General features: G+C 34.5%; 3 protein-coding genes across 4 annotated transcripts; 1 reads left to right on the top strand and 2 right to left on the bottom strand.

The window, feature by feature from the left end:
* The first annotated feature begins 4,577 nt into the window (after positions 1–4,577).
* On the top strand, positions 4,578–9,731 carry LOC120347326 (uncharacterized). Of its 2 annotated transcripts, none has more exons than XM_078117817.1 (7): positions 4,578–4,768; positions 5,157–5,338; positions 5,857–5,971; positions 6,063–6,208; positions 6,747–6,970; positions 7,586–7,871; positions 9,101–9,731. In XM_078117817.1, the coding sequence occupies exons 1-7, from the start codon at positions 4,642–4,644 to the stop codon at positions 9,425–9,427; spliced, it is 1,407 nt and encodes a 468-aa protein (XP_077973943.1). In that variant the 5' UTR covers positions 4,578–4,641; the 3' UTR covers positions 9,428–9,731. The 2 variants fall into 2 exon arrangements, with proteins under 2 accessions (XP_077973943.1, XP_077973944.1); XM_078117818.1 differs by having other exon boundaries at positions 4,580–4,768; positions 5,857–5,964; positions 6,059–6,208.
* Positions 9,732–10,250: 519 nt separating this feature from the next.
* Positions 10,251–34,328, bottom strand: LOC120347320 (CCR4-NOT transcription complex subunit 6-like). Its single transcript, XM_039417238.2, has 13 exons — positions 34,058–34,328; positions 29,903–30,020; positions 27,426–27,612; positions 23,507–23,676; positions 22,246–22,373; positions 21,459–21,560; positions 19,367–19,521; positions 18,651–18,808; positions 17,866–17,941; positions 17,058–17,227; positions 16,227–16,345; positions 15,715–15,816; positions 10,251–15,121 (listed from the first exon to the last, which is right to left on the bottom strand). Exons 1-13 carry the CDS (start codon positions 34,061–34,063, stop codon positions 14,660–14,662), a joined length of 1,953 nt encoding a protein of 650 aa, XP_039273172.1. The 5' UTR covers positions 34,064–34,328; the 3' UTR covers positions 10,251–14,659.
* A 12,328-nt stretch (positions 34,329–46,656) lies between these two features.
* On the bottom strand, positions 46,657–49,831 carry LOC120347347 (non-selective voltage-gated ion channel VDAC2-like). The gene is made up of 8 exons (XM_039417275.2): positions 49,716–49,831; positions 49,485–49,534; positions 48,964–49,169; positions 48,425–48,535; positions 48,109–48,225; positions 47,483–47,633; positions 47,322–47,379; positions 46,657–47,086 (listed from the first exon to the last, which is right to left on the bottom strand). The coding sequence occupies exons 1-8, from the start codon at positions 49,783–49,785 to the stop codon at positions 46,995–46,997; spliced, it is 855 nt and encodes a 284-aa protein (XP_039273209.1). The 5' UTR covers positions 49,786–49,831; the 3' UTR covers positions 46,657–46,994.
* Between the last annotated feature and the right edge of the window lie 11,117 nt (positions 49,832–60,948).

Raw genomic sequence — 60,948 nt, forward strand, 5'->3', positions numbered from 1 at the left:
TGTTTTATAGCGGTTTGAATGAAATTGTCCGCAGACTGGCTACACCACCCTAGGCCTGGTGAGTTGTCCGTGTAGTCGAATTGTCCATCAGCCCTAAACGGCTATGACAGTCACTGTACCAAAAATTGTACCCCGATTCGGCTGGTGTTAAGTTGACGCATGTTATTTAGTAACGTTTTTATGTGAAATGTTTGACTGTGGTTCGGTACCTGATCCGATAATACGGTACATAATTGACTCATATCACGAGATATTTCAACTGATGTTTCAATTGTCACAGGACCTAAAATATCTATGACAGTCCCTGTACCGTCACGGTACCCCAATACAGGTACTGGTAAGTCACCGCCGGTATGTTAGTCGTTGGTCACCGCATATGATTTTTGGGGAATTGTTCTGCGTGTCCATATATTTGAGCATTGCTCTCTTGTTAGTTAAGTTATGCTAAGACGTTGTTGAAAAATGTATAAGTAAGTTAATAAACACTTATAAATCCTTACCACGGATATGGGCCGTGAGACGAAGCCTTGAAAACGCCCAGAAAATGAGTTTCGTAGCGCACATCTGGTAACTAAATAAATTCTTCAGTTTTGTGTGAAAATGAACATACTGAACGCATTACAGCTTGTTCCACAATCCTGGTGCAAAATTGAATATAAGAGATTCCCGGAAATTCAATAACCATAAGTTTACAACACATACATAAGAACTATGCAATTCGAGATCCCTACAGCACACTAACATAAATGTATTCCTGTAATGTTTTGCTTCCTTCAGTCAATCATAATTCATTAGGTAGATTACGAAAAATATGACATACATGTAACCAACAACAAAAAATACTTTAATTGTGTGACAGGAGTCGCGAGTGACTGAGAAAGCAGCGACACCAACAACGCCGATTCACATTAGCGAATAAATTTTATGTAATAACCACAAGCAGTTTACAACAAGAACAGCAAAAAAAGCTACATCCATTTTATAGAAGCTATCAAACGTATTTCTTTTTAAGCAATGAAGTCACAAATTAACATCGTGAGCACGAAAACACAAATAAATCAGTTATTTTTCACTTAGAAATCTGCGCAATTTAAGTTGATTTTGGCACACTTGCATAAATTATTTTGACTATTTTTCTCACACTTGCAGTTTGCCAACTCAAGAACTGATTTGAGGGCCACATGCTTCTTCAGTGAATCATTGTTGGGTAGTAGAGTATAATCCTTATGTTTGCCAGTGTTAAATAGACGTGCCCTGGCATCATTTACATTCTTCATATCCTCTTCATACAGTGAACAAAGAAATTCCTCAGCTTTATTTATTAATGCCTCGTTAACCTCAAAAGATCTACATAGTTGAGAAAAAAATGAATTGAAAACCTCAATGAAGTCTTCAACATGAGTTTGATGGGCAGTTCCAATTGCAGAAAAGTTTCAATATGAAGTATTTCAATATGAATAGCCCATCTAAGCTCTTTGCAACTATTATGATTCTCATATACCTTTACGCTTCAAGACTTCTTGTTTAATCCATTTTATAGCACTGATAGAAGCAGGGATTAGAGCCTGCGTTAGGTCGGATTGGTGAAACATTGCTGTTTTTTTTGTAGTACAGTATCTAAAATGAGGAAGAAAATCATATTTGGAACAGCATGAGTGTAAAAATACCACTAAATACTAACTAATACCTTGAATACATAATGCATTTTATCTGATGTACTCAATGAGCGTATATATGCTCATTGCATGTACTACAGTCCAGCAGTGTTTGCATACCATTACTAGACTATATCTACACTAAATTTTGATATATCACAGTCTGAAATGCCTATGACAGTATAAGTATGGACTATAGTCTCTATGTATAGACTATATTTTAAAACATCAACTGTCTGTCTACAACTTGATTTCCCACCATCGTTTCCAATGCTACTTTCTTTCCACTCGGGCATTACTTATCTTTGCTTCCCAGTTTCTTGTCGACTCTATGAATTTAGATTTAGACCAACCGACATTAGTAAAATTGATTATTTTCTTCTCTTTCACACAACCGTGCATTACAGAAAAATCCATTAATTTTATTTCTAAATATGATGTGGCCTTTATAGTAGTATAAGTCTGCTGAATAGTCAAGAAGAGTCATTGAATTAATCACAAACATTTCATGCAAGCCAGAAAATATCGTTGTTTGTGACATATTATTCTAGGTCTAGCCTTCCTTGGAGTTACCGCACCGTACCTATTCAACAACGTCTTATGAGCTAGTGCTCAACTAAAATTGCTATTTATGGTTAGGATACACAAGTGTTTAATATCTTACCTATATATATATAAACCTATATATACCCTTTAACCACATCCTTAGAATAACTGAACTAATAATAACTGAAAAAAACTATGGAAAGGCTACTCAACGCAAAAGCGAGCAGTAGTAGTACATCTGATATTCATTCGACCACTGAAGATCCACCTACTGCTGACTAATTTGATTGTTACGTCGTGCAGAAGTCTGCGTTCATTGGCCCATGATACCAGAAAAGCAGAGAAAATAGGACAGATGGTAACACATATTTATTGTAGTAAAAGCGTCTTTTTTGTAAAACGTGCAAGTTTTGGAAGTGGGAACAAGGCAATATTTGTTACTAAATTTCTATAGAAAATAGGATAGGATAGGATTTACATATTTATCCCGGGGGAGAGGAAAGCCGATAAGACGGCTTATCTATATGGCGAACCACGGCCTCTCGTCCGGTTACCATTCCTAGTCGGGTATGGGATTAGTTAGTTACCGTATACTGTATTGTTTGTTTTCGGAAGCATGGGCTTGGTGGTGGAGGAAGCCGTAACCGACCAGCGGTTACGTGAACCACCCAACGACGGCAAGGAGTCCAGCAATCCTCTCGCACATAACCATCCCTGCATGGAAATCGAACCTGCGAACCCACGCAGAGTAATTAGAGGTGCGGTGGCGAGTGTATTCCTAACGCTTAACCCGTTGAGCCACACCGCCGCGCCTAACATTTTAAAATCATTTTCAGGTAGTCACCTCATGTGCGCTACGAAACTGAAAGATAAATGGCCTCGGCTCGCGGCCTATATGTGTATCACAACAGTGCTTTTCCTAAAAAAATATGGAATGATAAACACTCGTTGACGTAAAATGTGTTTTTTATTCCATATTTTTGTATGAAAAGCACTGTTGTGATACACATACCATAGTCATGCACACCATCCTATCAATTCCAGAAATGGGATTGAACTTCAATCTAAGCATTGCAACAATTTCTGATTTGTCTTTGAAATTGGCTGTAATGTTCAATTCCTGATTATATGCCATAGGTTACTTTGGTGCGGCGGTGTGGCTCATCGTGCCATCGTTAGGAATACGCTCGCCGCCGCACGTTGATTACTCTGCGTGGGTTCACAGGTTCGAATCACATGCGGGGTAGTTATGTGCGGGAGGATTGCTGGACTCCTCGCCGCCGCCGCCGGGGTCGAGGTAACCGCTGGTCGGTTACAACTTCCTCCACCATCATCAAGTCCATGCTTCCGAAAACAGATAACCAGCTGACCCTAATCCGACACCCGACATGGAATGGTAACCGAACGAGAGACCGTGGTTCACTTTATGGTCAAGCCGTCCTAACGGCTTTCCTCGTCCCAGGCATATGTAAATAATACCCCAACGTCGCGTTTTAAATGATCTCTCTGACCATCTCCACATTTTCAAGTATTGATAATATGGCCCACAGATTGGCATTTTTGACAATAACTATTTCCGAGGCCGCTAGTTCTGTTGGTCAAGGATTTCAGTTCTGTGGCGCGAAAAATGTCGCAAAATTTTTCATATAGATACAGTACTCAAAAACTTCTGCCAAGTATTATATTTATCCTAATCAAGAACATGGCATGAACTTCACCTCATATCCTTACTTTAATCCTAGTATATATATTTACGCTTTAATTAGTTGGTAGCAAAGTGTGCTAAAAGGGGGACAAGCGGGACACAACCATTTTGCCCGACGCTTTGCTTATCGTGAGATAATTATGTTATGTATGTCACAGGGTGGGCGCACGTAACTGTTAGTAGGCGAAATTCGACTAGGCCTTTGTCTTTGTTTATTTTTCCTTGCTGCGTTGTAGACGAAATATCTGGTAGGTCGTCGGACGGTAGTATTAATTAGGAAAACATAGTTTTACTAAATACAATGGATTTTATTTTTATCACAGACAATTGTGTATCCCAATGTCAATACTGCGGAACTGGCTGGCAATGGCAATGGTCCGATATATTAAGCCGCCTTACCCCTTTCCTCTGGATAAATAATATGAAAAAAGTAGATCTCATTACATGCATTATTGTCGTTTCGGCCCCGCAGGTTCAGGTGTGGCGATCCCTAGCTTTTTCACAATTTAGAAATGCACGATAGATGGCGATACTTGATTTTTAACATGTACATACGGTACAATAGTGTAATATTATTTCATAATCGAGCTTCGTGGTCCACCGTTGATCAACGTCTCGAGCTTGGTGTGGGCCGAAACGTCTGCATACCAATAATACAACGGGTAATATAGACATGTGCATTTTCGCCTTTTCTGAGAATTAAACTTCATTCTTATTTCTACAGCAAATGCAGGAATGGCTTTAAACATTAGATACGTCAGTAACGTAGAAACTGCCGACGATATCGTTAGACAGTATGAAGAACACACTACAAGCAAATTTGTCATTTCTAAGCAGAATAAAAATTTTGGAAAAGAAGTTGGTATGTGGATTGTACAAAAACAATGATGTCAAAATGTGTAGTGCTAAAAATCATATACAGATATCAGAATACATAACTGATTAAATTGTGCTCTCTATAGGCCTATAGTATTTATCAGTATTCATATATGTAAAAATACATACATACATACATTGCAGCATCCTAACCAAATAAATCTATTGAATTAATGATTAAATTCAATGATCATATTATTGAATGTAAAAGTTTTATGTAGAAATTTCTTACCGTTTTATTTTTAAGCTTCGAAATTTATGCAGTATGACATTGTGATATACGGTATGGTTTGAGCCTCAATACAAAATTTGAGGTTTTTTATGGTTACTTACAATTTATCACATATTAATGCCAAGAATTCGAACTTTTCAAGGTCCGATACACTTAAATTCAAGGATTCTTTGGGAAGATATTGCTAATGCCAAAGCAGCAGGATATCGCTTGCAGTTCGATGGAATTCCTTTCATGGTTGTTGGCCACAAAATACTTGATTGTCATCATGGTTCTGATAGACATGTAGCAGCCAAAGCGAAATACAAAGCACAAAGAGAAGCAGTATGTCCTATATTATCTTAAATTGCATCACATCATGCTAAATCTTTTAGGCATTCAAACATTTGTGAATACTTTTTATTTATATGACCCAATTAATTAGATTTTATTCATTTGATATTTGCTAATTATTGAACCTCATTAAAAAGGTCTAGTGAGTTGTTCAAGTTTTTGCTGGCAGTGTAAAATAGCGTTCAGGAGCTTTAGTTGCAAACTATGGTGGCCAAAACTACATAATTTACGATACTATTCCAAAAACAATCTGAATATCGATTGTATGAATTATGGTTTCGAACCAACGTTAATAACAATCCTTTTGTTGATTTGGTCTATGGAAAACAAGGGTGAATTAGGATTCATTTTTTCCTGTCAGATGTCATTGTTGCATTTTCATGCAGAGGGAATGTGACTTTGCAATCAATTGGTGCATTGACCGCAGACTCATTAAGAGCATTCTTATATAACAACAAATAATTAAATGATTCCTGGATTTATAGTTGACTTAATATTTGTTAATTTAGGATGAAATACAATGCAAAAAGAGGAAAATGGTGGCTCGGGATTCTAAGAAAGTCGGATGCACTGCCAGAATAAGAATGAGAGAAATATTGAAATTTCCTGATCATAAAGTATGTCGTAAGTACTTTCAAAGATTAATCATTTAGTGAAATCTATTAGAAGTTTTGTAATACCTTGCATTTAAATTATAACCCTTTAATCAAGATAGCTGAGGATTCAAGAACTAATAGACTTCAATCTTCAAAGCAATTAAAGAAAGACATTGCTGAGAAAGAAAAGATTGTTGAATATGAGAGAAGAATTTATATTGAATTGCCAGATGAAACAGATCACTGTAATCATTCCATTGGAGAGGTAATGCGATTGTGAGTAGGGACGTAAGTTTAGATTAGTTTATTTTCGAATCAGAATGTTCTCGTATCAAATTCTATTTGGTATAACATCATATTAGCTTGATGGTGTGGCGCAACATGCTAAGTGTTAGGAATGCGATTGCTATGACTTCTCTGTTTGTGCTGCGTGAGTTCGCAAGGTCTAATCATGTGGCATATAATTACGTGCAAGAGGATTGTTCGAATCCTTGCCGCCGTAAGTTGGTTCAAGACTATCTCCACCATCAAGTCGATTTGTTTGAAACAAGTAAACTATTCCCATACCCGACATAAACTTGTGAACATGTCTTACCATATGATTAGGCCGTCTACTTACTTTCCTCTCCCGGTTAAATAAGTTGTAAGTCAATTACAACTTATTTAGTCAAACAGAGTTAAGTTAATGTCTCATATTACTAAAATGATCAATTCTGTTGCCTCACTTTTATAAAATATATTTTGTATATATCAAGTTTCATTATCTTGCACCTTTCTGATCCTCCATTTTTCTGTTTTACCAGGATAATGGTCAATTACAAAGAATTGATAAAGTCATTGTGAAGTTCATACACTGTCAAGTCTATGCTGGCATTGATTCTTCTGAGGAAATAAAGTCAAAAATCTATTCATTTGTTCGTGATCATATGTTCAAAGATAGATGTATTCCACCACCTTCAAATCGCCGTTATCATCCAAGATCTCAAGATGTTAAAAATCATATTTATGCTGCTAAAGCAAGATTAAAGTGAGTGAGTATGTGAGTTTTGTTCTTCAATTTGTTTGCTGTCAAATGAGAGGTATTCTAAGAGGGAGAAGGTTTGAAAACTCTAATTTGTGGCAAGAAGTCTGTGGCTCAAAATGTGTCTTAGCTGTCCTTCAGCCGGCAAACTCAGTTGGCTGTTGGCTATTTTCTGTCAGTGTACCTACCAGACAAAAGAATTTTGCTGCCCAAATTTTTCTTCCAAACGGTTTGTGGAATTCATATTCACCTCATATTAGGAGTTTTTTTTATCAAATTGACAGAAACTGCTTGTCTTGTCTCAATCTGCATTATTTACTAACATGCAGTTCCATAGATAAGTTTCTTAGCTTGCCCTAACTTACTGGGGGATTATTGTTCTTTATTTCTGGGTGAGTGTGCGTGGCTTTGCTTTAGGCAAATTTCCCTAAAAAATACCAGATTAATAGTATATTACTATTATGCTATGAATAGTGTTAAAGTCCAACTGATTAGTTTCTGCTCATAACACCAAAAATTCTAATTGATGGATAAGGCCAGATAATTACTGATGTGCCAAAGAATAATATTCAAGTAATATTTAGCCATTAACATTTTTTATATTCGATTTTTTCATTGTAGGTCATTAACAAAATCAGAGGTTAAAGAATTCAACCAATTAAGCGATCTGATTCACAAAACAACTTCATCAGATTTGCAATTCACAAATGATCTTATCAATCCTTCACAAAGTTCACCTCATACTATGGGCTTGACAATGCTTGAAAATAGTGTTAATGCATTGTCGTGTATGAATGATATCATCAAACTTATGGATAATGATCACCATCGTTTTGATTCAGGATACATTGATGCAGAGGATTGTGATAATATTGAGATAGTTTCTCCTGTGACAGTACAACTTCAGGTATTATATTCATAATAGTGCATTTAATTAAGAGTTTTTCTACCCAACTATTCTCTGATACTTTGAATTGGAAGTGGTTAGAGTCTGGCGTTGAGTAGTATTTTAGGTACATTTCTGTGCTACATTAAACTAAGAATTACAAGTAATTTCATTGCAAAGTGATGCATTTTGAAGGAAACAAATTGTATGAGTTATGAACAAATGTTGGTTGCAAAGTCTATGCTCCATACCAATAGTGAAGCTGGTACTCTTACACTGTGTTTGCTTTGCCAAATTTAAAATGATTTTCATGTACTCTTTATTTGTACTGAATGGTCTACACCAGCGATTCCCAACCTTTTTTGGCTCGCGACCCCCCTTGGTGGTTTACGCATACCTCGCGACCCCCTACCTCACTTTCTAAATTTATCAATAAAATAAGTAGCAAAGTGGAGGCGTAGTTCATTTCCACTTCATGGCAGCTGCTGCCACGAACGAACCAATGACACCTCTTGCCGTGGTTATGGCGCTATTGCCGGTATATTCACAAATTCGTGTACCCGATTTTAGTTTATCATGCGGAATTATATCTAACCTGAAACCTAACCCCAAATCTATCAAAACTGTATCCATAAGAAAAATGTCCCAACTTACCCAATATTTATCACCATCAGGGTCAAGCCTTGCCACTACAGCCAACATGGCGTGGTTACGGCAGCAAAATTTTACCCGTCTTTGGTTTTCAATTTGCTGCCGCGGTAACGGCATCTCGCCTTTGGTTTGTGGCAGCTAAAAAGTCAATCGCCATGGGTTTGACTAAACCTCAATGGTTTGGCCATAAATCTCGCCATGGTTTTGCGGCAGCTCTAGACGCCACAAAATACTTGAAACTGCGCTTGGCAAAGTGAATATTGTGTAATTCAATTTTTCATATTAAATTTTTGACAAATCTAGTTTCATATCATCCTCGACTTTCATTCGATTTTGTGCCTTTGTTTTTTATATGGAAAAAAGCCGCTTTCATTTTTAATAACTTCATTTTCATATTGTCTTCCCTGCAGTAAACACCTTGGTATCGAAATCCCGGCGTTCCACAGCAATGCTTCGAAGCCCGCGTGTTTTCCGCACTGCGGTGCGCAGAAATGCAGACGCGTTCGTGTGACGTCACAATGGTTTACATGCCATAAACGTCACGCGCCCTATGTGCTTTTTTCTAAATCTAGTTTCAACCTAATTTTCTGTATTTGTAGGTTGAACCAGAGACTACAAATCAGATGACAGTCAAGTGTCAGACATTGTTGGATAAAATTTCTGAACAAACCAAGGTTTTACGAGATCCTGATACATTACATAAACTTCAGACCAGACTTCAAGACACTTTAGAATTTTTATTAAATGAAGAAACCGCTTCTGACAAAGATATTGTTGCAGAGAATTTTGTGGAACATCGCAAACATCCTAGCTTGTTGGAAACAAAATTGCGCGGAAGTAATTTCTTGGAAAGAAAAAGACCACTTATTTGTGAAAACGATTTCTCAGATTCAGATTATGAAATACAATGTGAAGCCCACTCTTAAAATTTATGACAATCTGATCAAAGCAAGGTTCGTCCTGTGTACTCACTCAGAAGTTGAGGAAACTGATCACTGAGTAAAGTTATGTGCTAAAGTTTGAAGAGCTATGGAAAGGAAACTATGCAGATATTATTGGTGCACAATGCTAAAGTATGCGACATTGGTCAGCGCCAATTGACATGAGACTTGGAACAGCCCCAATACAAAAAAATTTATGGATCTGCACAACTAAAAGATAGGTTTCTTGTTCTTGATTAAAGGTTTTTTGATTTTCTGCTTAATCCAAATATATTCTTGATGAACCTCGTTTCCATATCTTATTTGGTTGGCTGGACCTGTAAGTAGACGCCGCGGTGAATCTCACTTTAAACTCTTGTTATTAGTGAAATCCAGAGAGATGTTTGCACCCTATTTAACTACAGCTATTTCATGATGGTACATTGTGGCAAAAGGGAGGTAACTAATTATTCTCTCGCCTACTTTTTACATCAAGTTGTGTAAAGGGACTGAGGATAGATATACCTATAAGCACGGGGTGTATTTATTTACTTGGCTAACGCCGACAGTAATAAAATTATGGCCTGGTACACACACTACAGGAGTACCAAAAGTCTTGTGTGGTATGATTATCTATCGCTACCTACCTATCGCCCCGTTCGTCACTAATCCACAACTGATATTAGTGTCGCAGAAAATTGTTACGTTATCCACCTGCGATAGAAATTTCAATTCATCGAATGCAGCTATAAACCGGACAACTGTGTGAAGGACTCTGGCACTTTGAAAAACCCCTCGAACAATAGATATTGAGATCACACTTTTCAAATAATTTTTATGTGCAGCAGTCACATGACATTATTATTTCTTTTCTATAAAATATCAAGTGAGACAAAGACGATAATAGTAAAAATTTATCTCCCCCAACGGAGAAACATAATACAAAGAGTAAGAAAAAGTAAAACGGGGTCGTTTGGAAACATTGACGCACACACACACATGAAAACACATATATACGCACACGTACATGGATAAGTTAACAGATGGCAACAAAGTTAAAATTGTGGTGTAAAAATATCGAAAAATAATAGCAATATGGAGTTATGTTAAACATTTATGAAAATTTACTGAGAGAATTCATATTTGACATAAACTCAATCTGAAACAATCCATGGTTAATGCATGATTAAAAAGAGAGACTCACAAATGCCCATGGTTGGCAACCTGAAAGAATAGTTCTTTATTTACTGATTGTCAAGATCTACGAGGGACAAAAAAAACCTTGAAACATCGACTAAAAACCTCTATCTACTATCACTACCAAATGATAGAATGCTCTGATAAAACACACGAAGAGGGTGGGCATGAGGTAGCAGAGTTAAAACTGAAACCACCAATTTTGGCTTTAAAAACTCAAATACCTCTCAGTAGTTTTGCATTATTAGTTATAAGTTACGACATTTTTCAATAAAATATATAGTTAATACCTGAAAGCATGAAGTTGAAGCAATTTAAATTCAGTTTTAAATTATCACAATAAGCGCAATTCATAGCTCTAGGTTTCGTAATATTTCTTAAATTGAGTGATAAAAATTCTCCGAAGAGAAGTAAAAATGCAATTTGCATAACATACAGTGGAACATCATCATTAGAATTTTAAAATCATCAAAAGTTAAATGACTCAAGAAAGTATTAACCATAGGCCAAAACTTGGAGATTTTGTGTCAAATTTTCGGGATGTTTTTACTGAATTATTTTGGAGTTTTATGACATAAAATTTGGGATTGAAAAATTAATGTTGCAAGTAATTCAAAATGAAAATCCATCCTCGGTCTAATACTTTCTTGGGCAACATCATTGAATCAGTGATTCCAGAATCATAAAACAATCAAAATAAAACACTTTAACGCAGGATCAAATCTGAAACAGAACTCTCTCTATAAGATAGGAGAGAGCGAGATAAAAACAATCTTGGTGCATCAGAAAAAAAAATGATTGTTCAATAAATTTGCAACATTTTGGTCACTATAATGAAGTAAAGGTAATTCCATCGAAACAAGTGATTGATTACCAAAAAGACGAAACATGCAAAATACCGGTGATAATCATTCTAATTCAGTTAAAGCAATGCATTTCATAAATCAGAATTACTTTCATTGAAGTATCTAGAAATTTCTAAACACATATAAACAGCGCATGTATGGTGTTAATAGTGCATTTCACACTATAAATTATGGGATTATTTCTGACTAATCGAATTTCTATTATCTCTTAGAAAGATCAAAATTGTGATAAGAATATTGCACTTTAGTTTTTATCAGTTGCATTAAAATTACAGACATTAGAATACAACTTTTTTGTAAAAACATAATTTCAAAAACGTTCGAGACCACACCATCAGTATTAAAATTAATTTATCAATTGAGATACAAGCATGTAAAACTACATTGTTCCTTTCAAACAATCTGTTAGCTTATTAGACTTAAAAAATATGTATTCTGATTTGAAAGTTTATTCACATTGAACTAATTTTTTCACAGTACCAATTAACCTGTACGGATGTCCTAAAGATTTCATTTTTTAACCAAAAACTTCAAATCAAGCTATTCAAAACTTATCCAAAATTATAATATAGCTTTGTGTAGCAGATGCTACAAGTACAAAATGTCACCGCATAAATCATAAATTTAGATTACTTGAAATCTGACAAAATTTTTGAACATTTTCCAAAATAAGATACATTGACAGCAACATGTTCTGAATCAAAATAGACTTTAGCATTTCTGATATACTAGCTATCAGTCTCACATCCTTATTTTTTACAATTTTGTCCGGTTTAATCATATTTTTATAAATGATTGAAGATTTATGTGTTACATGCTAAAATCTTGAAATAATAGTTCATGGTACCAAGCATTACTTTTATAAAAGCGGAAAAAAATCAATAATACGAAACAAGAGATAAGAGTTGCGTTCAATATGAAAATTCTCAAAACAATAAAAAATGCAAAAACATGCGAGAGGGTCAAGTTGAAGTGCAAACAACCGAAAGTACAAAAAATACAACCATCGTGTTGGAAATACCTTGCGAGAGAGGTTGAATAAGGCAGATTTTATCTGGTTAAAGACCAAAGTTTTGAAAAAAATTTCCGAGAGCCCAAATTTTGGAAATTGTTGGGTCAAACTGATATAAGAGTTCCCACATGACAGTCGCATAAATGTAATAAGCAAAAATTTGAAGTTGAGCATTTTTGCCGACATTTTTTCCAAATAAAATGGTAACTTTTTTTATAACATAAATTCATAAAAAACACAAACGTCACAGTGAATGTGATTCATGGCTGAGGAGTAGTCTCTCTGTATTACAATTAAATCCTTAGACAGAGAAACGTAATTGAAAACAAGTCCTTCTGAAAATTCTATAGACTAAGTAAAATCTAGAGTTACCGGTACTCATGAAAACATTTATACCTGGAACATAAAATCTTCTATAGAAATTCAATTTTGTTTGAAAATTCTGTGTGGACCATGGGACCCCCCCAAGACTAAATAAACTATAAAGTTGATACCAAAAAATAACCTCTCTCTAATTAATAACTTGGTACACATTTTCGTTTGGCACCAAATAGCGGTAAACATTTTTACACCTTTTCGAAATACAAACACAATATTCTATGACAAAACAACAAAAATTTCACTATCAAACAGTCGTCTTCGCTACTATAAATAAGAAAATTAAATGACCATATTATGTCATCTTTAGAAGCGATACCTTTACACCACAAGATTAAAAAAGAACCTCAATTCATCACATACTTTGACATCAGTTGATTATTATGTAGGTGAAATAAAATATTTAATCATACACTGATTTTGAATATTTTTTGGTGGAAGATGCCTAGCAATGGAGTTTTCTGATTTTAATGTAATTTTGTATAATGCCACTACTCCGTGGCGTGCAAAAATGATTTTAAACAAGGTCTGAAAAATTTAGATGGAATACCAGCGAACTTCGAAATCGCAGAATCTAGCAGAATAGTCATCATACATATATATCAATAATTCAAAGTTGTTTAATATATTATTAAAACCTCAAGTATATGGAGGTTTGATAAGCAATTCAACGGCTCAAATGCATATAATCACACAATCGGGAACTTTTCAGAAATGATGATAAGTTATATTTTGGAATCAACCACAAAATTGATCATCATGTACTTGTGATTACCATGACAACGAGCTTGTGACTGGGACATCACACAAGACACACACACACACACAGACAAACGACCCGCGTTCACACAAGTAAAAATAGAAAATAATAATACGGCAGAAGAAAAGTAGTAGTAATAGTCATAAAACTAGGTTCATCATATCAATTCTCAAAATCGATTAAAGAAAAACAGAATCGATAACGAACAAATTTGACAGAGAACAGTACACAGCGCACCATAACAGAGTGCATTTCTTCAAAAATTTCATGATTTTATTGTTAATGCACTGATGCACTTGCGACACAGCGATGGAGGTGGACAAAATGACAAATCAATTGGTAAAAAGTGAGTAAATATGTACCTTTTCTACTAAAATGTAACTCTCATTAAAATGATGTCATAAACAGAATTAAAATCATGAGCCAAAAGCTAAATATAGGAAAACACCCCAAAGGCAAGAATGAACTACAATTAGGAATATAATTTGTTCATCCAATGTGGAAAAAAATCATATACCCTCAATCTCACGCCTATAGATCGACATCTACATATTCAGATATATTTTAAACAAGGAGGTACAAACTGATTAGGTGTTGAATAACTTTCGACTGGAAAATTCATCGTTAACATCAAAAATAGTTTCTTAAAGACTGCCTGATCTCACAAAAAGGTGATATATGTACTATGACATGTCCTTGGGTAATAAAAACATGAAAAATATTGTTTCTACAACACAAGTTTCGTTTAGTCCAGTTTTGTCTTGGGATCATTTCTTCTTTTTCCATCACAGCATTGAGAAGCCAATGAAAATAAGGCTTGTTAGTGGGGTAAAAATCTAAGCTATTACATGTAGATTATTGAAGCTTGCTCGCTGATTAAAGTCTGAAATATTGAGCCAAAAAGCTGTTTTAAACGTATTCATCCAGTAGTCTATTCCACTATAATATCTTCTTCTTCTTCTTTATCAGTGCAAAGTTCCGTTTTAAAATGAATCACGAAGTCGTAAAGAACTGTTGGCAACAAACTACCTTCTGCCATTCATGGGCATGCTGAGTGAACCCATTCCAATGGGCGGTGTTGAATTGCTGTTGGTAATGGGGCTCGAACGTCGAGGCCCTCCGAAACCCCTGGATTGGTGGGAATGACTGTTGGAAAAAAGTGGATGATATCCATTGGCCATCCCACTGTGCTGGAAAGGCATGTGGCTGTTGAGGTGATGAAACGAGGGTGACGAGTTGCCACGGTGAGAATGCTGCATCGACATGGGGTATTGGGAACCGAGTGCGTTGGGAGGAGATGGAGATTGGGGTTGGTAGTTGGGTGGAAACAATTGATACTCGGATACGAGGGGTATGTGATCAGAAGGAATGTTGGGGTGAGGGCATCCGAGGATGTTATTTTCGATAAACCAATTGCTGTCAATACCACTCAACACGGCGAGATTTCTCATTTGAGATCGAGTATAGAAAATGTAGTCAATAATACCCTGTAAAAAAAATAAATAACTTGAAAATAAAACAGAATGCCATTACGGAATAATTATATAAAATTAAATAATAAACATACAACACTGGGTCATATTTTTGAATTCGCAGATCAGCCAAATTTGATTGAATTTAAAATAATTTTTACCCAAAGCCAAACGTTTGTAACTAATCAAAGTTTGAAGCCATATTCTACAAAGTATTTCAGTATCAAAAGCTGAAGAAGTTTGGAAATCGAAAGTATATGTTTTTTTGAAACAGTTTTCAAGTTTGGTGCTTTTGGGTTGAAGACCTCGATTTGATATTTAAGTGTAACCATCTTCTATGCAAGAATGAATAGAACATCCCATCTTTCCATCTGTTGTACGATAAGACACCGAAACTAGTACATTTTTCCTTAACCAACCAGTTTAACTACATCAGTGGATCCCAACCTTCTTCAATATTACCTCTGCCTATTTTGGATATCTTTATTCCCCCCCCCCCCCACTATGCATATTTCTGTTATTTATTTAATTTTTGAATATTACATGCAACTCTGGCTTATGCTTAGTTTGAATATTTTACAAAGGCCCTTTGTCATTTTCACACATACCTTAAACTCAAATGTATGGTTTGAATACTCGAGGCAGTGTCTTGTGTTGTCGTCATATGATGAATTTAATTTGAATGGATGGGTGATAATGTTTGGATCATCCTTGAATAGAAAAATATAAAAAAAATTAGATAAAAAGAGGATTTTCTAGAAACAATATTTAAAAATCTTGAAATTGAATTTTTTTTTTGATATACTCTTAGAGAAATTTATGTATGACTGACTACTCTTGTATTCTAGAAATGTTTCTGAAATAAATTTTGCTTTCAAGTATTCTGTATCAATGAATATTCAACCAGCAAAATCAAACTTGGATAATATCACTATTTCAAACATTTTAACTAATGACTGAATTTGTTCGTTTTATTAATATGAGCAACCATTGAGATAATCTTGAATCAAAAAGAATAATTGCAGAACAATGATCTTTTAGAGCGAATGAAAAGCAGTTTATATGTAAGAGCATCAAAATTTAAAGCATCTATAATGATAAAATTGCTATAATTTATTACCTGTCCATCAATTTCACGTAGTCTATGGCTGAAATTGCTCAGAGTCTTAGTATATTTCAAATCCCTGAAATCTTCATGACTTGTCGAAACTTTACCGGACGTCAAGTATTCAACAACACCTAAATAATAATACACAATTTTAGCATGAAGATCGCTTTCCATAACGATGCCATCAGCCTTTTAAGTCTAGCTCATTTAGAAATCATTTTGATTACGATTTTCCACAATACTTGTATTTGCGAGTAATTTGAACCTGCGTTTATCTATTCTAAATTTTTTTCTTTGAATTGGTTTGCAGACGCGAGATTTGAATATACGCTAATTTAGTAATGGTTAGTATTGACCAACAGTTATTTAATGGAGATGTTTCAATCACCATTAGAAAGGCTTCCTTTCTGCAGAGAGCGATTGGACTGCAATACATCTACATGGAGAGCTTTGAATGTCAAATATCAGTATTTCTTCCTCGTCAAGTTTTTAATAATAGCTGAAAAAGCTATGTATTGGATTTCTCCCGAGAGACCAATTTTAAAAACATTTTTTGTAACGACTGCTCATAAAGTTGAAATGAGCATTATTGTATGATGCATGTGATTCAGTTAACTAATTTGACCTACTATCGAAAGGTCTCCGCAAATTAAATATCCTATTTTGAACGTTGTCTGTTTATGACTAAGATAATAATAACTCACGATTCACAAAAAAGGAAAAGAAGAATATAAAGTCCAGTTAGAAATGACATGATGATAGCTATGAGTCAGAGATGAAAGTTTAAAACATGACTAGAGTTGTCTGCAGAATGTAATTTGCAATGAATTTCAGATTTTTTACCTGATTCTGGCAAAGAGTTGAGGTCACCACATACAATCATTGGCATTTGAGGAATTTCTGGGGACGAAGGGGCTCCTGAAATTGTTCTGGGACGTAAACTTTGCGTCGATTCGTCACAAATCCTCTTCAATTCGTGACAGAATATAACAGTTTGAATCAATTTGACATCGCTGAATAAAAATGATAAAAAACATGATAATTAATAGGAAATGTTGGAATTATATTACCGAATCTCTTTCACATTTTTTTTACCAGGAGGCATCACATATTATGTATTAAAAGTAAAGTTGTTCGAAGGCTGCAAAAAATTTGTTTGCAGGCCGCATTCGGCCAGCTGGCCACAGTTTGCTAACCACTGCTGTCTTGCCTATTTAATACAGTGCATTTGGCTGGAAAGTTATACATGCGAAATCCTACTGGTTATGGCTTGAAAGAGCGTATAACCTGCACAGCAGCACCTAACATGATAAGCCGGTGTGCTATTAATAATGTTGTGTAAAATCTGAGAAAATTCAATATGCAATCCTACTTTATTAGAATGTTAAGAATGTTTAATAAACTTGAAGCTTTTTGTTATTCTGTAAAAAATTTTGTCTTATTTTATAACTAATGAAAGTCTGATACTCAGCCTTTCCATGGCAGAATTCAGAATCTTTTGTATTTCTAAATTGGATCTGAATTTTTTAACTAGTATTGAAGATGACTTCCGCCTAGACTCCAAAAGCTCGACTCGACTCCAATATATACATTATAAATATGTATCGCAGACATATACGACAATGTCTAAAAAATATCAATATAACTTTACCTGAATTCTGGATCCCAATGCATATGAGCTGTTGCAGCCAGCATATGCTGTTTTGGATTTTGTTGGCTGAATCCACCTAACAAAAATCATTTGTAATTATACGATCATATTCACCTTAAAACGAATAAACACAAATATAACTAATGCCTTGTATTTTTGAAATTAAGGACATACTTGGATTATAAAGAATTATTGCCACATGAAAACCTAACAGTAATTGTAATTCCATGAATAAACTCTTAATTAATATTAGATTAGCATCAAAAACCAATATAATACATTTTAGTCAAGCTAATGGAACTTTTTTCATCGGCAAGTATCTAAATTTAACCATGTTAGTTTGCTATTACTTGAAAACACTTTTAGTAATGGCAAAAATACCATATTTGATATTCATTCTTTTCAATATTTATTGAAAATAATAATACAATATCAACATTCAACTTTTCATTTATTGGCTTTTGATAGGATGCAAAACTAAGATTTCATATCCAGAGGATTAGTCAATAAGTACTGCCATATCATATATATTAAGTTTTCTATCACATTTCTGAAAAATACACATTAAAATCAAAAAAGCGGTTGAAATTATCTGAATCTGAATGAGATGAAATATTACCACCCGTATACAACACCACATAATGAAGCCTTCTCTTTATTAATAAGGATTATAATATACTAACTAGCGAGCAACTGCGCCTTATTAATTCAGTTGAAAATAATTAATACTCCTTAGTTTCAAATTTGTTTAATAATAATTAAAGTAATTATAAAAGCCAGTTTACCTTGGGGAGGTTCAAATAATCCATCGTTAGTTTGCAACAGAACAGCGATTCCGATATTGTCTTTGGTTGTCACTCTGTTAAGCATATGTTCCGAGCCTTCATTATTTTCCATTGCAATTTGATTAAATTCAATCAAATGCTCTTTAATCAGAGTGAATCTGTAGAAGAATGGTTAGATGGCTTATATTGGAAAACCATGTATCTAATTTTATTTTAAAGTAATTGTTTATAGGAATTAATTTTCAAAAATGAAGATGAATGTTTATAGTGAAAGATTGTTATCATAAAATATTGTGTTCTGTGAAGGCAACAAAAATTCTTATGACAAAGAGCTTCAATGACTCTACACTGATATAAATTAGTTCGATAAGTTAATTCATTTTCAAAATCCATATTTCGATATTTCTTTACAGTCGCAGTTATATTTTAGCACAACCTTACAGGCTGCATGTAAATAAATTGATGGCATTTTCAATTCGATGCGAACAGCTAGATGAATGTGTCATGCTAATAACAGGAAGAATTTATTGCAACGAGCTCCAGATATTTGCTTGAACTAATCAAAGCCACAATGGCCAACAAAAATTCAAAAAAAGAAGTTTGACTAAGCGCTCTCAACAGGCAATCGTGTGGTAGGGTTTGGACTAAGCTGTAGTGACGGTTCTGAAACAAGTCAAAATAATGCAATGGTTATAAGTTTATCGCAAATAACTCACTTGCTTGTTTTCCAAAATATTGCACAACCATCAACATGTCTTTTATCATCTTCGATCATATGTTTAGCCCGAGATTTCGGACTAAAAACTCCTTCATAACCATGCATTTTGAGTTCTGGCACAAAGAAATTGTTATATTCACAGGTTTCCACCTCCTGTAAACAAGAAATAATGAACTTGAAATCTTGAAAACCAGAATGAAGTCTACATAACAACTCAGATGTTGTTGTGATAAAATAACATGATTCATCTCATATTCATTTGTCAATCAAAGTTTCACTAATGTGATCAGATTTAACCAAAATCAAATAATCTACTCTTTTGTGAATGTATTCTATAACAACATTTTTGATTATGGAATATCCAGTAAAGCCTATTCCCAAGGGGAAAGACACATATAAATCAGGCTATACCTAAATGAAATGTGATTTGATAGGTTTTTGTTTATTTAGTTGTCAAAAATCAAAAGAATGTCATCTCGGTGATACCGTGAAACTTCAATTGCTTAAAATGATAATTTTCTATTGAAAGTATTATGAATTGTTCTTGAAATAAAGAAATACAAACACCAAATATAATAATTCTTAAATCAATTCTAATCATTTATCAATTTGATATATTCCATATTGTAGTATCCACCTGTCAAACATGGGCATAAAATGACTTTTAAAGTGCCCCTATGTGATAGACATTTCAAAGGTTCCTTTAATGTTACTATATAGGTACATAAGGCTTTTATTAAATATAAATGCATCGATAATATTATCACTAAAATATTTAATTCCTTTGCGAATTATGAATCAAATTCAGGAACTGCTTTTGAATATCATTACTCCATTGCAAAGCATTGCAACACTTCCTTTGATTAAAACCAGGTAATTCACCATGTAGTACTACTGGGATACTGACGGTGCAAAACACAGGATGGATTTTAATTAAACAAACGTCAGCAAACATCACGAGAGTTGTAGAAATGTTTGCCTAACGTACAATTTACTTGAACTGTTTAAACGTATGTTAAAAAACGAAAAATCATTGTGTTTTCAATGCCGAAAGTAGATCTTTTAATAAGAGCCAATCAGTTCATTTTGAAACTTAATGCCAAACTGACAAAAGACTATTCCAAAACAACACAATGCACTTCAATTAGGTCGACAAGAACAACATTTCTCACGAAATGGGAGATATCAAGTAGCAAATATGATTGAGTAAATGATTCTTTTCTTAGAAGAAAATTTAGTAAAATACAGCAGTTGCTAGATAACTCAGTAGTTACCACGTTTATAACAATTCACAATGATATATATCTGGTGTCCATGAGGTCTTAAAATTTTTTAAAATCACAAATGGAATTTATCGATAACATTCATTGTTTTGGCCCTCACAGATGTACTAAATGGAGTAAAAATGAATTAACAATTACTGATTGAGAAACGACAAACATGGTTGAAATATATTGAGAACTGACTTCATAACAAAATTGAAACTGTAAAGGGACTTTATGGACACCCTGTATTCTTATACATTCACACCAGTTGTAAAGCCAATGAAAGTCATATCAGGTCAAATTGATAGAAAAAGATTCAAATCGTAAAATCTAAACCGGCATTATATTATATATCTGAAAAATTTTCGAAAGATCAGGAAACTCTATATTACTCTGAATGTTCCTTACTTTCGGATGATTAATTTGTGCAATATATGTTTCATTGCTAACTATGGCATCACAACCATAAATTTCAAAGATAATGTAATTAATATTCCATATTATATAATACAAATCAATAATGAACATAAACATGGATTTACTCATTAGTAAATCGGAATTACTATGCATTGAATTTATTAGGTAATAATTGAGGTGTATAAACATATTCAGTACATTTGCTTCAAATGAAAAAGCGAATTATTCTTTTTATTTAATTTACCTTCAACAAAAAGCAAAACTATTAAAAGAGATGTCCAAATACCCAAATTTTTCAAGAAAATTCAATCCTAATTATACAGAATTTTCACAACCATGAGTTACGGTAAGGCATTTTAAATGCTGGTATTGTTCATGGATTTGAATATTTTGCGTAATGTAAGTTACCTGCAGAGATATGATATCAGCGTTATAATGCAAAATTTCTTTAAAAATTATATTTCTTCTGTATTCCCAATTGAGAGCCCAAGGTGGACAATATCCATACATCTGAAATAAGAGAAGTAAAATAAGCTTTTATTTCGTGATAATCCTTATAATTAGGATCATGAGTACTAATTATGGAGATTAACATTGTCAAATTGAATAATTATATTGCATTAATTTCAGGGATAATGTCTGTAATTTCATTTAAATTTCAAATATCTAAAATTGTCCCTTGTGTATCAAAAAATCTTATTGACAATCCTCAGGCGACACACTTCTCCAACTTCTTATAATGAGTCAGAATACCAAGAAATAAACACGTGGGTACATGATATATCACATATATATTGATATTATAATGATAATGATTTATAAGAAGCCAAATGGTAATGGACACTGAGAAACTGTTGAATATAAGAGAGTTCAATATCATTCATAGTATAATTTCCTAGTATTATTAGTTCATGTCATTGACTTAAGCCAACAAAGTAGGTAATGATGTCATAGTGGTTAAATTGCCATGCTCTCAATACCTCACACAGGGTGGAGTAATGAAATTGGGTATGAAATACTGCAATACCCAACCAAAAAAAGGTTACAGTCCTTCACGAAATAATACGCTCGTTTACGTCAGTGTTCCGAGTGTATGAGGCCTCATTAATAAAGAAAGTGAAGAAAACTGACCAACTTTAACAGTATGCTGGCATATATATCCTAAGCTAAGTCAAGGTATGATATCACCACTGACCTGTCTAGTCGCATACTTGTCACATAGGATGTTGTATGACATAACAGAAAATATTGCTGTCGGGCTACCGGTGTTTTCTGGGTCGGAGATTTTTATCCACTGTCTTTCTGGGGGTTCCGGGGTGGTTACTGAAAAAGATTATAAAACATGAAAATTCGTATGAATTGATCTTTGACATCTTCTTCACTAAGATTCTATCATTTCGTTTGCAACTTCAAAGTAAGAAATATTCATAATGGAATTACGGAAAGACATAATGTTTTGAGATTTTCAATTGGCCTATGATAATGGGACACATTCACACATACAGTTGAGACAAAATTGAAAGCTTTACCCAGCGGTTCAGTGCAATAAATATTTTAAGATTCAGAAGATCCCAAGTTATTTGTTAAAAATCACCAACAACAATAAAATGGTTTTGATCGGGCTTGAAAAAAATAGACAGGAAGAGCAATTTTTCTCATTATGTAAACATCACATTTCCAGCGCAACAGTTTGCAGCTCCAGTGCAATTATTTAGCATAAATAGAATTGATCGCTTAGCCGAAGGGCAAAATATGACAGCAATAACAAACGTATGAATATCAGAAGAAAAGCACTTCAAAATAAAATAGCAAAATCTTAATAAAGTCATATTATTAAACAACATTTCTAGAAAATATCAAAAGGCAATAACAGGACTTTCCAGAGATGATTTAATAAATATTACAGTATTATGAATTGGTGGACATGAAGCGAATTATGAATCATTCTGCTAAGTTCTGATCGTTGTTGTTGGGGAATCGCTTTTTTCTGCAGTTAATTGAACCAATCTATCTTAAATTTTCAGTAATTGATAAAAAATGGAATGGGACTATAGAAGGATAATACTTCCATTTTTTTCGAATTTCCTCACCATTACACCCTTGCAAAGCATTGCAACACTTCCCCTAATTAAACCCTGGGTATTCACCATGTATAGTACTGGGATACTGACGATTAGGGCTGTCCCTAATCAAATATTTTTTGATTCGAATCGAACCGAATAATCGAATATCATTGCGCAATCCCAATTCTATCTCTATCATACAAACAATAAAAACTTCCCACGCGATATTGTGATAACTTATGTGCATTTACATCTAAATTACGGTTAAAATGTTTTCTCTGAAATTCCCAGCCTCACCTAAAACCTTACAGGTATCAACGAACGGCCTCCCTATCCTGATATTCCAGTATTCCCTTTTTTGTTTAATAAAACATGATGATTTAGAATACTTACATGCAAGGTTGTCAAGAAAGTAGGTTAACAGACGTGGTGTCCCTTTATTATACATTGTCATGATATCTGGTGATAGAGGATTGCCAATGAGTCCGAGGCAATGAAGTTGAAATAGTTTTCCAAGCTCATAAGGGAGAGACCTCAAGCAATTGTTATTTAAAAGCAACTCCCTGAAATAAACAAACAATATTTTTATCAAAAAATGAAACTTTGATGTTAAAATTTACACTCCATAATTCTTAATTAAACACTGTTTTTACTTAATATACATCACTGCAGTAAAATAAAGTAACTTTTGTAATATTTTTTAGAATTTCACTTTTTTTTATTTTCAGTCATTTAAGGACCAGGGGACCAGGAGTCACCGTTTGGTCTGGGCTTCAAAGCTGTGCATGTTTTTTAATCTTGATTCTAGGTGGTGCCTTATGTTCATTTTAGGCTTGTCCATTAGAACCAACTGATTACAAAAACATGATTTTTTTGAAACTAGTTAGGTTCTACTGCAGCGACATGTTAAGAATGCAAAAGAGGGAAAATTTCAATAAATTGAAAAATAATTTCGTTTTGTCACCAGTTTCAAAAAAAATTAGCTGGATTATACTATCTTATGAATAAACTGTACTCCTAATAATTTCGTCAAAATATTTGATGGCAGCTGTCTTGCTAGCAAAAACTGAAATATACCCAATTTATGTTATCATCCACCTAAGTACTTTATAATCAGAGAATCAATATTTTAATATAAACAAAATTTGATAATATTCACAAGGGAAAATTTTCTTATCATTGTCTGTCATAATTGCCTAATATCATATTGAGCATGGTATGAAAAATAACAAAGTTATTTCTGATTGCTACACGTTTTTCAAAAACAATCAAGAACAGGTTAGTGGAGGTAGTTTCCCTAATTCACATCATTTCCGGAAAAACAAGTCAAACTATGTTATTCAGTCATCAGTTGTAAGCCTGATACAAATAATTAAGTTCTAAATTTAGATACGAGTAAATCACTGATACGTCAGAGCTGCCTATTAAAAATTGAGGTGATAGACAATAACTCAAATTATAGGATGGAGACAAAATAATATTGGCTGATGGATAATATCACATGAAAGATCAATAATAATAATAACAGTGTATGCCATGCTCACTTAAATCTAAAAATATATTTATATTGGCAAATATGATTTTTATCATAAAATTTATCTGTACTGATTTCTGGAAAGCAAACAATATAATGACAGTAAAAATGAGATATAACCCAAATTCTATTTTATTTGGTTTGGAGAAATTTATACTCCAATCGCATTGAACTTCATGAAATAATATAATGTCAAATCTAAGGATGTCCATATCAGAGTACTGGTACATTATTTAGCATTCTGATTTTTAATTCATTTTGTAGCAAAACTGATATGAAATTTGTGAAAAACACAATTTATATAAAAAATCATTAAACTTGATCTTTGAACTAGTGAGAAATACTTTCTCTGGTTAGCAGCAAAGCGTGGTTTGGTTCAAACCAAATTCTTGTTAATCTCAGAATTAGCTATTAATTAACAAGTATATTGATACATTCATGATAGAAATTTATGAACATGACCAAGTTCGTTCACGAAATTGACTTAAATATAATATTTTCATGGAATTGCCGGTAAAACACACAAGTAAATTTATCATTCGAGTTACCTACTGGTCTGATGCCTATATTCATGAATTGCCCATAATTCAAAAAGTTGAGAATCAAAAAACCCAATACAACCTTTTTAAATTATTATAAATTGATTCAATTAATATACCTAACCATTTATTAAATAATTGAGAATTTGAGATTGACTGACTGAATAAATATCAGACAAAGATGTCATTGATAGATATGATCAGTAAGCACATCCACATCAGCTCAAGGTCAAACAAAAATTGCTGATATTACAAAATACAAGGGCTTGGTAATAACAGCTAGGCATTGACAACATGATACAATGACCGCATAAACACCTTTAGCCATAGGCTATAAATTAGAATTTGAGCACTAAAAACAATTGCTAGGATTTCTACCTTTTCTAAGGTGAAAAGATTCAGCTGAAATCTGAGAAAGTAGGATACACAGTATGTGACGAGTTTAATAACATCTGAAATTTACTCAAAATACTTGGTTATTTTATGTTCATAATTTTTGTAGGTTGTTCATGTTGAATTTGAAATGATAGCTTGAATACTAGAATATTGTCAAATTCACAATGAAATGGAGATCATATTTATTTAAGTTATCGATTGTATTTCTGCTGGACTAACTACGGTACTTATCTTTTTTCTGTTTTTTTGCCCCGATGGGATCCGTGTGCATACAATGCAAGGATGCTGTGGTAGCATGAGTGAAATCTATCATGTAATATTTATCAAACTCGTATAGGAATATTCTTTAATAGAATTTCACAAAATCTTGCACTGGAAACTAGCTAGGCAAAATTGAGAAGCAAAGATTTACCAATATTCTAAAGAATAAAATACTAAGAGATTACAGCAATATAAACAATTCCTCAAAGGAATCAGACTTTTGCAAGTTTACTATTTCAACTGCAGGAAAAATCAATATAATGTGTAGAGAAGTCAATATCTAATCAGCTTCCCATTTTGAGATTTACAACTTTAAATGGGATCTTTTTATTAGAATCACTTTTTGGCATTTCAATATTTTTAATATTTGACTTTAAAAAAGGAAAATTGCACTAAAATAATTTTATCTACTAAGATTAATAAAATTGAATTTTTTTTTTTATAAATTTTCATGCCAAAATGAATTTTAAATTTCTTTGAACCCAATATATATAAAATCACCGACTGTTGGCCAGTTTGAATAAAAATTTTGCAAAAGAATAAAGTTTGATATTTCCCATGACATCACGTTACAAAACGATAAAACGGAAACGCAGGCTTGTGTTATGATAAAAATATCAATCAATCTGACATCGATGTCTTTTCTGACATCGATACATTGCAAATATTGACAACGAAATACAAGCGAGTCACATATACCGAAGGTTCTGAACTTTCATTCAACTACGCAACTTTTATTCAACTCTATATCCATTACAGGTTACCAGATCTCAAAAAGTGATATGAGATGGTTCAAAACGAATCGATCGAATTATATTTGAAAGTTTAAAATATGGTTGTATTTGAAAAATTAGCATTTTATTAAGCAATTGTCTCATTTTGAACAAAAAAGTCTTCATTTCATATATGAAAACTAGTAAGTAGAATCAGACAAATCACTGATTATCTCAACAATTTGTATACATATATGATGTTCCACAATTGAAATTATCACGGTACTTTAGAACTTTAGCTTTTGTTACACTGTAAATATTGTTCATAAAATGTAACTTTTTATCGTCACACTCACACCTACATGGCCTGACAGTCTAGGTGGGTGAAATTTTTGGCCCCAGGTACAAAAACCTTGCCCACCCTTGCTTTAGCGAAGGTAGATAGTGAATTAGTGAAGTCAGCCAGCCCTTATTAATATGCACAAAAGTATATTTGCTCAAAACCATAAATTGCCAAAAATATCTTAAAAAAAAGAAATGACAAATAAATTTGTCTGAAAGAAAAACTTGAACAATTCCAATCAAGTCGTGAAATAGTTGACCAAAAACTATTAAAAAATAAAATGATGTTGAAATAGAGGTACTCCCGTAGTGTGTGTACCAGGTTTTATTCCGATTTTCCTTATTTTAGTTCTATCACAAGTTCGGGGACTGTCTGTGTTATCCAAGTGAATATACCCCCTGCCCATAGGCTTCATTCCGTTTCCACAACTTGGTGTAAAGTAGGCGAACAAAATTAGTTACCTCCATATTAGTACACACACTTATGGAGCGCCGAAATAGAAGCTATTCAAAAGAGGAAAACTAACCTGAGATTGTATAGATCACCAAGTTCCGCTGGAAGACTTCTCAGTTTATTTGATGAAAGATCGAGCAAGAATAAATTCCTTAACCTCGATATATCAGGAGGAATCCTCTGTAGTTGATTGTCATTAAGAAATAGACTCGTTAAATGAGACAATTTCCATATTGCTGGAGATAGATTTCTCACAGGACCTATTGTAAAAATTGAAACAAGATGAAAAATTGCATCGAAATATGTAGAATTTTGAGTTAGATATAAAATATGAAAGGTAAGCTACATTGTTAATGAACCTACAATGCTCTTAGCCTGGGCAATACAATAATAGCCTTAGGCATTATGAGCCTAATTACATTCATTATTTTGCTTATAAATCCTTCTCTGTAATTCAAAATGAACTTTGGAAAACCATGGTTGCCAGTTTCAATAATGCAATAAAAAAAATCAGAATATCCTAAAAAAAAATTTTTATCGTAATTTATCATATATTTCACAATTAAATGTACAGTTTTTCACATATCAGTGGTAGGTTGTAAGTGAGATAACATCTATTTATTATCTATGCAATATGGTATTTTTATAGGAAAATGGAATAGCCAGCCTAATTTGCATTAATAAAAAAAACAATGAAAGGTAAATTCCGACTTCCTGAAGAAAACAAGACATCTGCTGGAAATTCCACACAAGGATTCCAAAAAATACGCTATTGGTTCGAATAAATGAAGAAAGTGTAAAAAACACTGTGAAACAAAAAACAATACAATTTTGCTGATGCTGAATAACTTCCTGCTTCGAATGCAGCTATAACCAACACAATAGTAAAAAAAAATTTGTCTGTGCGTCTCTGCAAGCATGACGCAACAACAACACGTAGAGCAATGCACTAAAGAAATACACTAAAAAAATAACTGCTGCAGAAGCGTTGCTTAATAATAAACCTAATGTAATAAACTGAAACAGTGAATTAAATCTATTATCTAATGACCACGACTCGGATGACCACAGTAGTGAACAGCACAATACAGTGTTCTAGCTACGCCATAGACCAGGGATGGCGAAACACTGACTTGCGGGTCACAAAGTGACCCACCGCGTTTTATTTGTGACCCGCTAAGGCACGAATAAAATAAAAAATTACTGACATATCAGTGATGAAAATTGATAAAACCGGCCTTAAATTAAGCTAACAATAACTAAACTATTATAATGTACCGTCAGTTGGGCAGTCAAGGCTGCGATCACTATTCAAATTAATAATTTTCTGGCCAGTATGGTAATTTTCAAAACCCCTAAACTTGGACGCATGTCTGCACCGCTGTGTACCGTTATTCAGCTGTTGGCCCTGACATTGTTTATGACATAGCAATGAAATTGATCTGTTCATTTCGGGCAACATCTTGTCTCTTTCGGAAGTGCATCTACAGACTTTTTTAGGGGTTATACGAGAGCTAGAAGCTATTTCGCATTTTAATAGTTTCTCGCCTACAATGCCGTTGAGAAGACTCAAAATAAAGACCTAGAAATCTAAAATGACAATGAGGGCAGTGAGGAAGGGCCTTAATGTGATTGAAAGCTGATCGAAAAATATAACACTATCAGAGTGGAATACCCTTCAAACTCTTTGGAGCCGTAAAATGATTTACCGCATCATCCAAACGTTTTTGGAAATTCATATGCGTGTTTTTGTACTCTAATTTCATAAAATGGAGTGCGTTAAAAAGTCCCTGATAGAAGTGCTACACAGGTAAAGCCCAAAACTACACCAACAGAAGCTCTTATTAAGATTTGTTTTAGAAGTTTCTTATAGATACAAACATTGATCAAATATCTGTGACCCACTCTCTTCCGTTCAGCGATAAAAATATAATTTTTGACCCATTCATTGAAAAAAGTTCGCCATCCCTGCCATAGACTAAAAAGAAAAGATTGAAAAAAAAACTACGATAAAAATTTAGCAATTTATAAAATAAAAACAAAAACAATACACACAGTCACCCCAAATTAACACCACATAGCATCAAGAAGATCATTTCACTGACCTACACAAAATCAATCAAAAAGCTAACTGGCAACTATTACATCTGTGCTCCTATACAAATTTCATCAAACTGAATTAAAAATCTAGTAATATCCGAAATGTAATTGAAAATAAATCTAATAAAATAGGAAATGATGTATCGAGCAATAGGAGTATTGTTGTTTTAATAAAATATTATTATTTCAAAAATAATTTAGTCACACATATTGGGTATTTGAGATCCCAATGAAAGGTACGGTGGATGTTTGAGTCACAATTGTAAGCATGAATGCAAATAATATGAGGGAAATACACACATATTTGATTTGTATGAAGGGACATCCTGAGGTATGCGCACCAAAATGGCGCACAATCTACCCACAGTATGTGTGTACCGGTTAGGATTAAGGTTGTGTGACATGTTGGTGCACATACCTCTGGAGCACTGTATGAAGTTTATAACATACCTTTGATATCAAGTTCTTCCCAATGTGACTTTTTCCCTGATTTAACCTCCTCGGAGCTCATTATAGAAACGGCTCGTCGAGGATGGATCTTATCACCATCTTTAGGCATGGATATGATCTTAAAAAAGATAAAACATCAATTTAAAATGGGAAGAATAAGGCATTGTAACCATACCAGTTCCAGGCAAATTAATGGCTTTTTGACAATTAAAAGGGTACTCCTGTGGCTTGCGAACCAAGATGGCGGACACCGGGATGTAGTATGTGTACCAGGTTAAGGTTAGGCCATAATTTTATTCCAATTTTTCTTATTTTAGTTCTATTACGAGTTCAGGGACTAACCAAGTGACTCCTGTAGTATTTGCACCTGAAATTATGGCCTAACCCTAACGTGGTATACATACTACGTTCCGGTGTCCGCCATCTTGGTTCATATGCTACGGGAGTACCATTATTAAAAGTCCATTATTGACTGGCATAAACTTTTAATATCGCATAAATTCGCAGGTGGGTAAGAATAAGATTCGAGAGTAATTAATAATTCACACAGTCATCGTTTTGATTTACTATAAATCCATATATTATACAGTAAAACTATAATTCTTCAAGCACAATCTGGATGGATAGCTGGGTGCGGATCTCCTTCATTAGGTAATTTGCAAGACCTAATGAAATGACTAATCCAAAAAAGAGAATCCTAAAATGTATTTAAAAGCATGGCATGCTTATCTAAAGCAAAGCAACCTTAGAGTGAATATTGATAAGAATAAAGTACATTTGATTGACACAATATTTATCTATGAAATTTAAACCTTCAAACTGTTTGCGAGTCTTGTTTGACTTTTGTAACTGTATCTCGAGAATCTATAGCCCAGTCGAATTAACGACTGGATATACTTCAATGAACAAAGCGAAGAAAAATAAAGTGTGCTCTAAAAATTTTGTGGATTAATTTCCCACTATATCCGAAACATGATAAATGTGCAAACAATATATATGTGAAGTACCTCAGAATTTAATTAAAAATATTTATTTGTTGACAGTTGGGATAGCACTTCATTTCACATATATAAAACATACCATAACTGCATTCCTACTAAATACCAAACCTTGTTACATTTTGAAAAAATCTAATGACATGTACGTCTGACGTGTACAATGTACATGCCGCTTCGCTTATACATTGTATGCCCAATCAATAGTTCTGTCAATTTTTATATAACAATATAAAGCGCAGTCTTGAAGTAATATATGAATCTTAGGTCAAATAATAGCCACCGTGTTACAATGCTGATAACAATACAAGGATTTGAAACAATGTCGCTTACACATTGGTTGCTAACAAACTGGACATTATACAAATTAAATGTTGAAAAAATTCAACAAGTATAATTTACATTGAGTCAAGGTATCTTAAAGTTAAAGTTTGAAATCTTCCAAGACATCTTGTTGGAATTGTTACTTGTTTTTCAAAATATTTTAAAATGATTATAGAGGATATTTGATAATAATAAGTATGCACTTTTTCATTGTTTATATCCTATATATAAACCAATAAAAAAATTTCAATACAAAGTATGAGTTAAGATACTGAGATATATAAGTTCAAAACGACATACAGTTTACGACGTATATATACGGTAGCATGGTGTTCTGAATGTGATGGTGATACGGCAAATCAAATCACAACACGGATTTGAATTGAAAGACATGTTCACCATTTCACAACAATGTCTTCGGTAACACAAGTTTGGTAGATCACATCGACCATATCAAAAATATCAAGTGTGTACCATGATTCACATTTTCTGTTAGCAGTGGCAACAATCACCGAGTATTGCACGGTACCACGACGTGTGTGACATAACAAAATAGGGCATAGCTATGAGCTTTGTTCAAAAGTTCTCTAAAAAGGAATGTAGAGATACAAATTAGTCAAAGAATGGGGAAGCAACCCTTTGTGGCATGTTTTAGTCAACTTCCAAGCAAATTTCAGGTCTCTTGTAGTAGTCTACTTTTTCACCTCCATTACCGACAATAATAAAATACATCAAGCAGCTGCTGGACATATTCAGATGGTTACTTGTAGTGAGTTTTACTACCCGGAGATCGCCAACAAAATTTGCATTAATCATGGTCTTAAAGCAACTACGATACTATGATTTTATGGGAAGTTTTTTATAAGTTCGCTATAACATTCTTCGAAAAATTGTTTCTATATTTTATAAAAAAAACATGCTATAAACAAGTAATCAAACAATCGAGAACAAAATTTAATATCTATAAAGCTGCAGCAAGAGTCGCTAGGCAAGTTGAAAAACGAAGAAAGTTTCACAATTCTGGGATTAAAAATGACAATTTACCTAGAATGTATATGGATTTATATAGATTATCTTATTGTCTAAGAAGTTTATCTTGGAAGTCTCATACTCATTATATTGAGGTCTGTGCACTTTTAGTATCTTATATTTAAACCTAAATTCATCAGTTTCAAGTTAACACATATTAATATTTAAGGGCTAGTTCACTAAACACTGTCAAGTACTTCTAGTTGGCATGGCATGACCATTTTCGCATATGTCAACCCCCATCTGACTACGTCATCCGAAAATTACGTCACTACAACGTCACAGTGACGAAATAAGAACCGTCAAAGTATAAGGTTCGTCGCCCAAAATGCGCAGACGATCACCCAAAATCCAGCAAGCTATTTCTCTCGTTTTCTCGTCGTAACAATCCCTATATGAGACAGATCGACGGAGATGCCACTTTGGAGGTGGGGGTTAGTAATAACATATGCAAAAATGGTTGTGCAACGCCAACTAGAAGTACTTACGTCGTTTAGTAAACATGCGCTGATATTTATCAGTTATATAATTATGACCCTATATTTAACATTATATATTTTTTTTATAGTTAAGATTTAGAGTTTCCATGTTTGTCCCAGTATGTTTGTTTGTGGCATTAATCATGTATGATATGGAATCGTAGAATTCATCATACTGATTTTTTATGCCTCCAAATTTCAAAATGGCAGAGGTCTTCTTTGTCTATATCACTACATTTCATGAAAGTCTGAAAGTGGGCATGTGTATCAGCCTGTCTTGAATCTTTTTAGATTCTGTCTACTTTCCAGATTTATCGTATATTTGTTTGTTTTGCCCTGTATTGCTTTTTTGTTTTGTTGTAACATGAAATCGAAATAAACTTACTTACTGAAGATTTGTACTAAAATCAATCATCAGCTTATTACTGAAGATACCATATTTCAAAAACTTTAGTAACAGAGTAATGTATTATCATAGCAATAACTAAATGAGATACATCTCAAATCACTGAAAAGCATGTTTTATAACATGCTCAAGGGTAAAACATAAACTCTTACATAAGCTTGAATGTACCGGTAGATTACAGAATTACCATACCCGATATAGGGATATGAACATTTCCCAAGAAAGTACCATACTCAGAACCTGGTAAGGGTACCAGTCTGTCAGTTCACTATGAAATATTCTTATCCCCATATCGGGTATGGCAATTCTGTAACCTACTTTTAAGCCTGTAAGATCTAAAAAGTTCAGTTCTGTAGTCCTTGAGAACTCTCAATCGATGTTTACATTATTGTGTAGACGTTATATATAGCCTAGTTGACTTTAAGGCAATCACCCGATAGTTTGTTTTTTATATTTTTAAGCCCGAAACGCCGGCATAGGTTTGCACATTACTGCATTTTCATCTAGAAATATTTTGTTGATTGTTTGTTTACATGCTGTCTCACTCATCACACTGCTGCTATTCAGTTCACTATTTTGTTTTAAATAATTACACATACTGACATAATTTGATTATGAAGTTAGACGCCTGAATAATGACCAACCATTTATATTCCTGTATTTATGTTTGTTATGATTTGTTTTTTTTTCCTCGGTGAGTGAACGCGTTTAATACGTTATAAACTTATTTTTAGGTTTTGTTGATTTTCCAGATTTGTGTATTGTTTTATTTTTGCGAATGACTCAAAATAAAATATATCTATCTATCTAAGAGTTTGTTTTACCCACATTAAGAATCTTATAAAACATGTAGACAGAATACATCCATACAGAACACCAGTACTACAGAAATTAACGAAAGCATCAATCTGTCAGTAGTTACCTGCATTCACTTTCAAAGTGATTCCAACAAAAATGAAAAGTTGGCTTTGTTTTCACGTCGTTCTTCAACTGCCCGGGATAATACCATCAAACAAAATTTCTTTGCTTCGTGGCACTGGTTCATGTGAGATAATCGAGGGGTGAATAAAAAACCACAGTTTGCCTACAATCAAACAATTTCTTATTTTACAGAATACAATCTATCGTACTAATCAAACGAGCATCAGGCGAGTGAATAACAACAGAAATGAAAATGGCGACACAGTTATTTCCGGAGTTGTGACGTCATTTAGTTTCTTGCTGCGCTTCAGCTGTTTTACTTTTCCTTCTACTCGCCTGAAGCGTTTGTCTGAGAGTACTAATAATTCAGAGTATCGATCCAGTTTGAATAGCTACACTCCAATTACCATTATCTTCTAAGCAGCATGTGTTTATTACAACTAGGTTTACTGAATCCTAATGGATCTTTATTATACCTATGCTCACACATGGCGTCGTTATCAGGCGGATGCATGAGCTATTTTGGCCCAAATGTCAACACGAAATACATTATATATATATATTACACAGACAGAAACATAGACGATGTGTGTACAAAAAGTACGAGAAGACTAATAAAAATTATAATAATCTATAGTCGTTGGACCTGACTAGAGAAGTTGTTCATGATCATACGAGTTACGAAATCCGTCTCCGCGGATTTTAAAATTCCAAATTTTTCATTTTCACGCACAGACACATTTAGGTTTATCAACCAAAAACCAATAAAAATAAAAATATACATACATCCATAAAGGCACAATGTTTTCTGGTAACGACAGGAGGGAGCGATACGATAAATATGTAAATCCTATCCTATACCACGCACAGGCACACCTTATCATGAACATTCACTTCTCACAAGAAAAAAAAAATCTTATAAAAGCGTTATAAAAGCACCCTCACAGACATATCCTAATCCATAGAAATATTAAGTTGTATTGCTCCAATGTGACTTCGTTGCAACAAAAGCATAAAACTTATTTTGATGAGTGCTTGTAATAACTTACTCAGAATTTTGTTTTGTAAACTGTCACATGAAATTGCTGATCTTCTTTACAAAAACAAATGGAAATTCGATTTCTGAATTTGCAAAATATTTGCTCATTCAAAAAGTTATGTAGGATATGTATGCCTGACAAACCTTATTTATTGAGGCTGTGTTCCAGCAAAACTGTGCTAGATTTGACATCACACATCTTAAATTTTGGCCATTTGTATTTTTTAGTATCATAACAATCCCAAGAGACGGGGCCCGATTGTACCACAATACTTACCTCGCGCATTAGTAATAAGCCCCTTGTTTATGAAATGTGAAAAATCTTTATTCTGTATCATCCATAACAATTTTCGTAGATTGCAACGCTTTTTATACCCTCAAAACTTTTCAACACCCACGAAGCGATCTAACTTGGCAATTACAAATTTCGGAACTCTCACCTTTGAAAATTCGTTGCCATGCTCCTGGTATGAAATGAATGTATGTGCTTCGAAACAACGCAGTATGTTAATGCAATTTTGCTCGAAGCAATGGTTGTTCGAAGTCATTAACTTTTCCAGGACGAGACGTTGACAAAATTGTGCCAATTAAGTAAGATTTTGCGCTCCCAGTCGTTTTCCGTGTCACAAAGGACGCGCAGAGATATCGTGAAACATCCTGCCCCTTGTTTAATTAATCCTTCTATTGTAGACATAAATGGCCGGTATATATTATATAGAAAATAATACGTATGCTTCAAATTCTATGAGAGAACGGGAATTTTTTTTTAAAGAAATTGATTCGAAATTTATAGATATTATCAATCACCAAACAAGTGGCAAACCATGGACAATTATGTGGGAATGAGATTTTAATTGCATATTAGAAATCAAAGATAAATACACACGTTCAAATTATCTATTACAGAAAAGACGAGTTTTTGATTTCTGATACCTCAATTTCAAGCGCAATCCACTCTAAAATATTAGTTAGCGTTTTATCAGATCATTTTCCTATAAAACTCACAATAAAAACACTAGTAATGCAAAATTAGGAAAACCTACTGAAAATTGAATACATCTCTTTGAAAAGACAATAAGTTTAAAAATAGAGTTAATGCAGTATTAATTAAATAGTCAAATAAAATTGAATGATTATAAAATTCTCGAGTTGTGGGATGAATGTAAATTGAAACTAGAAACTAGGGCTATACACAGAAGTAAAATGTCAAAACAAGAGCAACAAGCTAAAGAATAAGAAAAACTTGAGCAACATAATATAATTCTTACAAATTTGAACAACTTCGTAGATATCACCTCTATGCATACTAAAAGGGAGCTAGCAATAAAGATAAAAAATTAAAGATACAAAGTCCAAAAATGTCAAATGAATAGAGTAAAAGGTAGCATTATAGGATAAAGAATTAAATGGGTAGAGGAAGGAGAAAAGCCTAATTCTTATTTTTTAAATCCAGAACATCCTAGGGAAAAAATGGACAAAATTGAAAAAAGACAATGGTGATTCAGTTTATGATATAAAAGAAATTCAATAGAAAATTGAAATGTTTTATTCCAAATTGTATCAAAAGAAGACAGTGAAAAAAAATGAACAGAAAAACCTCTCAAGCAATTATAATGCTAGATTAACTAAAAGCAAAAAATGGATTAGAGACTGATATTCAGGAAATGGAGATAAAAAAAATGTGCTCATGGAAATGAAAGATGATAAATCACCAGGGTCCGACGGAATTCCCAAAGAATTTTAGATAGTTTTTTAGAATAGGTTAAAAAAAATTTTACAAAGTGTGATTCGGACAACTTTCAATATAAGAGGAGCATCGCTACCCACGAGAAAAGCCATAATCACACTGCTGTTTAAAAATGGAGAAGAACACTGCATTAAAAATAGGTGCCCTATTTCTTTGCTAAATGTCAATTATAAGATCATATCGAATATTATAGCAAATCGTTTAAAGAGTGTCATTGGGTATCTTAATCACATTGATCAAACTGGTTTCGTTCCCAAAACGGAAATATCTGAAAACGCGATGTTTATTAGAGATACAATTTCATAGCCAATAAAGAAGATAAACCTTCATTACCGGTGTCGCAAGATATTTCATTCAACATTCCAACAGTGTATTTGATACAGATTCTTTTAAAAATTAATTCCTTGAATTTCCAATAAGAAACATATATAGCCTACCTCAATTTTATAAGGAAATGATAACACACTTCAGGAAATTAAATTTGGTAAGAACTATTCTATCGCACAATTTTCATGATATTTGTAGGGAATAAATCTGGCACAATTCTAGTCTTTCAATTTATCATACCTATTTGATTACAAAGAATGGATTAGAAATGGTATCATAACACTTGAGGACATATTCCATGTGAAACATTCGCAACTGGCGTTACGAATAGATAACAATACTTCTAGTAATATACATGGAATTCAAAACAGAGTAGAACTCTCAAATCAACCAAACATATGATCTTTTTTCCTGAAAGAAATTGGAATATTAAATCCAAAACTAAGTATACATATATTTATTCAAGATTTAATATCTTGATGTGGAAAAAGGTAGTACTAAATCAAAGATTTCTCAATAATTTTGGAATTGAATATTCAAAAGTATCCTGGAATTAAATTTGGTATTACGATTTACCAAGAGAAACGCAAGACGTTTGTTGTAAAGTGGCAACTTTAGCTTTACCAGTTGGTAATCTATTTAAAACAGTGGGTCAATGATGAAGATATGAGATGTGTTTTATGTGATGAAAATACGAGTGAAACAGTGTATCAGTTATTATTTAAAAGTCATTTTACAAAATGTTTTTGGACTTGGTGCCAACTTGATCGAACCTATAAAAAATTGTACGTCTTTTATTAGACAATATTGACAACGAATAATGTATATTTTTAACTGGAATTGATAAACAGTGCATCTGGCTAAATCGAGATGATGTGAAGTATGGTAATTTGGAAAAAAAAATCAAATCAATTTGAGAATGCAGTTGCAGAATTAATTGTTTTCAATCATACGAAGAAGAGATATACATGCAAACTATTGTTAGATCATTGCTTAAGAAACCTGTCTAACTGAACTAAAATACCCCAAACATATCTCCACTATTTATAACAATATTTAAATATTAATATATACTATTCATTACTTATCGATTTTAATCGGTAAGTATGCTGATAGGTATTTGTCTGTCTGTCTGTTTTTCTGTCTGTCTGTTAGATGTACGCGATATCTCACGGAAGCAAGATTGAATCTGCTCTAGATTTTGCATGTGCATTCATCATATGTCGGACCAGAAGCCTATTGATTTTGGATGAATTATGTCGTATAATTAGCGAGTCATTAATTAATTAGTGATGGGACACAAGGTGTCACTATGGAATAAGAACGCTGTTTTGGGGGATCCCCTAACTTTCGATCGATAAGTCTTCAGTCTCTGACCGATATTCTCGTTCGAATATTGAAACGTTGCATCCGTTTGAACTTTTATGTTGGTTGGGTTGAATGTCACCCCTTCAGCTGATCAAAAATGATCGTTAAGTTATCTAATTAGTGTGAATGTTTTTCTATTTCATTCATACCGTATTATAAAATAAATTATATAATTACTTAAATGTGCTGAACAAATGGGACATAATGAATTATTTGACTGATGGATATATTGAATTACTGTACTTCAATAGACTACATTTATGAACCTCGAATCAACGATTATATGTGATAAATAACATTCTTTTCTTCGCATGTGATATTTGACATAAAACATATGGGTGGTAAAAAATATGAATAATTCAAATTCGACAAAAATATGAAGAATAAAAAATAAAGTAATAAAAAAGGTCGTGGAGAGTGTACGTAGAGAGGAGATCGTTCAGTTGAGAGCTGGACGGGCGGACGAGGGTGGAAAAGAAGCGGCGAGCCAGGCAGAGTAGAAAAAATGAGACAGATGATCGACATCAAGAGGTCGGCAAAGTCGCAAGTCACACAGAGAAACCTAGTAGAAGACAGTCAAGGAAGAGTAGACTGACGGACGAAAGATATGGCGAAGCAATCGGTGTAGAATGGCCGAGTAAAGTGGGGGAGATCATTTGGGAGCTCTGCAAGGTCGCCAGCAAGACTGTGCAGTCAAGAGGAAAAGATGGACTTAGGAGAGCCGTTGTAAAGTAAGCAGTGAGACTGAGATATTGTCGAGAGGGGCAAAACTACGAGTAAGAGCTAGGACAGATGAAAAGGGTGGAAAACAGACCGAACGTCAGCGAAGGCTGTCAGTAGATAAATAATTCGATAATTATAAATTATTTTCGGTACATTGGAGGGAGGATATTTTAACTGGTTTTTACGGCCCGATCCGGTGAATAATTTAAAGAAAATCCCGGGATTTTAGAAAATGCAGTTTTTTCATTAGCAATGGACAATTTCTTTGCCTGTTATTATGCTGATTAAATACATAAATACATATTTGAACATCGTTGGAATAGTATGGTGGCCCATCGTTGTCACGTGTAAAATTTAAAAAAAAAATGAAAATATAAAATGAAAAAGCAAAAATAAAAAAATAGTTGTGAAAAAACGTAAAAATAATTGAAAAAAAAGAAATAAAAAACAATTGAAATTAAAAAAAAAATTGAAAAATAAAACAAACAAAAAAAAATTGAAAAAAAATTAAAATTACAAAAAAAAATTAAAAAAAATTGAAAAAAAAAAAAAAAATTGAAAAAAAAATTGGATAAAAAGAAAATAAAAAGGTTGACAACGATGGTCCGCCTCGTGGCCCATCGTTGTCACGCGTTTTTATTTTTGGAAAATTTGATGCTGCTTGGGACCAACGTTGTCAGGCCTAATCCTACACGCACAAATGTGTTTCCTGGGTTTCTAACTCACTACTGATTTTCATAAGCAATATCCAATAAATTCAACATGAAAATGTTCTGGAATTCTCCATGCTACAAGTTCAACCACAAGCAATATATTTATAATAATGATAAGAGAATATAGAATTGGATACGAAAATTGGTTTTTACGTGTAGAAGGTAATTTAATTGGAAAATGGTGCTTAACTGCTCAGACACTCGTGCGATGCCGGTACGGTACCGTCTGACCGTACCGGTACCCATGCAATCACTTGTGAAAGAATGGGAGATACGGATAGTCTCGTAGAATATAGTCTACTGAAACACTCTCTGCGCCTGCCTCATACCGTACAGCCGTAACTTACCGATCCAGACAAATGATAAATCGCCCGTGCTCAACCATTTATTTCAATCCATACCTCGACTCACTATATTCTATTAGGATCGAGGTATGGATTGAAATAAATGGTTGGCACGGGCGATTTGTCATTTGTCTGGATAGGTACGTTACGGCTGTACGGTATGGGGCAGGCGCAGAGAGTGTTTCAGTAGTCTATATTCTACTAGACTATCCGTATCTCCCATTCTTTCATGAGTGATTGTATGGTTAACGGTACGGTCAGACGCAAAGCGACTATAACCGACTACCGGTATTTGGTAAGACGGTACGGTACCGGCATCGCGAGTGTCCAGACAACTGAGTAGTTAAGCAGCATTCTCCAATTAAATTACCTATGCACGTAAAAACAAATTTTCCGAATTTTCGTATTCAATTCTATATTCTCTTATCATTATTATAAATATATTACTTCTTGTTGAACTTGTAGCATGGAGAATTTATAGAACATTTTCATATTGAATATTGCTCAAGAAAATCAGTAGTGAGTTTGAAACCCAGGGAACACATTTGTGCGCGTAGGATTATGCCTGACAACGTTGGTCCCAAGCAGAAGCAAATTTTCTAAGAATAAAAACGCGTGACAACGATGGGCCACGAGGCGGACCCTCGTTGTCAACCTTTTTATTTTCTTTTTATTCAATTTTTTTTTTTTTTTTTCAATTTTTTTTTTTTTTTTTTTTGTTTTTATTTATTTTTTTTTTTTTAATTTTAATTTTTTTTTTCATTTTTTTTTTAATTATTTTTATGTTTTTTCACAAAATTTTTTTTATTTTCGGTTTTTTATTTCATTTTTTATTTTCAATTTTACGCGTGACAACGACGGGCCACCATAGAATAGGGCTTCAACATTTACAACAGCCTCGATGTATTTTTAGATCATGTGTGTACTCAGATCATATGTGACCAGACTACTCTACCAGAGACAAAATGACCATCAAGTTAATAGATTTACACCCGAATTTTTGACAGATACCAAAGTCAAAACAATGAAATCGATGATTACAACAATCCTTGAAAAAAATGAAAGTTATAGCGTCCTAGTGGTATCTACCAAATTTACGTATTGAATATATATTTGAAATCGATTAGTTAATTAGTTGTGAAAAAAATTGATTCTTCCCAACAAGGGAAAATTTGAACTAGCAAAACGATTTATATTTCTTGTTCACTAGACGATACAATATTATGTTTCACGGCAGAACCATTTGTTCTTTTCCTGAAAAAAAAACATATATCTTTCACGTATTTCATTGGGTCTTTTTCATTAAGCTATCGTTAATCATTGTTGTTCATTTACTTTTATATTGTCACGGACCATAGTGTTCTAAATTTTTTATGTTTATGTACTGTACTGTTTTGCATATTTTTTTGCTGGGTCGAGTATTTTGTTAACATTCAAATTTGTATTATGAGACTCTATTTGGGGACTTGTTAGACATCCTGAATCTTTTGAAACACATTTAGTTTTTATCAGTGTATATAGCGGATTTTGAGAGAGATAGATTTAAAAGTCGAATAATTTAGTTCTATGATATTCGATAATACACTTTTCCGCAACATTTGGCATTTCAAGAAGAAACAATTACTTGTCATAACCAGGGATGTCCAATTCGAATATCGCGACCTTCGAATATCGTTTTCCGTGTTTATAAGAATACCGAATATCGCGCACGCTTCCTATCCTATAAAACAATTAATTCTCGTGTAAAGGGAGAATTGTTAGCTTAAGGACGTCGACGGACTAAATGACACTCACGCTGACAATAAACAGTCAGAATTTATATATATATATATAACAAAAAATAGACGTGTCAAAAATGCGTGTGCTGTTAACGACTTTGACTTTACTGTAGAATTTAAAACATTACACTAGGCGCATACTTTTTTATGTGCTTGCCAAAATACACCACAATTCATAGGCGCGAATACTGTCAATTCGTAGGTGTGAGTACTGTATGTTAATTAAGTTTATTTTGTAAGAAGCAGGAAAACCACTTATTTCAATCACATAACACATGTCATTTTTATATATAGCTGCTTTACAGTAATATTATTAATAATCTTAATTCCTATGTCCCTGGATTTTAAAAAAGTGAATCAAATTTATGTGAAGGATTTTAGAATGTATCAAGTATTCGGTTACGGCCATCCCTGGCCATGATAGATAATTTTACTTTGTAAAATGTCACGCTTTATGCTTTTTAAATGATTAATTTAAAATGATCATTAACGAGAAGACAACAACAAGCTTACTAACAACAACAAGAATTTGAAAAAAAAGAAACGATCTATATACTACGTGTCCAATTAAAACATGTTACTAATACCATCTCGGCTGGGTTACAAGTACAAATTAGATATTGCATTCATACATATGTTTTTATGCAAGAAATGTATTTCAAATGAAGTTATCAGATTTAGGTTGCTGACATATATCACAGATAGGTTTTGACTGAATCCTGGTCAGATACACAGATAGGGTCTTGCCACTGTGATGATAATAATGTCAGTAGACCCAAGATTACGGATTGTTTATTTATCGATACAGCAACTCTACACTTAAAACCTAAAAGGCAGCAGACATCACCAAAAAGCTGTCGACAGTCCATGCAGCGGCCGAGGAAGAGAGCAAGAGATATATTTTCTCACGCACTTGTAATAGATGGTCGTACATATTTGGATTGACAGTTTAACACAGCATCTAATAAGGGTCAGCATAATAGTATATTAACATAAAATATATATACAGAACAAGAAAACGGACACTATGGTCCGTGACACATGTTTTGTGTTCACTATAGCGGTGGTTCTTCCCAATGCGAACTACTGTATTTCCCGGCGAATAAGTCTACCCGGTAAATAGGACAAGGCCCCATTTTAGGACTGAAAATGGGTTTTTCTTTTTGCATATAACCTTCCGATAAGACGGACACTGAAATCGGGATCTCAAATTACCATGCAACGGCTTCTGAGCGGTAGAGGTGTTTGCGCATTCGTTAAAGTAACCCATAATGACTTTTATTGTAGCGTAATATTCAATCTATGACAACTACGGGAATTCAAACCGTCGTTCAATTTTAATTTATTTGTGCTCGACGTAACACGGCGATCTGTGAACATAATAATGTGAGATAAACTGCCTGATTATATTTAGTTTTGATACATATTATTGCGATCGCCATTATAAAAATCCCAAGATCTGCTATAAAATCCCGGGAAGTACAATTTAATTAGCGACAATAAATACACATATAAAGTGTATATATTAAACATACCTATATATTCATTAACTCGAAATCTTCAGAAACGAAATGTGTTGCTAACATTAATTAAATTATGATCAATATAATCTGCGATTGCGATAATATAAATAGTATCTCTGCTTCAAATACCAACGCAATCCGTGGACATAAACATAATATACGATTATAATATTATGTTGCTTTGATACGTATTTTATTCTAAGAATATCACCGTGAGAAAAAACCTTAAGTCAGCGATAATATCCCCTAGGGTAGAATTTATTTCAAAAATTGAATTAAATATACTTTACATTAATTATTATATATTATAGTCGGTCAGGATCCGTCGGTAGTTGTGGAACACAAAATGTTTTTTCGATTTGCAATGTCAAAAATCATAATCACGGGCATAATCTGTCGCGGGCCATCCTAAAATAAAACTTGAATGGTGTTTTCCGTTTTTTAGTATTTTATAATGCCGCTTCACAATCAAGAAAATCTGTGTTACGTAATCACTTCTTAGCATCTTGTCACACATGATTAGGTAATAACTCGTTTCTTACAAAAAGCCCCCCCCTCCCTCCCCCCCAAAAAAAATCAGGCCAAAAATTTGGGTCTAGGAAAGCGTCTTATTCGCCGGAAAATACCGTATAATAATACTTCTATGGAAATTTGATATGACATGTTAGCCTCATATTTGCATGATTTCCGATAGACTACTCGCGCTTTTTTGTTCCGTGAGGGATTATTGGTTACAATTACAACTGATTTCTTTGGTTTTGTATTCGATAAAAGGTTTAATTTTGGGAGATTATCTTTCGTGCTCATTCCAAAATGTTTCGATTTTTTTTTTGTGTATTATCGATATATTGTTTATCTTTTTTTCTGTAAACTTTAAATAGGTAAGAAAGCCAATGCCATATATTGTGATTTACATCATTTGAACTATAATCAGCAATAAATTGATTTCGCCTTGTTTTTCACATAGTTTTACGCATACTGTTCAAAGCATCGAATCAAACAAATTTGATAAATTGTAAAAAAAGAACGAACTCATTCTCCGCCCTCAGATAAATATAAAAATCGGTGCTCCCGAAGTATGCGAACCAAGATGGCGGACATCGGAACGTAACATGGGTAACAGGTTAGGGTTAGGCGATACTTTTTTTCCAATTTTCCTTATTTTAGTACTATTATCAGTTCGAAGACTAGCCAAGAGCCCCTCGTAGTATTTATACCTGAAATTATGGCCTAACCCTAACCTAGTACACATATTACATTCCAATGTCCGCCATCTTGGTTCGCACACTTCAGGAGCCCCAAAAAATCTTAGCCTAAGTGCTGCGGTCGGTTTCACGTATTGTAGGTAATCGTGGAGTTCTGGGTGGTCCGAGGTTGTCGGCTCCGGGGGCCACAAAATTATTATTTTTGCATTGTTCGCGAGCCACAATAGTGCTAAGAATAGGTAAACAGTGCAATACAAAACAAACGCTTTTATTGTGCAAACACATTGATCAGTATTTGTCATTTTTCAAGTTAAAATCACCGAAAAACTTACTAAAACCTGCAAAAGAGTCTTTCTATATCTACATTTAGTGTAAGATTTGATGAGGTACAGGATAGTAATTACAAAATTTTCTGACATATAGGCAGCTTTTTTGTAATAGCCTACTCCCTACTGTTTAGGCTGGTTGCAAAAAAACACCCGTCAGGAATTGTATTGTTACGCCATAACATTATAATTTAGTTATCAAGCATAACCAACCTAAGCTAATAGAATCCTCATTCGATTTTTAGTTTTCTATGATGCCAAAATTGTTATAATATATTCCCTACCAAAAAGATAGTAAGCCAGATAACAATTTAGACTGCCAAGCACATCATTCGACTGCGATACTTGCCTCAGCTAGCCATAACACTAGTGCTAGTCAATTCAGTGACATAACAATATTTCAATAGATTTTTCTGTTTAACTTTATGACGAAACAACACCAAATGCGAATTTTTTGATTACTCTCCAAATGCGACCCGCATGCAACTTCGATAGTTGCCTCAGCTTGCTATAATACTAGACAATTCAGTGACATTAGTGATGTAACAATATTTCAAAAGATTTTTTCTGGTTGATTTTATGACGAAACAGCACCAAATGCGAATATTTGATTACTCTCCAAATGCGACGCGGGCCATATGTGGCCCGTGTGCATGAGTTTGGACCACCCTGGTGTAGTTCATCTACTATTGAAATCCAACTTCTTACGTCCAAGAGCCGTGAGTAGAAGTTAAAAAATTATAATTATTAAAAAAAATAGACCCTTCGTACTTGAGAATTTTTTTTTCTAAAACCGAAATTTCTTGTTAAAGCGGAACTTCGGAGCGAATCAATTGTTTACAGTTCTTGGGAATATTTGAGGTCGTTTATATGATAAATTATTTATCGAAGCATGAAGTGTCCCAATCAAGTGTGAAATGGGGATAAATTGTATTAAAACTGGACGGTCATGGTGATATGGCCCGGAGCTGTTAAACCTAATTATGCTCGCCGTAAAATCGAGTCTTAGCAGTTCTAATTTTTGGAAAACTTAAATGAACTGGTTTTATAGTATTATTTTTGGTAAAATTAGCCATTTTGGGTAAATTTTTTGTTAAAATGACCAAATCATCCTCCAAGACTAACAGAAGAAATATCTTCGCGATGTTCATTTTATACGGCACGCCGATCACTGAAAGTAATCCATTAAAAGAGAGAATCCGACCAGATTTGCAGCATAAGGCTGTATCGCTACATGTTCCGCTGCATACTGCGATTTGCTTCAGATGAGAAGTTATACATTACCTCGCCTACGCAAATCGATACAAAACTGTTCTTGACAATCATCAACGAAGTTTGTGGTATGTACTTTTCTATAATGATTAAACATTAACTCAGCGCTCACAAAAACTCCTATACCACTGAAATAAGACCCAAGATGTGGAAGGCATCTTTCAACCGACATGTTCTCATCGAAACAAAATGACATTTGCTTTTACCCAAAACCACATAAATTTCACACTGGGTATTGTACACTGCTCAGAGATTTTATTCAGGTGGTCGCTCAAAGAGAAAAACTTATTATTACTTTAACATCACTGTTAAATGAATCGCATACGATTAAGCATAATAGGCTAAGTTAGGATAAAAAAAGTAACAACATTAAACAGGACAAACAGGGAGGACATTTTAGGGCATATGCCAGTGGACATAAAACGATTTGTGACACCCAGCAACCTCCGATACTAGACGTAGCTGGATACATAACATTTAATTACTGTATTTCTATGAAGTATATTAAATTTCCTCTATCCAGTATTTGCCCTATATTTAATTTGAAATAGGCATGCAGCTATTGTTCATGATTTAAACTTCAAATTCCAGACCAAGTCCAAGTTGATGACCACCAGAGTTGAAATTCTTGCCATCAATTAGACTTGAAAGTGTCAATTTAACACCTGAAATGAAAAAGCAAATAATTAGCACAAAACTAGTATAACTATGAGATATAATGAAAGCCATTCCCAAAGAAGAGTTGGCTAAACCACAAACCAAAATTTGCCATCTTACCAAACACGACTTGCCAACTGTGTTGGTACAGATTGACAGACCAGTTAAGTGAACCTATACTGAACTAATACTGTATATAATATAAGTAAAATTGGTGGACTGCATTAAATGATAGCAACATACCTTCCCTAAGCTTGTGTGTCCAACCAAGTCCTACTTGTCCGGCGTTGTTCACTTTAGCCTGTAAAGAAACGCAATTATTAAAAGCATTGTAGTCTAAGTTGGGCAAGCCAACAATGGGTTCTTGTCTGTATTATAAAATCCAGAATAAAATAAACACTTACATTAATAGTTGCATCTTTGTCCCAGTTGTATTTGGCGGCAACTCCAAATCGGGTACTGCTTTGTCCAGACGTCCATGATAACTGAACGCCAGTCGATAAATCTTTGTTCACAGATTGGAAAATAGATCCAGCAAATTCGGATCCATCATTGCTATAAAAAAAAATTTACTTATATAAGTCATATAAAACCAATATCAACGAACATATATAACGATTGAAAATTTTTCTAGCTAAAATCTTTTGCTTCATATGATTTTAGGATAGCCTCAAATGGTGACTGCATGTCTAGCAAAACAAGGCCAATTAAAACATCGAACTCAGTGGTAACTTATTCAGTATAAAGAAAATAAATTTTATTAATAGATTTCATGAAATATTACAAGAAAATGATTTAGTTCTCAGACAAATGCCTCGTGTTCTGTCTTCACAGTAATACACATCAGACTCGTCATCAATTAATCATCATTGAACCAAAAACTGTCGGATATAAGACAGGAAATCAATAATTAACCAAATGAAGGAATTACAATGCCCAACGAAAGGTAATGCAAAATCATGGAGCACAACATATTTACTTATAAATGTGTGTTTTTAAAATTAAAAAGATTCCTGGTCCTCCTACTTACGCTGTAGTAAGAAGTTGGAAATCTGATCCAGTGTATCCGAGGGCAAAATTACTTTTGGTCAACTTTGATTTTGAAGTATCAAATGCAAATTGATAACCACCTAACCATCCTTCATACCTGTAAATAAGAAAAAACTGAATTACACATATGCCTGAAATTTGGCAAAAATGTAATGAAACAAAAAACTTTTGAAAATCGCTCATTTTCAAAATATATAACTAAGTTTAGTCGCCAATATTAGATAGTTTTACATTCCAGAATTAGTTTTTGATCAATTCGAAAACTTTACGAAGGAACTGAATATACAAAAACATACCCAACGACTGAAGAACCCTGTAGTGTAGGTCCAGCGAAGTTAAAATCTGTATCAAGGTTCATGTGCAAGTAATCACGTTTATATGCAGTCTTCAGGCACCCTGATTTTTTCCTAAATAAATTAATTTGGTCAGATTATTCACTCACGCTTCTGGTATGAAGAAGACTATTGGAAACCAAGTAACTAAGAATATACTGGATGACAATATAATAAAGAAAATTTGAAGTTCTCATACAAATGCCTCGTATTTAGTCATCAGTAATACATCAGACTCGTCATCAAACGATAATCACAGAACTTCATAAAAATTAACTAACAGTTGGGGTTACGTGAAACTAACTACTTTATCTTACTATAAATTTGTTACAAGAATATGCAGTTCATTTAGGCAAGCTTGAACTACTGAGCAATGCAAGAAACTGCATAATCTGCAATGATTATCTGTTCACAATGGTATTTCAAATTTAATGAACAACACTCCCAAACTACTAAATATATACAGAAACTTCAGAGAACAACAAATCAAATGACTGACATACCCTGTGGGAGGTGAAAATGAAGTGCAAAAAGTGATTTTTAAACCAGTAGCTAGTTGGTCTTCAATTGCAACTTCTGTTCCCAATGTGTTATCTGTTGACCATTTTTCTGTGAATGTAAGTCCTTGTGCTGGTCTTTTATATTTAGTTTCTAAAGTTCCTCCAATCTTTCCACTGGCATGGGCAGATGATCCTTTAGTTGTGAATTCCTGTAAAGATTTGATTGGACTTTGAGAAAATAACCTGTTTTTGACGAATATTTGCTCAAAGTAGAGTGACAAGAAAATAAACGCTATAACAGTAAGTAGGCTCTCAGACAAATGCCTCGTTTCTGTCAGCATTGTAATACACGTCTGACTCGTCATCAATAATCATCACGGAACCCAAAATCCTGCAATTATGCTTCCAAGTCTAGTTGTTGTTTAGTTCCAAATTTACTACACCTTAACAGTTGTACATTACAGAAATTTCCAAGAGTAAACTCTAATTAAACATATTCTTTACAAATATATCAAGAAAATTACCACTCCAGATGATGATTTGGTCTTCAGGTCAACTTTGGCAAATCCATAATCTGTTAAACAAAGATTTAATTTTATATAATATGTTGACATCGAGCAACAATTCTATTAATGATCATTCATGAAAATGCCACATAAATGTAGAACATTGCTTAATTAAACATTTATATTGATGATGAGACTTTAGTAGACTTGTTAATGTTATGTTAATACAGATATATGTAATAAACTTACTGTAGCCTTTGTCAAAAAGATCTCTGGCTGACTTTCCAAGATCACCATATGTTGGAGGGACTTTTGACATTTTGTTTTCAAATTAGATAATTTATACAATAAATAAGAACTGGTAAAATAATAGTATGCTTGTATTTCTAGAATAGAATTCGGACTATCAATCCAGTATCCAACAGTCAACTACGATTTGTACTAATCAAAGAAGTTTGCCTTCCTGCTGATAAGTTTTAAATAGACTAGTGATGCACATGTGCTAGATAAAAAAAAATAGACTGAAAGACTACTGATCCAGATCACAACAAATTTTACAAAAGTACGATAATTGTGACCCTAGGTTCATAATAAAGGCATGATTACAGGATTAAGAGAAAAATTATTAAACAGGATTACTGTTTAATAACAGGATTACCGGTACTGTACTTAATGACAAATGTCGTATACAATAATCTTTAAACGGTCTGACAGATCAGCAGACAGAAATAAAAGAGCAATCTTTCCAAATTCAGAAATTAACCATTTTCAAATACCTGCGAACATGAATACTGAAATATTGATACTGTGATATGGCTTTGCAGTGCCTGGGATGGCCACCACTGATTATTTTCAACTTTGGAAAGATTCTTATCTATTTTCAAATTTGTTGATTGCATCCACTTTCTGACTTTTCAGTCATTGGTCTACACTCAGACAATGACTGAATGCTGGAATGAGTCCACATCAGCATTTACAGCAGGCACTGTAACGGTAGTGTGCTATGCGTAAATCTACATGTAGACTTCTTCTGTACTTGGCATCACGTACTCTACATTCTGACATTGTCAGTTATCCGACAATCTGCCAAAGAAAATAACCCAAATGACAGTGCCCGACTGCATCTTTTGAATTCAGGCTACTGAACTTCAATGCACAGGCTGACAGGCGATCAGGGATCAGCTGCGTTAAACTACAATATTTAGAGTTGATCAGGCGTGATTGAATGCCGCATGAAAATCATACACGTATTCCAACAAAATACAACTTATACAAAAACACCACGCCACCGTGCCCTAACTCACATCGCACAAGCTGGCAGCTCGTTGCTCGTTCGCTCACTTCTCATCGTGATCTTCAAGTGTAGGTGACCGTCGCTCACTTATTTATTGGGTCTGTCGAAGGCTTCCCGCAGGGGTGAGAGAAAAAAAGAAACAAAGAGTAGACGAGTATTTCGGAACGATGGCGAAACCAGTCTGCATGGCAGACTGTTTGCAAGCTGCGCATTGGCTCCAGGCAGATGTTTAATTCCTCCCCGATATAAGCTGTCTGCAGCACAAAAGAAGCACCAAACTGTTCGTATACGGAGATTATTATGCTCCAACCCGGACGATCGTGACTAAGACAGGATCACCCAGCGGCTAAGTATCTTTCGTTATTGGATCAGATGAATGTAGTCTATGGGGTAAATTCTGTCGGAGATTCTCATCTGCATGGGGTCTTCTCTTGTTCCAGTATATTACCTATGCGGACTTGTAGGGATCATTGCCGCTTCGTTCGAACGTTTCCTTCATTTTTTTATCACTTTCTCGGTCATAGCCTATGAGCTTTAGAAATGAAATGTCAACGAATATTTGAAGGTATTTCCATCCATCTTGCGGTTATGGGATGCGAATTGTCAACAACAACAAAGACGAATACAGCAGTTGAAGCCTGTCACACCGATGGTGTAGCAACGGGCCCAAACATTTTGAATAGAGGTATGTATTGCCATAATTTGCCTTCGAGTGTAAACAGGCTTCTTTGTTGCCAAACACATCTGCATTTCATCTTTTGCATAAAGTTTTTAATTCCTTCCTGAACATCCATATTCACGGAGCCGCGAACTTGCAAATGATTTCGTTGGCTTTGGTCATTGAATAGAACTTGTGAGCGGAGAGCCCGGACTTTCCCAGGCTGCTTGGAGCAAACTGTGACAGGTGATTCTCTGACCCCGAGGCAATAAACCCGTACTGATTTAGGCATACTTCTGCTGAATAATAATAGAGTAGCGTTGGTTGATTATTTATCAGCAGAAAATAATCATACGAGGCACAACTGCTTTGTTGTTGATCGGAAAAGCGTAATTACTCGTATATACCACGGCACGCGGTTTGAGAACCACTGCTATGGGGGGGGGGGGGGTAGTGGTATTTACTTCTGCGGGTGAGAACAATGCTTGTTAAATCCACAAGCGAAAGATCACATTAGTGACGCGATACGTTTAAACCCTTACTCTAAACCAGGGCTTCCCAAACTAGGGGCCGCGAAACGAATTTTGGGGGCCGCAAAGAGAACACCAATTTTACACAAAGTACTATGTCTATTGCACTTTTTCAGACTCTTGATTCGAAATACAATTATTAAAACAAGTGTAAAAAAATCTCACGATTCCGAGTGAACACATCAACTTACCGTGTTTCCCCCAAAATAAGACAGTGTCTCCAATTTTTCTTTCGAAAGATAATATTGGGGCTTATTTTGATGGGGATGTCTCTTATTTTCATTCATATTTCAGCAACAAATTAGGGAATTACGTGAATTTTAAATATACAAAGTAGGAGAACTTATACTTATAAATAACACGTTTTTATTTAAATTAACTGCTAAACAGATTATTAACCATTAGAAAAGGAGTAGAAAAGATTTCTTGCGATCGACTGGGTCAAAAAAAATTTCCGCTATCAAGTAAGTTTTATTTTAAGTGGAGGGCTAGGTCGCATTTTCCTATTTTCGGGGAAACCTAGCGCTTGCATAACAATGTCTATATACTGATCGTGAACCCGATTTGATTTGATTGCACAACGATGCCGGCTTCAATCGTTATGCCAGCGGTTCCCGAAAGCGCTTTGCTAAGTGCGCTTCGAAAATTTGTGTTAAATATCAACTAATTTATGATTGAATATTTCATTTATTCTAAAGGTTTATTGTTTCTCATCATTGTGAATGATGTATATTTTTTTTTATCTGAAGGCAGCATTTTTTCGTGTAGGTGCGCCGTGAGTTTTTTCTCTGATAATCTAGTGCTGCACGAACCGCTGCTTTATGCTAAATTTGATCATTGAAAGTGAGTAACAAAGCCTGATAAGGACCATGCCGCCGGTGGCCAGACATCGTTATTCATTATCATTGAGGGCTTCAATCGACAAACATTAAGCCACGGCTGGACTTACTGCAAAACATTCGCACCCATCACACTGAATAATTAAGTAGTGTTAATCGGAGTAAAAGTGAAAAAATTGACTGTGTCGATAAAAATATTTCGAACTATTTAGCATCATTAACGTGAACAGGGGCCGCAAAAAATTTTAATATTTCGAAAGGGGCCGCGAGCCCATAAGTTTGGGAAGCCCTGCTCTAAACCAGGGCTTTGCAAACTGAAGGCCGCGGCCCTGGTAGGAGCTACGAAACGAATTTTAGGGCCCGCAAAGAGAACACCAATTTTACACAAAGTACCATATCTATTGTACTTTTCAGACTCTTGATGCGGAATACAATTATCAAAAATAGTGTAAAACAAAAATTTCACGATTCCGAGTGAATACATCATCATAATACCGTGTTTTCCCGAAAATTAGACACTGTCTGTAATTTTCCTTCAAAAATACCATATAGGGCTTATTGTTTGGGAATAGAGAATATCAAGAGATTATACAAAATAGGTATACCCTATCTTTTGAATAGCACGTTTTTATTTAAAATAACTGCTACATCTAAATTATAAACAATTCAAAAAGTAGAAAAGATTTCTTGTTATCAACTGAGACTCCGTGGTTCTCGAACTTCATTGTATTGTGCCGCCCTTCAAAAATATGCTCAAGTTGCGACTCCCCGTGAAAATACGTTTTGATACCTTTTAATAGGAGGCCTTTCTTGCAATGAGTTTCATATTATAAACGAACAAACAAAACTTAACCACAGTCAGTGAAATCGCGTTTAATTATTGGGCCTTGGTAGAAAGCCTGCTTTATATAAATACGAAATCGCAAAGCAGATGGAGGTGTGCAACGTTAGTTAACGTTTCTTTCTTATCTCTGCCTGGTTTTTCTTTAAAATGCTAAAAAATCACTCATGTTTGATACACTCGGTTCAGCGAATGAATAAACTGCAGCCAACAAAATTCTTGGGCCTACATGTTTAAAAACCTCAAAAGACATGAAGTACATACATATTACCGATGAGAAAATTGTGTTTTGTTTTGAGGCAGCATATTTTTCGTGTAGGTACGCCATGAGTTTTTTACTTGATGATTTGGTGCGCACAAACCGCTGCCTTATGCTAAGTTTGATCAATAAGATTGAACAATTCGGACCATGCCGTCGGTGGCCAGACATCGTAATTCATCATTTCGGCCTGCATAAACATTCATTGAGGCAAGGCTTTAAAGCATTCGCACCCATTACACTGAATAATTGAATAACATAATCTGAATAATATGTGCTTGTTATTGAGTAGGCCTAATAAAAGTTGAGAATTAGCTGTGCCGATAAATCATCAAAAATGCATATGTCGAGCTGTTTAGCATTATTAACGTGGACAAGGGCCGCGAAAAATTTTGATATATATCAAAAGGGCCGCGAGCTCAAAAGTTTCGGAAGCCCTGCTCTAAACTAATATTAAAAATTAAACTATTAGATACAACTTTTAGCGTGTTAAGAATGAGAAATTTGGCCCGAGACGAGTTTTCGTCCACGTTTAGGCCCAAATGCCTTTTGCATTAAGTTCTCACTATTTTAGCATCAGCCTGGAGCAACCGAATACTTTACCACGAACCATAAATTAGTTGGTTCGTGGTGTGGAGATGGTCCCTCATGTGGTAAAATCCGCGAAATGGTGTAATCCATGATGGTAGTGGTAGATAATTGATATAGACCAGTTTACGGTCAAATTCGTTCGGCGAAGGAATAGCGTCAACTCATTCAATGTTTTTACTCCGATGGAAGTCTATCAACTTGGCGAGATACCACCGATTCGGTAATGAGGCGTTCGACCGGCAAAATTGTATCGCTATTAGCGGCGAAATCGATTACGTATAATTCGATATTATACCGACTGATTATCGGTAATTATGAACCCCAATTACAATTCTTTTGTTAAAGCGTATAATAGTAACGCGGACTAAATTAGTTTTATCATCTATTGTTATTATGTATTGTTCTTTCTGAAGAATACTGAATCTGCTCTTTACAATGGCTGTTTCCCACCGAGCATCGATTACCGTAACAATGACCAATCGGTAATAAGTTAACAAAGTCGTGAGAATTACAAATTTTGCAGACACTTCGCCAAGACAAATATTCAAACGTGGCTGTAAACATGTCCTCATTTTCGCCGTTTTGTGTGTTCTTTGCCAGTTTTGTTTACAAAAATTAGCTGTAAATCTAATAACTTTATTGTCATTAAGGATGCTAAGTATGATTACTTGCAAGTATTCTATTCTTATCAGATTCCTAAATTTTCGATTCCTCGACATGGCTTACCGAGAAAACATACCCACTTAAACAATACTATATAAAATCAAACAAGTGAGCGATGTTCAAATATATGAACACGAAAGCCTAAACTAAGTAGTAAGGGTTTTCAATCTGTCAAAGCAGACAAAATCGCACACAAAAAAAAACAAATTCCTTAGAGCCCACAAAAAAAAAATCTTGAAATAAATAAACGTAATAGCCTTCTAGTGGAAAATTACAATTTTCAACCATTGAAAATTTACTAGCAATTGGCCCAGTAGTTGATAATAAAGTAATTTTTTTTTTATAACAAGAAAATGAATCTTAACAAAACGATTTGTATGTCCACTTTGTGTCCAAAAAATTACTGCCATAGATGGCAAAAATCAGTTGCAATGTAAAAATTTCAATTCGTTCATATGTCTTCCTGTAAGTCCGATCGGAATTTGGATACGGAAAGCTCCTCTGAACGAAATGCTCTTTCTGATGCAGCGAGTGTTGCTGGGACACAGAGATACTTTCGGACGACAGCTGCCCTGTTCGGATACATTCTTTGTTTTATTTTGTTGCCACCATTGCAACATATTTTCTTGAGTCGCCGATATGACAATCGCAAGATTTTGTGTCATTTGAATATTTTGATATCTCATATGAAGCCGCCATCTCCCTAGTCAGATCACTAATGTCGCCGCCACACTCTTCAAAGCTGTCCATACCATCATTGATCAGATTTTCAATACATGCTTCATTATTTCTATGGAAGAGATCTTTTGCCATTCCGCTCTGTTTGACTACGGACTGTTCCATCTCTAAAGTGTAAAACTTTAAACTGCAACAAGTTTTAATCCCTAAGAATCGATTCCAATACACCGGTATGCTGTCACTACTCTAAAACAGTGGTTCCCAACCGCCGGTCCGCGAAACTTTTTTGCCGGTCCGTCAGAAATTTTTATGTTTTTATGCCGTCTCAATCGCTTTATCGAAGACGAGGTTGCGTCGGTTTATTACGCAATTTATCTTCCGCCGTCTTTTGCACATCTTGGCGCCGAATAATACCACTTTTCGCTTTTTCGGCTCCGATTCATCGAGAATGCGCTCCATCAAATCTCGCAAGATTCGGAAACCTAAAAATCGGCACTCGTACTTTCCTGATTTATATGACCATCCATATAAAATCTTATACATATTTCTTTGTTTAAACCAGAAAACAGTCACGAACAATAACAAATTCCAGTAAGATATGAACTTGTTGCGACCCTGCAGGTGGTCACGAGACGCGCAAAAAGCATGGGCCGCAGAGATTTCAGATAGATAGATAGTTTATTTCGAAAACTCCATAACAAACATAAATTAAAAATGGAGAATTCTCGAGGGCAAGCAAAACCTATAAAAAAGTTTAAAACATGAAGTATCTCATGTGCCTGCCCACCAGCACGCACACAAAAACACAAGCCCAATTAAATGAGGCTTGGGCCAAACTTAACAAACAAAATACACGATAGTATTAAACTTGTACTTTTAACAATTACGTTGATAATGACCAATACCTACAACCTCATGCAAAGATAATGTGGGGAGTGGAATGTAATAGATTTGCGACGATAGTCATACTCATGAAGCCATGAAAGCTTTAAGAAAAACCAAGCCATGAAAAACTACACTGATTGCTAGATTGGGCAATGCGGAAAAGGTGATAAGTGGTTTAATATACAAACAAACGCAAAACAATGGGGGCAGATTCGATGTGCGGACACTCATAAAAGCAATTATCAGGGAAAAACACTAATCACAAGTGAGCAGGTCTGTAGCCTAATTGATACATTGGCGTGGCCAACATTGTTAAAACAGTAGCGATATACACACGAGAGAACAAATCAAAAGTATGCCAATAAATGAATGTTTGAAAACGTTGCGCATTGATATGGTCATAAGTTACACTACAAACTATTTACACATATATAGTTGAATACTCATTTAGTATTCAAGCGGAATTTCTAGAAATAGCAGTATCTGCTAACAGTCCGAATTCAATATCATACTCTTTGACACAAAATAAAATATCTGAATTAATCCCTGATGTATTATTCATCTTTTGATTCTGTTATGATGTCCGTATGTTGCCTTTAGGCTGCCATGTAATTTCATATATATTTCGGTCTTTACTTGTTGATATTCCTTCAGTGCTGGTTCATTGTTGTCAATCTAGTCTTTCCGCGCCGTTCAAAAATGTGACCGCACCCTACGACCTTTTCCAGTATTTTGAGCAGACACAGTATGATTTTGAGCTAGTGCCAAGTTACCGACGAATTTGTCATTGTATCGTAAATTCATTTCGTTTTAGGCGTCGATCAACTGCAGAGGGATTAATATGATGAGCCCGATGAAAAAAAAGCTTGATTAAAATTGTGATTCTACTTTAGAGTCCAGATTTAAAAAAGAATCACTGTCACAATTTTGGATATATCTTGATAACTAATACCCATCGCTAAGTTTTCGAGCAATCAAACTGTTGTCCGTATTTTCAACCAGCTGCTGCGTCATGCAAAAAAAAACATTTTCATCACTAGCCTTAATTTAAAACGAAGCAAAGAAATCGACTGCGCGACGCTGCTTCTTTGAGGCCTCCTTTGCAATCCTATATTGGAAACGAAACAGCAGCAAAATTCTCACTCGAGCTAATTGTGTTTGTACACGATTTGGCATGTACATGTTTTTTGGTGACCGTACATTTGAACCCACGTACATTTGAACCCATGTGTATATCTGCGGGTTCAATTTATATACGGGGGCTAAAACCCATGGGTTAGGGTTAGTAGGGGTTCAAATATCCGCAAAACGAAAAAAAATTCCATAGGTGCAATATATGCAGGTGCAATTGTCGTGGGTTCAAATGTACGGGAACCATGTTTTTTATGTGAGATGTTTTATGCGTGCCTTTCTTACGCATAATGGGTGCCCAGCACTGCATTTCATTACGAAAATATGTGGTATTATTTTATGTTTCACGGTGACTTTCACCCATTTCAATTTTTGGCCGGCACATTATTTGATAGTTTTTATTCGTGTGAAATGTTTTTAAGTGTGTCTTTTTTGTCTAGAAAAAGTGAGTGCCCGAAATTACATTATATATTTATATTACGCTGTTATTTCTTAATATGTTATTTCTTTTGGTTTCGGTCATTTCAATTTCTTGCCGGTTCGCGAGTACATTTAATTTAATTTTACCGGCCCGCCAGGGTAGAAAGGTTGGGAGCAACTGCTCTCTACTTGGCTCAGTGGTGTGGCGCATCGTGCTAAGCGTTAGGAATACGCTCGCCACCACATCTATGACCGGCCTCATCTTCGTGGGATCGCAGGTTCGAATCCCATGCGGGGATGATCATATGCAAGAGGATTGCTAGACTCCTCGGCGCCGTAGGGTGGTTCACGTAACCGCTGGTCGGTTAAGGCTTCCTCTACCATCAAGTCCATGCTTCCGAAAACAAATAACTGGCTAACTAATCCCATACCCGACCTGGACTGGTAACCGGACGAGAGGCCGTGGTTCGCCATAGGATTGAGCCGTCTTATCGGCTTTCCTCTCCCTCGAGAAAAATATGTAAATCCTATCCTAAATCCTAAAATACTACGGCAATCCACGGACCTAAAAATGTGTGGTAAAGTGCCCGATTATATCTTGTTTTGATTCATAATTTAGCGAATTCGACAAATCTGAGCTGATCTTGTAACACTGACACGGCTCAATCGCAATGCTTACACAAATTCCTGTGTCTGCGATAAAATGTCATGGAGTTAATTTTATTTCAAAAAATTAATTGAAGGTAGGGCCTACTTAACATTAATTATCTTATATATCGCCATAATCTGGAAAAAGTCACGCCAGGCCCCGTCGGTAGTTTTAGAATGAATAAAAGGGATATAACTCTATCAATTGTCTTTAGCAACTCGTCACCGATGATTGTATAACGAGAATATCGGTCAGAGACCGAAGACTTATCGATCGAAAGTTAGGGGATCCCCCAAAACAGCGCTCTTACTCCATAGTGACACCTTGTGTCCTATCACTAAAAATTTAATACCTCGCTAATTATACGACATAATTACGACCAAAATCAATAGGCTCCTGGTCCGAGATAAGATGAATGCACATGCAAAATCTGGAGCAGATTCAATTTTGCTTTCGTGAGATATCGCGTGCATCTATCAGACAGTCATACAGACAGACAAATACCTATCAACATACTTACCGATTAAAATCGATAATAGACAATAGACAATAAGTTTATTTCGTCGTGCAAGAAATCACAATACAAATTCAGTATTACAGTACATTTCAAATACAGTAGGCTAACGGATTTCATCGCAATTGACAGGAAGTCGCGAAGGACCAGGAATGGTCATCACAAGTCTGCGACACCAGGATTAAAAACGAGTCAATAATGAAAAATTGAAATAAGTGAAAGCAATATGCACAAAGAAAAGCTTATCCATTCATAAATTAACCAACAAGGTTGATATGAATCATTATATATGATTTGGGAGAGAAAGTAAAAATAAAAGTCGGGAAAATTCAATTGATATACAGTAATTATAAAAATAAATCACCATATCATTCAGCTGTGTTTTTGTACAATTGCAGCGATTAAATTTTTATATATTGTCATATGCAACATTAAATTGAGCGATCATTTTATTTGATGAGAAAAAATTAAATTAAGCAACCTCTATGTACGAATTATAAGGCACAATTCATACACAATGTACAACCATCCACATAAAACTTTTAGGGTAGAAAATAAAATTTGGCACCAGGCCGATGTTAGGCGCACATATCCAGATCGGAGGCGACTCCAGCCACATCTTAGTTACAGTTGGTTAGCTACGGAGGGCAATCATTTGTCAACGAACTGGAAAATTGTTCAGGTTGCTGAGCGACCGCACGCGCTTCAGAATCTGATTTTTAGAGACAGAAAATTTGAAAATATGTGAGTAAGTAAGATAATACCATATTAGATAACTCGGAAGCTATATCACGGTACACAGTGAAGCGAACTAATGAACCGCTACCGGTATCGTTTATATGACACAGAAGACAGTACCGGTAGGTTACCACGGTACCGGTACCGGTATGGTGCTGTATGACACTGTCCAGCTGTCAGCAAAACCACAGTTTATGAAGACTAACGGTACCGGTAGTTTTTGATTAAATATTTTTTATATGTATTCTTGAAAGTCGTGTAGCCATGTGATTTTACTTCATGTGGAATATTGTTCCATATTTTAATGCCCGTATACTTGATTGAGTTTTGTGTTCTTGCAGTGGAATATCTGGGCACAAAATAATTTCCACGCGCAGAAGATCGGGTGTAGTGTGTGTGTGTTTTAGACTGCTTAGTGAAATACTTATCGAATGCTTCGGGTAGGGATTTATTTTGGTGTTGATGCATTAGTTTTGCAATTTCAAAATTGAATAAGTCTGTTAATTTTAGAATGTTGAGTGACGAATAAAGATGATTAATATTAGTTCTAGGTGCTGCATTGCAAAGAGATCTAGCAATTCGGTTTTGTAAAACATTAATTTGTCTTAAATATTTTTGTGCAGCAGCTCCCCATGCTGCGATTCCATACTGGACATAAGATTGAAAAAGTGAAAAATACACAGAGCGCAGGGTAGATGTAGGCATGTATTGTTTGAGTTTGTAGGTGATACCAACTGCTCTGGTTATTTTTTTTACCACATGCTCAATATGTTTGTCCCATTTAAGACCAGA

This window comes from Styela clava, chromosome 11, assembly GCF_964204865.1.
Source record: "Styela clava chromosome 11, kaStyClav1.hap1.2, whole genome shotgun sequence".
In the NCBI taxonomy this organism is placed as follows: Eukaryota; Metazoa; Chordata; class Ascidiacea; order Stolidobranchia; family Styelidae; genus Styela; species Styela clava.

Coding starts and splice junctions, on each gene's coding strand:
- LOC120347326 (XM_078117817.1), top strand. CDS start 4,642: ATGGCTTTAAACATTAGATACGTCAGTAACGTAGAAACTGCCGACGAT. Junction 5,339..5,856: donor ACAAAGCACAAAGAGAAGCA/GTATGTCCTATA, acceptor TTGTTAATTTAG/GATGAAATACAATGCAAAAA. Junction 5,972..6,062: donor TCCTGATCATAAAGTATGTC/GTAAGTACTTTC, acceptor TAATCAAGATAG/CTGAGGATTCAAGAACTAAT.
- LOC120347320 (XM_039417238.2), bottom strand. Junction 18,809..19,366: donor ATATTTTGGAAAACAAGCAA/GTGAGTTATTTG, acceptor ATTCTTCTACAG/ATTCACTCTGATTAAAGAGC. Junction 17,228..17,865: donor CATTGGGATCCAGAATTCAG/GTAAAGTTATAT, acceptor ATTTTTATTCAG/CGATGTCAAATTGATTCAAA.
- LOC120347347 (XM_039417275.2), bottom strand. CDS start 49,785: ATGTCAAAAGTCCCTCCAACATATGGTGATCTTGGAAAGTCAGCCAGA. Junction 49,170..49,484: donor CCAAATCATCATCTGGAGTG/GTAATTTTCTTG, acceptor AAATCTTTACAG/GAATTCACAACTAAAGGATC. Junction 48,226..48,424: donor CAGGGTTCTTCAGTCGTTGG/GTATGTTTTTGT, acceptor TCTTATTTACAG/GTATGAAGGATGGTTAGGTG.